This window comes from Stenella coeruleoalba (assembly GCF_951394435.1).
Source record: "Stenella coeruleoalba genome assembly, chromosome: 14".
Taxonomy (NCBI): Eukaryota; Metazoa; Chordata; class Mammalia; order Artiodactyla; family Delphinidae; genus Stenella; species Stenella coeruleoalba.
In genome coordinates, this window is record NC_137160.1 from 29,979,716 (window position 1) to 30,051,804 (window position 72,089).

The window sequence follows — 72,089 nt, forward strand, 5'->3', positions numbered from 1 at the left end:
AGAAAAAAAACTACAGGCCAATATCACTGATGAACATAGATGCAAAAATCCTCAAGAAAATACTAGCAAACAGAATCCAACAGCACATTAAAAGGATCATACACCATGATCAAGTGGGGTTTATTCCAGGAATGCAAGGATTCTTCAATATACGCAAATCTATCAATGTGATAAACCATATTAACAAATTGAAGGAGAAAAACCATATGATCATCTCAATAGATGCAGAGAAAGTTTTTGACAAAATTCAACACCCATTTATAATAAAAACCTGGCAGAAAGTAGGCATAGAGGGAACTTTCCTCAACATAATAAAGGCCATATATGACAAGTCCACAGCAAACATCATCCTCAATGGTGAAAAACTGAAATCATTTCCACTAAGATCAGGAACAAGACAAGGTTGCCCACTCTCACCACTCTTATACAACATAGTTTTGGAAGTTTTAGCCACAGCAATCAGAGAAGAAAAGGAAATAAAAGGAATCCAAATTGGAAAAGAAGAAGTAAAGCTGTCACTGTTTGCAGATGACATGATCCTACACATAGAGAACCCTAAAGATGCTACCAGAAAACTACTAGACCTAAACAATGAATTTGGTAAAATGCAGGATACAAAATTAATGCACAGAAATCTCTGGCATTCCTATATACTAATGATGACAAAACTGAAAGTGAAATCAAGAAAACACTCCCATTTACCATTGCAACAAAAAGAATAAAATATTTAGGAATAAACCTACCTAAGGAGACAAAAGACCTGTATGCAGAAAATTATAAGACACTGATGAAACAAATTAAAGATGATACAAATAGATGGAGAGATATACCATGTTCTTGGATTGGAAGAATCAATATTGTGAAAATGACTATACTACCCAAAGCAATCTATAGATTCAATGCAATCCCTATCAAACTACCACTGGCATTTTTCACAGAACTAGAACAAAAAATTTTGCAATTTGTATGGAAACATAAAAGGCCCCGAATAGCCAAAGCAATCTTGAGAATGAAAGAAGGAACTGGAGGAATCAGGCTCCCTGACTTCAGACTATACTACAAAGCTACAGTTATCAAGACGGTATGGTACTGGCACAAAAACAGAAAGATAGATAAATGGAACAGGATAGAAAGCCCAGAGATAAACCCATGCACATATGGACACCTTATCTTTGATAAAGGTGGCAGTAATGTACAGTGGAGAAAGGACAGCCTCTTCAATAAGTTGTGCTGGGAAAACTGCACAGGTACATGTAAAAGTATGAGATTAGGTCACTCCCTAACACCATACACAAAAATAAGCTCAAAATGGATTAAAGACCTAAATGTAAGGCCAGAAACTATCAAACTCTTAGAGGAAAACATAGGCAGAACACTCTATGACATAAATGACAGCAAGATCCTTTCTGACCCACCTCCTAGAGTAATGGAAATAAAAACAAAAATAAACAAATGGGACCTAATGAAACTTCAAAGCTTTTGCACAACAAAGGAAACCATAAACAAGACCAAAAGACAACCCTCAGAATGGGAGAAAATATTTGCAAATGAAGCAACTGACAAAGGATTAATCTCCAAAATTTACAAGCAGCTCATGCAGCTCAATAACAAGAAAACAAACAACCCAATCCAAAAATGGGCAGAAGACCTAAATAGACATTTCTCCAAAGAAGATACACAGACTGCCAACAAACACATGAAAGAATGCTAAACATCATTAATCATTAGAGAAATGCAAATCAAAACTACAATGAGATATCATCTCACACCAGTCAGAATGGCCATCATGAAAAAATCTAGAAACAATAAATGCTGGAGAGGGTGTGGAGAAAAGGGAACACTCTTGCACTGCTGATGGGAATGTGAATTGGTTCAGCCACTATGGAGAACAGTATGGAGATTCCTTAAAAAACTACAAATAGAACTGCCATATGACCCAGCAATCCCACTACTGGGCATATACCCTGAGAAAACCAAAATTCAAAAAGAGTCATGTACCAAAATGTTCATTGCAGCTCTATTTACAATAGCCCGGAAATGGAAACAACCTAAGTGCCCATCATCGGATGAATGGATAAAGAAGATGTGGCACATATATACAATGGAATATTACTCAGCCATAAAAAGAAACGAAATTGAGCTATTTGTAATGAGGTGGATAGACCTAGAGTCTGTCATACAGAGTGAAGTAAGTCAGAAAGAAAAAGACAAATACTGTATGCTAACACATATATATGGAATTTAAGGAAAAAAATGTCATGAAGAACCTAGGGGTAAAGCAGGAATAAAGACGCAGACCTCCTAGAGAACGGACTTGAGGTTATGGGGAGGGGGAAGGGTGAGCTGTGACAGGGCGAGAGAGAATCATGGGCATATACACACTAACGAACGTAGTAAGGTAGATAGCTAGCGGGAAGCAGCCGCATGGCACAGGGATATTGGCTCGGTGCTTTGTGACAGCCTGGTGGGGTGGGATAGGGAGGATGGGAGGGAGGGAGACGCAAGAGGGAAGACATATGGGAACATATGTTTGTGTATGACTGATTCACTTTGTTATAAAGCAGAAACTAACACACCATTGTAAAGCAATTATACCCCAATAAAGATGTTAAAAAATATATATATATATACAAACAATAAATGTTGGAGAGCTGTGGAGAAAAGGGAACCCTCTTGCACTGTTGGTGGGAATGTAAATTGATACAGATACTATGGAGAACAGTATGGAGGTTCCTTTAAAATATAAAAATAAAACTAAAATATAAAACTAAAATATAAAAATAAAACGACCCAGCAATCCCACTACTGAACATATACCTTTAGAAAACCATAATTCAAAAAGTGTCATGTACCACGATGTTCATTACAGCTCTATTTACAATAGCCAGGACATGGAAACAACTGAAGTGTCCATTGGCAGATGAATGGATAAAGATGTGGCACATATATAAAATGGAATATTAGCCATAAAAAGAAACAAAATTGAGTTATTTTTAGTGAGGTGGATGGAACTAGAGTCTGTCATACAGAGTGAAGTAAGTCAGAAAGAGAAAAACAAATACCATTTGCTAACACTTATGTAGAGAATCAAAAAAAAAAAAAAGGTCATGAAGAACCTAGGGGCAAGATGGGAATAAAGATGCAGACCTACGAGAGAATGGACTTGAGGACACAGGGAGGAGGAAGGGTAAGCTGGGACAAAGTGAGAGAGTGGCATGGACATACATACACTACCAAATGTAATATAGATAGCTAATAGAAAGCAGCTGCATAGCACAGGGAGATCAGCTCATTGCTTTGTGACCACCTAGAGGGGTGGGAAAGGGAGAGTGTGAGGGAGGGAGATGCAAGAAGTAAGAGATATGGGGATATATGTATATATATAACTGATTCACTTTGTTATAAAGCAGAAACTAACACACCATTGTAAAGCAATTATACTCCAATAAAGATGTTACCAAAAAAAAAAAGAAAAATAGCTAAAATTATAGAAATTAACACGAGATTTGAAAATTATTTCCATGTTTCTATTTTGTTTGTGATAACTTTGTTGTAATCACGTAGAGTTCATGATGTTATTTATCAAACACTCCTCTTGCCCAAGCTGTTGTTTCCTTTTTCTTCCATATCAGCAAGAGTATGTTATTAGAAAAAAATATATATATATTATAATATGTATATATATAATTTCTATCAAATTTAACATACATTGCTACCACTTAGCTTAATCTTCTATCCTAAAATTATTTGAAGGGAAGTGGGAATAAAGAGAATGTGAAACTTAAGATAATATATCTTTGGAAAAATGATTCCTACACATTCAAAGGTGTGAATTGAAGACAGCAACAAAGGAACTCTAAGAAATATATCTAAAACTGGTAATGCTAAAGTGCCAAAGTGTCAGATTTCTCCACACTCACTATATCAATATATGGCTAAGAATCGAAAGACTTCATAGAATGTTGGCATAGGATCTACAAATTAATCTATAATAATCCAGTACTGATTTAGTTTGAGTCTATGACATTGGTTTAACAGAGAACAAGCTTTGTGGATTAGAGTCCAAGACAGATCAGTTTGGATAGGAAGGAAAAGTAAATCAAGAGACCGCATGAGGGCTTCCCTGGTGGCGCAGTGGTTGGGGGTCCGCCTGCCGGTGCGGGGGACGCGGGTTCGTGCTCTGGTCTGGGGGGATCCCACATGCCGCGGAGTGGCTGGGCCCGTGGGCTGTGGCCGCTGGGCCCGTGGGCTGTGGCCGCTGGGCCTGTGCTCCGCGGCAGGAGAGGCCGCGGCGGTGAAAGGCCCAAGTACCGCAAAGAAAAAGAAAAAAAAAAAAAAGAGACAGCATGAGAGGAGCTCCATTCTGCTCTTGAATGGTGGAAACATTACATTTTTTGCCTTTAGCTAAAAACCAACCATGTTTATACAACAGTGTAAAATAAAAACATTTATCTTAACTGACTCCAAAGTTGGATGCCCCTTTATAGAATATATATCCAACACTTCAACCTCCTCTTCCTATACGAATCCTACCTATCTGGCAGAATTATTTAGTGTCCCGTGATACAATCCTAGTGATGGGTAAATCATGACTTCAGAAAGCAGCCTCATACTCGGAGCTACCTGGCACTGGAAAAAGATCCTCTTTGTCATTCCCAGTTTTGTCTTTTGGGATCCAGAGTAAATTTAAGCCATGGTTACTTAACAGTCCTGTGCATATATAGAATGATTTTTAGAGTCTTTTTTTCAAGTTAACCACCTAGAATTTATTTAATCATTCTATATAAAATATAATTGGGGGGACAGATTTTTCTTTTTAGAGTAACTTGGAGTGCAGTGCCCATACCATTGCAGGTACTTTTTACCTGACCAGTGAATTTACAGGTGGAATTTACTGGAAGTTATTGCCTACCATGAATATTAACCATTTGTCAAAATGAACCAAAAGGTAAAAGCTATCACAGCCTTAGCTTAAGACATCAGCCGACTTCCATAAGAATACACATGATTTTCCTTTTTTGAAATCAAATTCAGACAGAATGCAAACAAAAATCTAAGCAGATTTTTAAGAAGAATTAACCAAATTAGAGTCATAAGGCAGAAATCAGCAGCTAAGATTATAATGGGTAGGAAACTAGGAAGGCTTTCAAAATACTTAATGATGTTAAGGTTCTTGCTGAGTAGTTCTGTTGGCTATATATCTATTTTTCTCTCAGAATATTCAGGTGGACTTATGACTAAACCAGGAAAGAAATTAACATTGTGCAATGATATGTACTATAACTGCTAAGACTTTGTGTTTTGTCTTTTTGTAGGAAGAATGAAGGCATCTTTGTCAAAGTAGAATTCCATTTTGTTACATGAAATAATGAAATTATGGAAGTGTGAGTAAGTAAAGGGATGATTTGTGTTCATTATTTACATATTGTTTCTCAGCAGGATATTCAAACATCTAATTTGCCTCTGTGATACTAGGTCTGAACTCTACAAACTAGGTTTCCTGTAATCTTTGCAAGCTGGATTTAAATATATTAAGTTAGGCCAAGGGAAATAACTAGAAGATAGAAAGATGGGAAAGAAGAGAAGGAGTTCTTTCTGTTTATTTTTTTATAAGGGTATTTTTAAAAATATTTATTTATTTATTTCGGCTGCTCTGGGTCTTTGTGGCACACAGGATCTTCATTGTGGTGTGTGGCATCTTTGGTTGCAGCATGCATATGGAATCTAGTTCCATGACCAGGAACTGAACATGGCCACCTGCATTGGGAGTGTGGAGTCGTACCCACTGGACAACCAGGAAAATCTCTTTTTCTGTTTATTTTATTTTTTCATTTTTATTGGAGTGGAATTGCTTTACAATGTTGTGTTAGTTTCTGTTGTACAACAAAGTGAATCAGCTATATGCACACATACATCCCCATATCCCCTCCCTCTTGAACATCCCTTCCACCTTCCCTATCCCATCCCTCTAGGTAGTCACAGAGCATCAAGCTGATCTCCATGTGCTATGCAGCAGCTTCCCACTAGCCATCCATTTTACATTTTGTAGTCTACATGTCAGTTCTACTCTCTCACTTCATCCCAGCTTCCCCTTCCCCACTGTGTCCTCATGTGTGTTCTCAACATCTGTGTCTTTATTCCTGCACTGCCACTACTTTCATCAGTACTGTTATTTCAGATTCCATATATGCATTACATAAGGTATTTGTATTTCTCTTTTTGACTTACTTCACTCTCTATGACAGTTTCTATGTCCATCCACCTCATTACAAATAACTTAATTTCATTTCATTTTACGGCTGAGTAATATTCCATTGTATATGTGTACCACATCTTCTTTATCCATTCATCTGTTGATGGACATTTAGGTTGCTATCATGTTCTGGCTATGTAAATAGAGCTGCAGTGAACATTGTGGTACATGTCTCTTTCTGAATTATGGTTTTCTCAGGGTATATGCCCAGTAGTGGGATTGCTGGGTCATATGGTAGTTCTATTTTGTTTTTTTAAGGCACCTCCATACTGCTCTCCATAGTGGCTGTATCAGTTTACATTCCCACCAACAGTGCAGGAGGCTTCCCTTTTCTCCACACCCTCTACAGCTTTTATGGTTTCTAGGTTTTTTGATGATGGCCATTCTGACTGGTGTGACGTGATACCTCATTGTGGTTTTGATTTTCATTTCTCAAATGATTAGTGATGCTGAGCAGCTTTTCATGTGTTTGTTGGCAATCTGTATGTCTTCTTTGGAGAAATGTTTGTTTATGTCTTCTGACCGTTTTTGGATTGGGATGTTTGTTTTTTTGATATTGAGCTGCTTGTAAATTTTGAAGATCAAACCTTTGTCAGTTGCTTAGTTTGCAAATATTTTCTTCCATTCTGAGGGTTGTCTTTTTGCCTTGATTATGGTTTCCTTTGCTGTGCAAAAGCTTTTAAGTTTCATTAGGTCCCATTTGTTAATTTTTGTTTTTATTTTTATTACTCTAGGAGGTGTGTCAAAAAGCATCTTGCTGTGGTTTATGTTATAGAGTGTTCTACCTATGTTTTCCTCTAAGTGTTTTATAGTGTTTGGCCTTACATTTAGGTCTTTAATCCATTTGGAGTTTATTTTTCTGTATGGTATTAGGAAGTGTTCTAATTTTATTCTTTTACAGGTAGCTGTCCAGTTTGTCCAGCACCACTTATCGAAGAGGCTTTCTTTTCTCCATTGTATATTCCTGACTCCTTTGTCAAAGACAAGGTGACCATATGTGCGTGGATTTGTCTCTGGGCTTTTTATCCTGTTCTATTGATCTATATTTCTGCTTTTGTGCCAGTGTCATACTGTTTTGATTACTGTAGTTTTGTAGTATTGTCTGAAGTCAGGGAGTCTGATTCTTCCACTTTTTCTTTCTCAAGATTGCTTTGGCTATTCATGGTCTTTGTGTTTCCATACAAATTGTAATTTTTTTTAAGCTCTGTGAAGTATGCCATTGGTAATTTGATTATGGCAAATTGGATTGGCATTCCAATCCAATGTCATTGGATTGCATTGAATTTGTAGATTACCTTGGGTAGTATAGTCATTTACACAATGTTGATTCTTCCAATCCAAGAGCATGGTATATATCTCCATCTGTTTGTATCATCTTTGATTCCTTTCATCAGTTTCTTATAGTTCTATGCATAGAGGCCTTTGCCTCCTTAGGTAGGTTTATTCCTAGGTATTTTTTCCTTTTTGTTGCAATGGTAAATGGGAGTGTTTCATTAATTTCTCCTTCTGATTTTTTGTTGTTCGTGTATAGGAATGCAAGAGATTTCTGTGCATTAATTTTGTATCCTGCTACTTTACCAAATTCATTGGTTAACTCTATTAGTTTTCTGGTGACACCTTTAAGATTTTCTATGTATAGTATCATGTCATCTGCAGTGACAGTTTTACTTCTTCTTTTCCAAGTGAGATTCATCTTATTTCTTTTCCTTCTCTGACTGTCATTTCTAAAACTCCCAAAACTATGTTGAATAATTGTGGTGAGAGTGGGAAACATTGCTTTGTTCCTGATACATCTTAGAGGAAATGCTTTCAGTATTTCACCATTGAGAATGATGTTTGCTGTGGGTTTGTCAAATATGGCTTTTATTAGATTGAGGCAGCTTTCTTCTATGCCCACTTCCTGCAAAGTTTTTACCATAAATGGGTGTTGAATTTTGTCAAAAGTTTTTCTGCATGTTTGGAGATTATCATGTTTTTTATTCTTAAATTTCTTAATGTGGTGTATCACATTGATTCATTTTCATATATTGAAGAATCCTGGCATTCCTGGTATAAATCCCACTTCATCATGGTGTATGATCATTTAAATGTGCTGTTGGATTCTGTTTGCTAGTATTTTGTTGAGAATTTTTGCATGTATGTTCGTCAGTGATATTGCCTGTTAATTATTTTTTTAGTGACCTCTTTGTCTGGTTTGGTATCATGGTGATGGTGGCCTTATAGGATGAGTTTGGGAGTGTTCCTCCCTCTGCTATATATTGGAAGAATTTGAGAAGGACAGGTATTAGCTCTTGTCTAAATGTTTGGTGGAATTCACCAGTGAAGCCATCTGGCCCTGGGCTTTTTTTGATTGGGAGATTTTTAATCACAGTTTCAATTTCAGTGCTTGTCCTTTGTCTGTTCAGATTTTCTATTTATTCCGGGTTCAATCTTGGGAGGTTTTAATACTCTAAGCATTTGTCCATTTCTTCCAGGTTGTGCATTTTATTGGCATATTTTTACTTGTAGTACTCTGTCATGATCCTTTGTGTTTCTGTAATTTCAGTTGTTACTTCTTTTTCATTTCTAATTCTGTTGATTTGAATCTTCTCCCTTTTTTTCATGATGAGTCTAGCTAATGGTTTATCAATTTTGTTTATCTTCTCAAAGAACCAGATTTTAATTTTATTGATCTTTGCTCTTGTTTCCTTCATTTCTTTTTCTTTTATTTCTGATGTTATCATTATCATTTCTTTCCTTCTAACTTTGGGGTTTTTCTTTCTGTAGTTGCTTTAGGTGTAAGGTTAGGTATTTTATTTTAGATTTTTCTTATTTCTTGAGTTAGGATTGTATTGCTATAAACTTGCCTCTTACAACTGTTTTTGGTGCATCCCATAGGATTTGGGTCATTGTGATTTCATTGTCATTTTTTTCTAGGTTTTTTAAAATTTACTCTTTGATTTCTTCAGTGATCTCTTGGTTGTTTAGCCTCCATGTGTTTGTATTTTTTATAGTTATTTTTTTTCCTATAATTGATATCTAGTCTCATAGCACTGTGGTCATAAAAGATGCTTGATATGATTTCAGATTTCTTACATTTACTGGGACTGGATTTGTGACCCAAGATGTGATCTATCCTGGAGAATGGTCCATGTGCACTTGAGAAGAAAGTGTATTCTGTTGTCTTTGGATGGAATGTCCTATAAATATCAAATTAAGTCCATCTGGTCTAATGAGTCATTTAGTGCTCCTTTCCTTAGTTATTTTGGATGATCTGTCTATTGGTGTAAGTGGGGTGTGAAAGTCGCCTGCTATTATTGTGTTACTGCTGATTTTCACTTTTACGGCTGTTAGCCTTTGCCTTATGTATTCAGGTGGTCCTTTGTTGGGTGCATAGATATTTAGAATTGTTATGTCATCTTCTCAGATTGATCCCTTGATCATTATGTAGTGTCCTTCTTTGTCTCTTGTAATAATTTTTATTTTAAAGTCTATTTTTTTCTGATATGAGTACTGCTACTCCAGCTTTCTTTTGATTTCCATTTGCATGAAATATGCAAATTTTCCATCCTGTCATTTTCTATCCTCTCATTGCATGGAATATGCAAATTTTCCATCCTCTCATTTTCATTCTGTTTGTGTCTCTATGTCTGAAGTGGGTTTCCTGTAGGCAGCATATACATCATCTTACTTTTGTATCCATTCAGCCAGTCTGTTTCTTTTGGCTGGAGCATCTAATCCATTTACTTTCAAGGTAATTATTGATATGTATGTTCCTATTATCATTTTCTTAATTGTCTTGCATTTCTTTTTGTTGGTCTTTTCCTTCTCTTGTGTTTCCTACCTAGAGAAGCTCCTTTAGCATTTGTTGTAAAACTGGTTTGGTGGTGCTGAATTCTCTTTGCTTTTGCTTTTCTGTAAAGCTTTTGATTTCTCCATCTAATTTGCATGAAATTCTTCCTGGGTAAAGTAATCTTGGTTGTAGTTTTTTCCGTTTCATCACTTTAAATATATCTTGCCACTCCCTTCTGGCCTGTAGAGTTTCTGCTGAAAGATCAGCTGTTAACCTTATGGGGATTCCCTTGTATGTTATTTCTTGCTTTTTCCTTGTTGCTTTTAATATTTTTTTCTTTGCATTTAATTTTTGTTAGTTTGATTAATATTTGTCTTGGTATATTTCTCTTTAGGTTTATCCTGTATCAGACTCTGCATTTCCTGGGCTTGATTGACTTTTTCTTTCCCATGTTGGGGAAGTTTTCAATGATAATCTCTTCTAATATTTTCTCAGGCCCTTTCTTTTTCTCTCTTTCTTCTGGGATGCCTATAATTCGCATGTTGGTGTGCTGAAAGTTGTCCCAGGGGTCTCTGAGACTGTCCTCCATTCTTTTCATTCTTTTTTCTTTTTTCTGCTCTGCAGTAGTTGTTTCCAACATTGTGTCTTCCAGCCCACTTATCCATTCTTCTGCCTCAGTTATTCTGCTATTGATTCCTTCTGGAGAGTTTTTAATATCAGTTATTGTGTTGTTCATTACTATTTGTTTGCTCTTTATTCTTCTAGGTCCTTTTTAAATGTTTCTTATATTTTCTCTATTCTCTTTCTGAGATTTTGTATCATCTTTACTATCATTACTCTTAATTCTTTTTCAGGTAGTTTTTCTATTTCCTCTTCCTTTATTTAGTCTTGTCAGTTTTCATCTTGCTCCTTTGCCTACAAAATATTTCTCTGCCTTCTCATTTTGTCTAATTTACTGTTTTGAGGTCTCCTTTTCCTAGGCTAAAGGGGCATAGTTCCTCTTGCTTCTGTTCTCTGCCCCTGGTGGTGAGGTTTGTCCAGTGACTTGCATAGGCTTCCTGATGGGAGGGAGTGGTGCCTGGACTCTGGTAGGTGGAACTGAGCCTTTTCCCTCTGATGAGCATGGCCATGTCAGGTGGTGTGTTTTGGGGAATCTGTTGGCTTAGTATGACTTTAGGTAGTCTGTGTGCTGATGGGTGGGCTTGTGTTCCAATCTTGTTTGTTGTTTGTTGTGAGGCATCCAGTGCTAGGAGCTGCTGGCAGTTGGATGGAGCTGTGTCTTAAATTCAGATAGACATTTCCATGAGAGCTCTCAGTGATTAATATTCCCTGGGGCCAGGAATTTTCTAGTGGTCCAGCATCTTGGACTCAGTGCTCCCATCCCAGAACCTCAGGCCCAACTTCTGGTTGAGGATCCAAGACCTTGCAAGTCGCTCATCCTGGCAATAAAGGGGATTAAAAACAAAACAAAACAAAAAAAGAAAAGACTAACAAAACCCCAGAAAAGTGGTAAAAAGTAAAATCAAACAAAGAAAAACAGAAACACGGTAACACACACAAAAGAAACAAAAACAGAACCAAATAAATCAAAAAGCAAGAGAACAACCAAACAAAAGCAAAAGAACCCAATAATGAAATCAAACAACTAAAAAGAAAACTGATAGACTTCCCTGGGGGTACAGTGGTTAAGAATTTGCCTGCCAATGCAGGGGACACAGGTTCGATCCCTTGTCCAGAAAGATCCCACATGCCGCAGAACAACTAAGCTCATACACCACAACTACTGAGCCTGTGCTCTATAACCTGTGAGGCACAACTACTGAGCCCACACTCCACAACTACTGAAGCCCCCATGCTCTAGGGTCTGTGTGCTGCAACTACTGAGCCTGCAAATTGCAACTACTGAAGCCCGTGTATCTAGAATCTGTGCTCTGCAAGAAGAGAAGCCACTGCAATGAGAAGCCTGCACACCACAATGAAGAGTAGCCCCTGCTTACCACAGCTAGAGAAAGCTCATGTGCAGTAATAAGCAGCCAATGCAGCCAAAAAAAAAAAAAAAAAAAAAGAAAAGAAAAAGAAAGATAACTGACAAAAACATGAAACCAAAAAACAAAACCAGGGGGCCAACTGAAGAATGAAGCAAACAAACGAAACAATCTGACAAAATTGATTTTATAAAAAACAAAAACAAAACAGAGAAAGGGTAAAGAAGATAGAAAAACAGAAAAGCAATGTAGAAATAGAAATATTAAAAAAATAAAATAGAAAATATATTAAAAAGACAAACAAAACCCCAGAGAAATGGTAAAAACAAAATCAAAGAAACAGAAACAAGTTAACATGCACACACACAAGGAAGAAACAAAACAGAATCAAATAAAACAAAATGAAGAGAACAACTAGACAAATAGAAGAATTCAAAAATGAAATCAAACAATTAAGATCAATACTAACAAAAACACAAAACCTAAAAACAAACCAAAGCAGTGTGCCAACTGAAGAATAAAACAAAACAGAACAAACTGATAAAAATTATTTTTAAAAATAATAAAATTAAATTAAATAAAAAGGGTAAAAATACAAGACAACAGAAAAGCAAAGTAGAAATGGAAACATGAAAGAAAATTAAAAATATATTAAAGAAAAAGAAGAAAACATTAAGGGAAAAAACACAGAACAACAGAAAAAGACAGTAAAAATAGAAATATATAAAAACATAGAAATAAAAAAATATACAACACAAAGATTCCCAAAAGACTAAATAAAAAATAGTTCATTCCTTTCTATTGCTGAGTATTATTCCATTTACAGACTGGCTTTGGTGGGTAAAGGCTTTTTCCTGTTGAGTTAGGCTAATGCTATTGTCTTTAAGGTCACAGTTGAGCCAAACTGGAGCCAGGTCATATGGCTGCTGCTGGGTCTTCAGTGAGGTCCTTTGTTGGAGAGCCTGTTACCACAGGTTTTCAGTGAGCATGGATTTTGTCTGGTTCCTGGGTGGTTGGATCTGCTTCCAGGACCTTGTTTAATAAGGCTGGTACTAGCTCAAGCGTCCACTTTGAGGTTGACAGCCAATGGGCCTGTTACCAGGTGTTCAGATGGGTGTGGCTCCCCCTTGGTCTTTAAAAGGGCTCTTGACAGGTGAGTGGGCAGACCCCTGGGCAGGCAGGATTGATTTTGTATCCCTCAAAGCCACTTTTTTTCCATGGATGGCTGCCTAATTATTGTTGCTGAGGAGAGATACAAGCGTGGGACCTCATATTCCACCATCTTGTTGATATATTTAAATCTTCCATTTTTCTCTCAGCAGTGTTTTAGTTTACAATGTACAGGTCTTGTACAGCTTTTGTCAAATTAACCAGTGAATATTTCTTTTATTTTTTGCTATTATCCATGATATTTTTAAAATTTCAATTTCCAATTGTTTGTTGTTAGTGTATAATATTACAATTATTTTTATATTTATATAGTATCTTACAATCTTTCTAAAAACACTTATTTCTAGTAGCTTTCTTGTGAATTTTATCAGATTTTCTACATAGGTAATCAAGTCATATGCCAATAAAAACAGTTTACTTCTGTCTTTATAATCAGTATGCCTCTTATTTCTTTATTTTGGCTTATTGACTGCCTAGAACTTCCAGTACATCTTTTATAATCTTGGATTTTAGGAAAAAGACATTCAGTTTTTGACTATTAAATATAAGTTGATATGGGTGTTCATAGGTTTTCATTTATCAAGTAAGGAATTTCCTTTTTTTCCTAGTTTTCTGAAGTTCCTAGTTGCTTTAAAATAAAGATAATGGGGCTTCCCTGGTGGTGCAGTGGTTGAGAGGCTGCCTGCTGATGCAGGGGACATGGGTTTGTGCCCTGGTCCGGGAAGATCCCACATGCCGTGAAGCAGCTGGGCCCGTGAACCATGGCCACTGAGCCTGCGCGTCCAGAGCCTGTGCTCTGCAACGGGAGAGACCACAACAGTGAGAGGCCTGCGTACTGCAAAATTAATTAATTAATTAAATAAAATAAAATAAAGATAATGTTTCCCTTGAAACCTTAGGTTACAGGGCAGTTATACTTACCACCCATTATAGAAGATTACAGCTCCTGGAATTCAGTGTTCTTTTTTCATAATACATCCCACTGTGTGTATAGCTATCATCTGTGTCATCCTGTGAGGATTAGAGCTTGGCAAATTAATTCAAAAATGCTGATATTCTGACCACACTGTTTCTGTGAGTTATAAATAAACTATCCTTAATCTCTGACCCAGAAATCTTATGTTTTCTACAAACATGCACTATATTATAGGAGATTAACTTGTCAGCTTTCAAGCTAGATAAAATATTAGACACTTCAGAATTATTAACAGTACCTAGCTTTATTCTTCCTGGGTCTAGGAGTGAGATCTCAGAAAGGAACATGTTCTGAGGCTATAATGACCAAGAAGAACACTCATGGTTCAGTCTGAGCATGAAGTCCAAGGCATCATGAACATGAAATCCATTGTCTTCCAAGGATGCTAACTAAGCCTAAAGCCCAACTCATAACCAGATCTGAGAGTCTCAAAGGAATTTTTTAAATGTTATCATGAAATACAATAAATACAAATGATTAAATTTTGTTGTATATCAAACATTAGGTGTTAATTCTTTTCTTAACTTAATTAATTTATTTAGTTTTGTCTGTGTTGGAACTTTGTTGCTGTGCGTGGGCTTTCTCTAGTTGCAGAGACTGGGGGCTACTCTCTGTTTTGGGGCACAGTTTTCTCATTGAAGTGGCTTCTCTTGTTGCAGAGCATGGGGTCTAAGAATGTAGGCTTCAGTAGTTGTAGAACATGGGCTCGGTTGCTGTGGCTTTTGGGCTCTAGGACACAGGCTCAGTAGCTCCACAGCATGTGGGATCTTCATGGACCAGGGCTCGAATCTGTATCCCCTGCATTGGCAGGCAGATTCTTAACCACTGTGTCACCAGAGAAGTCCCTAATTCTTTGTATTAACTAATTTAATTCTCATGATAACCATGTGAGTTTTTTATGTGTTAGTATTTTCACAGAATTGCACTTAAGTTTCTCTGCAACTTTTTATTGGAATTTTAAGGTCTTCCTTATAATAATGCAGTGAGAAGAAACATATCTATTTTTGCTTGCTTGTTTGCTTTCTTCTTCTTTTGCTTTTTTAAATCTGGTGCTCTAAATAAACTTCAATATGGCTTCTAGGAAATGGTAATCATGTTTTATCAGTAATTAGTATTCTAAAGAAAGGTACTCAACCTTTCCTTTACACCTGCCACATGCCAAAGTGTATGTTGCACAAACATCGCAGCTGTACAGACATATGCTTCAGATTATGTACACACAGTTGGATCACTCACATGCCCCCCACACACAAGAAAAACACATGAACCTAGATATTTTGGCAGTTTCTCTTTGGTGTATTTCTTCATAACAGATCAGATCTATGGTCTTCAAGAGTGATGAGATAAGGAAATTATGCTGAACAGAAACTATTTTCTACTCATAGTAGTACAAAAATACAGGCAGAAACTATTAGAACTATTGCTTGATGTATGAATGTACTTGCTCAAACACAAAACAATGACAAAACAACTCTAATGGTAGAACAAGCATGTATTTCAGTGTTTTGAAATATTGAGATGTCTGAGCTTATAGAGGCAAAGTCCATAAATTGCCTGAAACTTGTCACTGATAAGTATTTTAGTTAAACATCCTTTTCAAGAATCTTATAGCATACTACCGTTTTAAGAAAGCTTTGTGATTATGCATTAGAATTTTATAATTTTAGAGCTCAGAATAATAAAAATATTGAAAGAATTAAATGGAGTCAGCTCTGTAAGAATAGAAGTTATAGGCAATTGATAAGCAAATAATTCTTATCCTCAATAATGCAAGTTAATTTTGTTCAATAGAGATAAAATTGCTTTCTATCCTAAAGAAAATATTATCTCCAACATTTTATTGCCCTATAAGATATTAATTAATTTGTTTCTATTAGCAGATTCATTTCATCATTAGTGATTTTCTGTATATGTATCTATTCTTCAAACTCACATTTAACATTCACTGATTTCCTCATTAAATTATTGAGTTAAATAAAATTATTAGTATCTGATGATTTTATATTTGTATAAATCATGTTTTAAACTTTTTGAAAAACTATACTTTAGTGGTACCACTAATTATATTTTATAAGTGAAGGAACTATGATTCAGAATATTAAATAAATAGTTCTTCAATTTGATTGCCTGACTACTAGCAAATCACATATTAAATTCTAGTTCTTTCCACTTCTCTACTAATGCTTAATTAGTGATATATCCTAAAATTTCATCTTATATTTCTGACTTTCCTGTTTTTACATCTGATTACCTATATACACACTGTCACATACATCCATACACTCACACCCTGAACAAGAAAAGAGATACTTAAAAATAATGTGAAGTTTGGAAACAATGACAAAATATTCTAGTTCTTTGAATTTCTTTATTATTTTTATTTTCACCAATATTAAAATAGGGAAATACTAAGCTAACAGGGAGGGCCACATGTTAATGAGTGGAAACATGCAACATATATTTTGTTTTGCTTCTACTTGCTAAATCACTACAGCTCTTAGTAAACAGTTTTCATTCAAGTGTGAAGGGATATTAAAAGTTATAATATTTTATTGTATTTTATTGTGATACTTATGTGTACAGTGTTATCATATTTGCAAACTTCTGACCATTTGTTTTTCTTGCAACTGTTTAGATATATTGTGTCCCTTTTGGAGTGGAAGATGTTTTCATTTAAAGCAATGGTGGATATGCCAAAGAAACAAGGAATTCATTTTTTAAAATATCATGCTTTGTATTTTAAAAAAGAAGGAAAATTTAAGGAGGGGAAATGTATTTTGTTTAAAAATACCACATGGACAGAAAGATGTGTCTAATTAGGTCTACTGTTTCTCTGTCAAAGACTGAGAGCTGTGCAGAAAAGTAAACAATGCTTTTTATTCCTTGGGCAGAAATAGTCCATCAAATTTATTTTCCTTTTTGAATAGCATGTTGAGTAGGGGAGAAAGAGTGAGAATGCTGGTTTTGAAAGGGATTTCAAAATTATTCTTTGCAAAATATTTCTGTTTGAAAGAACAGCATATGCATAAGTTAGTCCATTAACTTGCTCAGCAATGCTCCCAACCCATAATGCTCCTTTTTGTCAAAAGTCCTTAGCTAAAGAGGATCTTAGTTCAAATCAGTGGTTCCTAGACTGTGCTGTGGAAAACCTTCTTCACCAGTTGCTAGCAGTTGCTAGGTTTGAAGGGAGAGGTGAGAAGGTAGGTAGTCTACAACTAAATATGCTTGAGAAACCCTGGGTTGATTAAAGTTAATAGATTTCTTTTTTGCAGAATATTTTAGAGACTTTGTTATCCTAATTTAACTTTTTATTTATTTTAGCTATTTATATTAATTTAGCTTTTTGAGATGATGTTTGTTGTAAGATTGGTGGACACCTCTTAAAATCCTTTTGTCTGGAAAGGGTGTATCTGGAACAAAGGACATCTTTGACTTTAAATGGGAAGCTCTGTGATGGAAATACCATTCCTCTTTCGTTCATCACTTATTCTCATTGCCAAGTACAGCAGACATCCAATAAGTATTTTATGAGGACAATGTCATCTCCTTTTTAACCAACCCTATTAATCAAGTGTCTTCTACCTTAAACAAGTCACTTAATACCCTCTCTGTACAGTAAATGGAGATTATTCCTACTTGGTGTGGGCTTAGCAAATTTATTAGGTAATAAATTTAGGGGGTGGAGTAAATCATATTTACTAGCGGGGTGTATGAGACCAAATGGGAGAAAATAACAAAATAATTGTCAGATAAGGTAGTGTCTGTATTAAAGCTGTGCAAGTTAATAAAAACTAACAGATAAAAACACAGAAGACAAATAACCCTTAAAAGAGTCCCTGAGCACAGATATTTTTATAGTTTGGTACTAACAGTCTTATGTCCTGAGCCCAGAACATTTAATGAAGAATTATGTAAAAAAGTAAAGTAACTTGTCTTAAGTGCCAAAGAAATGAGGACTCAGACTGACAGTGTTTATGATGTCCATAGCTTTCTCTCTCACTTTCTTTCCCTTAACACAATTGTCTTTGATTGGACAAATCATGCTGCTTTCATTGTAATGTCATTGCAGTTTATGATTCCATAAGGTACATGAATAGGTTTTTATTTCATTTGCTTTGCAATTTATTTTAATGCCATCCAAGAAAATTACCTACACAACTATGAATACTACCCTTTATTAGCTTCACCATGCTGCCAGCTATATTTTTGAACAAAAATATGTCAACATATTTTTTATCACCATCAAATTTTGTTTTAGCTGTGTTATAACATTAACTCTGCTTTCACAATTAGATCATTTACCTTTAGACCCTTTTCATATGAATTCTTTACCTGTAGCATTATATTAAATGTAAGCATATACTCAATAAAACAAAACTGTAATAATCTTATTATTATATAACATTTATGACACAATTTTATTTCCAAACAAGAATTTTGCTTTATACTTTCTATCTTAGTCATTCTTCTAATAATCTTTAAGAAGCAGACAAAGGTATAAAACCCTAATGTAAAAACACTTTTGGTTAACAAATTAGTTGTATCAACCTCTTAGTATATGTACAGGCACAGTTTCTATTCATAAGACTAAACAAACAGAACCAGTTAATGCTATTCTCATACACATTATGGCAAATGAGGATTCAGTAATGGGATTGGCAAGTATTAGGGAATTAATGTAATACCATAAATTATGCTCCATAAAGGTAAACAGTTTCCTTTGTGCATTTTTCTCTTAGAATTGAAAGTAAATAATTTTCTCTCTACATACTGTTATCTAGTCACAGGCTTCCACTTGTCCATTTGTGTTTGGCACTAACTTACATTTGAAATTAAATTTTTTTTTTTAGATTTAACCACAAATTAATGTATTTCACAAGATCCTTAGGGTTTCAATCCCCTTTTCACATGTAGTGAAAGATTCTGCAGGCAACGGATAAACTACTAAAGAGAACTGAGCATGATGAGAACTGGACACACTATTACAAATACCACACCAGACATTTCAGTCAAACTTAAATCTTAATGGAGTACAGAAAGTTTGCTGTAAGCAGTGATGAAGAAAAACTCTTCCAAATCATTGTACGTTTGTCGTTCTTTTAGTTGTTAATGTCCATTTAGTTGTTAATGTCCATTTACCACCAGATCTTTTTCAATGAATATTATTCCTTAAAGTACCAAAGATTTCATAAAGTAGAACTTGTTGAGGCAGTCATATGATATGGCTTGCCAAGGACTGGGGGAGATATTGTGCATTTTAATTGTAATCAAGTCCTCTATCAATTACCTCATATTTAATGAGAATTTACCATGACTGCAGCATTCTACTAGCACTAGGAAAACAGAAACAAAAAAATAATAGAGTTTCTTCTACTAGTGATCCCACTGACTGAGAATATAAAACTTGAGATAAGACTAGCCTGTATAAAATAATTTGAAATGAACAATATGAATTAGAAGGTGGCTTCAGGCTAGATTAATTAAATGTTGAACATTTCACAATGACCTAACCTGCTGTATTAAACAGTATCAGCTCAGCTTTAAAAATAAGATAATCTTTCATTTAATATATAACTCTGATGAAATGATGAGACTTTTCTTTAAGATCTCCTTTCCAAATAATTTTGATCGTTAAAGTATTTCCTTCAACAAATATTTAAGTGCCTATCAAGTACTGGGAACTTTCCTAAGGGCAATGGATACAGGCGTAAACAAAACCATAACACAAAACAAGACAAAATAAACCAACAAATAACAGTTTTCATGGATGTTACAGTACAGAGGGAGAAAAGAAAGAAAAAAAGCACTTAAATATACATCATAACAAATGGTTATGCTAAAAATAAGTGCAACTGACAAAAACCAGGGAGTCTAGATGACAGGTTTTTCTGAGAGTTTACAATTTGAGATGGGGTGTTTCTGACAGGTTTCACTGAAAAAGTAATCTTGGGCACAGAGGCTTTACAAAAGTCAGGGAGAAAGCCAGGAAGATATGTGAGGGAAAAACAAGCATAAACACCCTGATAAAGGAGTGTGACATGTTCAATGAAGAGCAGAAAGAGTATGATGAGACTTGGTGAGCAAGATGGGGAAAGGTAGGATTTGAGAGATTACTAATGCCATCAAATTAAACAGAATAATATTGGCCACTGTAGTGACTCTGACATGTGTTTGAAAGACATACATAAGTTTTCTTCAGAACAGTTAGCATAATTTGACTTGAGTTTTGAAAGGATAAAGTTTGTCACTAGGTGATAATAGGTTCTAACAAGGTGGGAGCCCTGGTGGAAGTCTATTTCAATAATCCAGATCAGATCAGATTTTAGCTTGATAGGGTAGCTAATTTCACAGTGATAGGAGTGGAACAAATGATAAGTAGTGAGATTTTGAATACATCTTTAAGATGTTAACAATTTGTTAAAAGATTAGACATAGAGTGTGAGCAAAGGGAGGATTCAGATAATTCTGAAGCATTAGCTGGAGGGACTTCAAAGGAAAGAGACCATTGAAATCACAATGGAATAGATTCATTCTAGAAGGAAAGAATATGAAGATTGCAGCAGTGAAGTAGGAGAAAAAAGATGTGATCTAGTGTGCAAATGAATAAAATTTAGGAGCACAGAAAGGCTTATTAATAGTAGCAGGTGGGAAGGCAGAATGTGTGGGTACAGAAATGGGCAGAAAAGAAGCTACAGTTATGGCAGCAAGCCCCATAAATTCATGCTGTTTGTCAATCATCTTTTTCTGCCATTATCTATATTTGTAAACTTTGAATTCCTGAAATACAGTTGTGTGTCACATTGCTTTAGTTTGCTGATTAATTTTAAACAATATTTTATTGAGGAAAGGGAGAGAGGTAAAGAGAAAAGAAAAGCAGAAAATAAGGGTTAAAAGAATGGAGAGAGGATAAAGAGAATAAGGAGGTAAGAAAGCAAAAAGTGAAACATGACAAAAGAGACAGAAAGAAGAAAAATAAGGAGTCAACGGAGGGGGCGGAGTCAAGATGGGAGGGGATGAAGTCAAGATGGTAGAGTAGGAGGACACAGAATTCACCTCTCCTAACAACTAGGGCACCTACCAGGAGCTGGTGGGGGATCTTGGACAACTAAGAGAATGGGAGAAACCCCCAAATGACCAGGTAGGATGTTGGTGGGAGAGAAGGGGAAGGATAAGTGGGAAGGATGGGACTGGCACCCCGAGGGGCAGCTGAGGAAGGGGAGAATTTCCCATGCCTGGAGGGGCCCACTCACCACAAAGAGATCAACAGGGATGCAGGGAGACCACCAGGGGATCGGAGGATCAGAAAGGAATTCAGCCAGAATTTCCCTTACCTACTTGGGCCTCTGGGAACCTGCTGAGGTCCCAGGTCTATCCTCTGCCCTCCGAGGCACCCTCCAGCCATGCTGAACCTAAGACCTGTCCCCCCAAACCCCAGGGCCTTTTTCAGCTAAGTGGGCCCTGAGACTAGGCCCAGTCCCCACCTAAGCCCAGATCCACAAGACCATTTCCAGCTGTACAGGTCCTGAGGCTAGGCTCTTGCCCCCCTGACTAAACACTGCCACCACCTAAGCCCTGCCTTCAGGGCCTTTTCTGGTCATGTGTGTCCTGAGTCTAGGCACTGGCCCTCCCTAAATCCTGCCACCACCTACACTCCACAACTCAAAATCAAGACATTTTCTGCACACCCCTTGCCCCCTTTTTTTTTTTTTTTTTTTTTTTTTTTGCTATTGTGGCTCTGTTTTAACTTGGTGTTGTTGTTTCATTTACATTTTTATTTTTCTAATATATTTTTAAATTTTTCTAATTTTACTTTATTTTTTATTCTTTGTTACTATACTGCTTTTTTTTTTTTTTTTTTTTTTTTTGGCCACATCTTGTGGCTTTCAGGATTTTGGTTCACAGGCTGGGGATTGGGCCTGAGTTCCTGTGGTGGGAGTGCCAAATCCAAGCCACTTGACTAACAGAAAAACCCAAACCCTAGGGAATATTAATCGAAGTGAGGTCTCCCAGAGGTCCTCATCTCAGTACCAAGACCTGCCTCTACACAACTGTCTACAAACTCTAGTGCTGGAAGCTTCAATCCAAACAACCAGTAAGACAGGAACACAGTCTCACCCATCAAAATAAATAAATCGACCAAAAAATATGTTACAGATGAAGAGGCAAAGTAAACACCTACAAGATCAAATAAATGAAGAGGAAATAGGAAACCTACCTGATAAAGAATTCAGTGTAATGATAGTAGGGATGATCCAAAATCTCAGAAAAAGAATGGAGGCATGGATTGAGAAAATACAAGAAATGTTTAACAAAGAACTAGAAGGACTAAAAACAAAGAGTGATGAACAACACAATAATTGAAATGAAAAATATGCTAGAAGGAATCAATAGCAGAATAACTGAGGCAGAAGAATGAATAAGTGAGCTGGAAAATAGAATAGTGGAAATAACTGCTGAGAAGCAGAATAAAGAAAAAAGAATGAAGAGAATTGAAGACAGTCTCAGAGACCACTGAGACAACATTAAATGCACCAAAATTCAAATTATAAGGTTCCCAGAAGAAGAAGAGAAAGATAAAGCATCTGAGAAAATATTGAAGAGATCATACTCAAAAACTTCCCTAACATGGGAAAGGAAATAGCCACACAAGTCCAGGAAGTGCAGAGTACCAACAGGATAAACCAAAGGAGAATATCAGGATGCATATTACTCAAACTAACAAAAATTAAATTCAAAGAAACAATATTAAAAGCAACAAGGGAAAAGCAACAAAAAATATACAAGGGAATCCCCATAAGGTTAACAGCTGATCTTTCAGCAGAAACTACAGGCCAGAAGGGAATGGCAAGATATATTTAAAGTGATGAAAAGGAAAAACCTACAACCAAGATTACTCTACAGAGAAAGAGTCTCATGCAGATTCAATGGAAAAAAACAAAAGCTTTAAAGACAAGCAAAAGTTAAGAGAATTTGGTACCACCAAAACAGCTTTACAACAAATGCTAAAGGGATTTCTCAAGGGAGGAAACACAAGAGAAGAAAAAGAACCACAAATGCAAACACAAAAGAATTAAGAAAATGGTAATAGGAACATATATATTGATAATTACCTTGAATACACCAACCAAAAGACACAGACTGGCTGAATGGATACAAAAACAATACCTGTATATATGCTGGCTACAAGAGACCCACTTCAGATTTAGGGACATGTACAGATTTAAAGTGATGGGTTAGAAAAAGTTATTCCATGCAATTAGAAATCAAACAAAAGCTGGAGCAGCAAGATTCATATCAGATAATATAGACTTTAAAATAAAGATTGTTACAAGAGACAAGGAAGGACACTACATAATGATAAAGGGATCAATCCAAGAAGAAGATATAGAAATTATAAATATTTATTCACCCAAAATAGGAGCACCTCAATACATAAGGCAAATGTTAACAGGCATAAAAGGGGAAATCGACAGTAACACAGTAATAGTGGAGGATTTTAAAACCCCACTTACACCAATGGACAGATCATCCAGAGGGAAAATATATAAGGAAACACAAGCTTTAAATGACACAATAGACAAGATAGACTTAATTGATATTTATAGGACACTCCACTCGAAGGTAGCAGAATACAGTTTCTTCTTAAATGCACATGGAACCTACTCCAGGATAGATCATATCTTGGGTCAAAAATAAAGCCTTGGAAAATATACAAAAAAAGGAAATCATATCAAGCATCTTTTCCAACCACAATGCTATGAGATAAGAAATCAATTACAGGAAAATTACTGTAAAAAACCAAACATATGGAGACTAAATATTTCACTATTAAATAACCAAGAGATCATTGAAGAAATCAAAGAGGAAATCAAAAAATACTTAGACACAAATGACAACAAATACACGACAATGCAAAACCTATGGGTTGCAGCTAAAGCAGTTCTAAGAGGGAAGTTTATAGCAATTCAATCTTCACTCAAGAAAATCTTAAACTATCTAACCTTACACCTAAAGCAACTAGAGAAAGTAGAACAAATAAAACCCAAAGGCAGTAGAAGGAAAGAAATCATAAAGATCAGGTCAGAAATAAATGAAAAAGAAATGAAAGAAACAATATCAAAGATCAATAAAACTAAAAGTTTGTTCTTTGAGAAGATAAACAAAATTGATAAACCTTAACCAGACTCATCAAGAAAAAACAGGAGGGGACTCAATTCAATAAAATTAGAAATGAAAAAGGAGAAGTAACAACTGACACTGCAGAAATACAAAGGATCATAAGAGACTACTACAAACAACTATATGCCAGGAAAATGGACAACCTGGAAGAAGTGGACAAATTCTTGGAAAGGTACAATTTTCCAAGACTGAACCAGGAAGAATTAGAAAATATAAGCAGACTAATCATAAATACTGAAATTGAAACTGAATAAAACTCTTCCAACAAAGGAAATATTAGGGGAATGGCTTCAAGATGGTGGAAGAGTAAGACACGGAGATCACCTTCCTCCCCACAAATACATCAGAAATACATCTACATGTGGAACAACACCTACAGAACACCTACTGAACACTGACAGAAGACTTCAGATCTCCAAAAAGGCAAGAAACTACCCACATACATGGGTAGGGCAAAAGAAAAAAGAAGAAACAGAGACAAAAATTAGGGACAGGACCTGCACCAGTGGGAGGGAGCTGTGAAGCAGGAAAGGTTTCCACACATTAGGAAGGCCCTTTGTGGGCAGAGACTGAGGGTGGCAGAGGGGGTAGCTTCAGAGCCATGGAGGACAGCACAGCAACAGGGGTGTGGAGGACAAAGCGGAGAGATTCCTGCACAGAGAACTGGTGCTGACCAGTACTCACCAGCCCTAAAGGCTTGTCTGCTCACCCGCCGGGATGGGTAGGGGCTGGGAGCTGAGACTTGGGCTTCAGCTGGATACCAGGGAGAGGACTGGGGTTGGCTGCGTGAACACAGCCTGAAGGGGGCTACTGCGTGACGACTGCCCGGGAGGGAGTCTGGGAAAGTCTGGAGCTGCCGAAGACAGAAGAGACTTTTTCTTGCCTCTTTGTTTCCTGGTGTGCAAGGAGAGGGGATTAAGAGTGCTGCTTAAAGGAGCTCCAGAGATGGACGTGAGCTGTGGCTATCAGCATGGACCTCAAGCTCAGAGATGGCATGAGAAGCTAAGGCTGCTGCTGCAGCCACCAAGAAACCTGTGTGCAAGCACAGGTCACTATCCACAAATCCCCTCCCAGGAGCCTGTGCAGCCCGCTACTGCCAGGGTCCCATGATCCAGGGACAATTCCCCGAGAGAATACATGGTGTACTGCAGGCTGCTGCAACATCACGCCAGCCTCTGCCACTGCAGGCTCACCGCACATCTGTACCCCTCCCACCCCCGGGCTGAGTGAGTCCCCGAATCAGCTGTTCCTTTTTTTTTTTTTTTTTGGAGTACGCAGGCCTCTCACTATTGTGGCCTCTCCCATTGCGGAGCAAAGGCTCTGGACGCACAGGTTCAGGGGCCATGGTTCACAGGCCCATCTGCTCCGTGGCATGTGGGATCTTACCTGACCGGGGCATGAACCCGTGTCCCCTGCATCAGCAGGCAGACTCTCAACCACTGTGCCACCATGGAAGCCCTAAGCTGCTCCTTTAACCCTGTCCTGTCTGAACGAAGAACAGATGCCCTCAGGTGACCTAAAGCAGAGGTGGGTCCAAATCCAAAGCTGAACCCAGGGAGCTGTGCAAACAAAGAAGGGAAAGTTCTTCCAGGAGCCTCAGGAACAGCGTATTAAATATCCACAGTCAACCTGATGTACCTGCATCTGTGGAATAGCTGAATAGACAACGAATCACCCCAAATGGAAGAGGTGGAATTTGAGAGCAATGATATATATTTTTCCCCTTTTTCTTTTTTTGTGAGTGTGTATGTGTATGCCTCTGTGTGTGACTTTGTCAATACAGCTTTGCTTTTACCATTTGTCCTAGGGTTCTGTCTGTCTGTTGTTTTTTTTTTTTTACTTAAAAACTATTATTTTCCTTAATAATTTTTTTTAATTTAATAACTTTATTCTATTTCATTTTACTTTTATTTTATTTTATCTTCTTTTTTATTTCTTTTTTCCTCACTTTTTTTCTGAGTCATGTGGGGGACAGGCTCTTGGTGCTCCAACTAGGTGTCAGGGCTGTGCCACTGAGGTGGGAGAGCCAAGTTCAGGAAAATGGTCCACAAGATCCACAAGAAACCTCCCAGCTCCACATAATATCAAATGGCAAAAATCTCCCAGAAGTCTCCATCTCAATGCCAAGACCCAGCTACACTCAATGGCCAGCAAGCTACAGAGCAGGACACCCTATGCCAAACAACTAGCAAGACAGGAACACAACCCCAACCAGTAGCACAGAGGCTGCCTAAAATTATAAGGCCACAGACACCCCAAAACACACCACCAGTCATGGACTTGCCCACCAGAAATGCAAAATGCAGCCTCAAACACCAGAACACAGACACTAATCTCCTCCATCAGGAAGCCTACACAACTCACAGAACAAACCTTAACCACTGGAGACAGACACCAAAAACAATGGGAACTACAAACGTGCAGCCTGCAAAAAGGAGACCTCAAACAGAAAGTAAAGCAAAATGAGAAGACAGAGAAACACACAGCAGATGAAGGAGCAAGACAGAAACCCACCAGACCTAACAAATGAAGAGGAAATAGGCAGTCTACCTGGAAAAGAATTCAGAATGATCATAGTAAAGATGATACAAAATCTTGGAAATAAAATGGAGAAAATACAATAAATGTCTAACAAGGACTTAGAAGAATTAAAGAGCAAAAAAACAGTGATGAACAACACAATAAATGAAATTAGACATTCTCTACAAAGGATCAATAGCAGAATAATTGAGGCAGAAGAACAGAAAAGTGACCTGGAAGATAAAATATTGGAAGTAACTACTGCAGAGAACAATAAGGAAAAAAGAAAGAAAAGAATTGAGGACAGTCTCAGAGACATCTGGGACAAAGTTAAATGCACCAACATTTGAATTATAGGGGTCCCAGAAGAAGAAGAAAAAAGAAACAGACTGAGAAAATATTTGAAGAGATTATAGTCAAAAACTTCCCTAATATGGGAAAGGAAATAGTTAATCAAATACAGGAAGCACAGAGAGTCCCATACAAGAAAAATAAAAGGAGAAATGCGCCAGGACACCTATTAATCAAACTATCAAAAATTAAATACAAAGAAAAAATATTAAAAGCAACAAGGGAAACACAACAAACAACACATAAGGGAAGCCCCATAAGGTTAATAGCTGACCTTTCATCAGAAATTCTGCAAGCCAGAAAGGAGGAGTGGGACATATTTAAAGTGAAGAAGGAGAAAACCCTATAAACAAGATTACTCTACCCAGCAAGGATCTCATTCAGATTTGATGGAGAAATTAAAACATTTACAGACAAGCAAAAGCTAAGAGAATTCAGCACCACCAAACCAGCTTTACAACAAATGCTAAAGGGACTTCTCTAGGCAGGAAACACAAGTGAAGGAAAAGGCCTACAATAATAAACCAAAAGCAATTAAGAAAATAGTAATAGAAATACATATCATTAATCACCTTAAATGTAAACGGATTAAAGGCTCCAACCAAAAGACATAGACTGGCTGAATGGATACAAAAACAAGACCCGTATATATGCTGTCTACAAGAGACCCATTTCAGACCTAGGGACACATACAGACTGAAAGTGAGAGGTAGTAAAAGATATTCCATGCAAATGGAAATCAAAAGAAACCTGGAGTAGCAATTCTCATATCAGACAAAATAGACTTCAAAACAAAGACTTTTACAAGAGACAAAGAAAGACACTACATAATGTTCAAGGGATCGATCCAAGAAGAAGATATAACAATTCTAAATATTTATGCACCCAACACAGGAGCACCTCAATACATAAGGCAAATACTAACAGCCATAACAGGGGAAATTGACAGTAACACAATCATAGTAGGGGACTTTAACAGCCCACTTTCACCAATAGACAGATCCTCCAAAATGAAAATAAATAAGGAAACCCAAGATGATACATTAAACAAGATGGGCTTTAAATGATACATTAAACAAGATGGACTTAATTGATATTTGTAGGACATTCCATCCAAAAAAACAGAATACGCGTTCGTTTCAAATGCTCATAGAACATTCTCTAGGATAGATCATATCTTGGGTCACAAATCAAGACTTGGTAAACTTAAGAAAATTAAAATCGTATCAAGTATCTTTTCTGACCATGACGCTATGAGACTAGATATCAATTACAGGAAAAAATCTGTAAGTAATACAAACACATGGAAGCTGAACAACACACTACTTAAAAACCAAGAGATCACTGAAGAAATCAAAGAGGATGTCAAAAAATACCTAGAAACAAATAACAATGAAAACACAATGTCTCAAACCTGTGAGATGCAGAAAAAGTAGTTCTAAGAGGAAGTTTATATCTATACAAGCCCACCTTAAGAAACAAGAAACATCTCGAATAAACAACCTAACCTTACACCTAAAGCAATTAGAGATAGAAAAACAAAAAAAACCCAAAAGTTAGCAGAAGGAAAGAAATCATAAAGATCAGATGAGAAACAAATGAAAAAGAAATGAAGGAAATGATAGCAAAGATCAATGAAACTAAAAGCTGGTTCTTTGAGAAGATAAGAAAATTGATTAACCATTACAGCCAGATTTATCAAGAAAACAGGGAGAAGACTCAAATAAATAGAATTAGAAATGAAAAAGGAGAAGTAACAAGTGACTGTGCAGAAATACAAAGGACCATGAGAGATTACTACAAGCAACTCTATGCCAATAAAATGGACAACCTGGAAGAAATGGACAAATTCTTAGAAATGCACAACCTTCCTAGACTGAACCAGGAAGAAGGAGAAAATATGAACAGACCAATCACAAACACTGAAATTGAAACTGTGATTAAAAATCTTCCAAGAAACAAAAACCCAGGACCAGATGTCTTCACAGGCAAATTTGATCAAACATTTAGAGAAGAGCTAACACCTATCCTTCTCAAACTCTTCCAAAATATAGCAGAGGGAGGAACACTCCCACACTCATTCTACGAGGCCACCATCACTCTGATGCCAAAAACAGACAAAGGTGTCACAAAGAAATAAAACTATAGGCCAATATCACTGATGAATATAGGTGTAAAAATCCTCAACAAAATACTAGCAAACAGAATCCAACAGCACATTAAAAGTATCATACACTATGATCAAGTGGGGTTTATCCCAGGAATACAAGGATCCTTCAATATATGCAAATCAGTCAACGTGATACACCATATTAACAAATTGAAGGAGAAAAGCCATATGAACATCTTAAGAGATGCAGAAAAAGCTTTTGACTAAATTCATCACCCATATATGACAAAAACCCTCGAGAATGTAGGCATAGAGGGAATTTTCCTCAACATAATAAAGGCCATATATGACAAACCCACAGCCAACATCATCCTCAATAGTGAAAAACTGAAACCATTTCTACTAAGATCAGGAAGAAGACAAGTTTGCCCACTCTCACCACTATTATTCAACATAGTTTTGGAAGTTTTAGCCACAGCAAACAGAGAAGAAAAAGAAATAAAAGGAATACAAATTGGAAAAGAAGAAGTAAAGCTGTCACTGTGTGCAGATGATATGATATTATATATAGAGAATCCTAAAGGTGCTACCAGAAAACTACTAGAGCAAATCAATGAATTAGGTAAAGTAGCAGGATACAAAATTAATGTACCTAAATCTCTTGCATTCTTATACACTAATGATGAAAAACCTGAAAGTGAAATTAAGAAAACAGTCCCATTTACCATTGCAAGAAAAAGAATAAAATATCTAGGAATAATCCTACCTAAGGAGACAAAAGACCTGTATGCATTAAATTATAAGACACTGATGAAAGAAATTAAAGATAATACAAATAGATGGTGAGATATACCATGTTCTTGGATTGGAAGAATCAACATTGTGAAAAAGACTCTACTACCCAAAGCAATCTACAGATTGAATGCAATCCCTATCAAACTACCACTGGCATTTTTCACAGAACTAGAACAAGAAAATTCACAATTTGTATGGAAACACAAAAGACCCCGAATAGCCAAAGAAATCTTGACAAAGAAAAACGGAGCTGAAGGAATGAGGCTTCCTGTCTTCTGACTATACTACAAAGCTATAGTAATGAAGACAGTATGGTACTGGCACAAAATCAGAAATATAGATCAATGGAACAGGATAGAAAGCCCAGAGATAAACTCACACACATATGGTCACCTTATCTTTGATAATGGAGGCAAGAATATACAGTGGAGAAAACACAGCCTCTTCAATAAGTGATGCTGGGAAAACTGGAGAGATACCTGTAAAAGAATGAAATTAGAACACTTCCTAACACCATACACAAAAATAAACTCAAAATGGATTAAAGACCTAAATGTAAAGCCAGACACCATCAAACTCTTAGACAAAAACATAAGCAGAACACTCTATGACATAAATCACAGCAAGAACCTTTATGACCCACCTCTTAGAGAGATGAAAATAAAAACAAAAATAAACAAATGGGACCTAATGGAACTTAAAAGCTTTTGCACAGCAAAGGAAACCATAAACAAGACTAAAGACAACCCTTAGAATGGGAGAAAATATTTACAAATGAAGCAACTGAGAAAGGATTAATCTCCAAATCATACAAGCACCTCATGCAGCTCAATATCACACAAACAAAAAACCCAATCCAAAAATGGGAAGAAGACCTAAATACATATTTCTCCAAAGAAGACATACCGATTTCCAACAAACACATGAAAGAATGCTCAACATCATTAATCATTAGAGAACTGAAAATCAAAACTACAGTGAGATATCATCTCACATCGGTCAGAATGGCCATCATCAAAAAATCTACAAACAATAAACGCTGGAGAAAAGGGAACTCTTCTGCACTGTTGGTGCAAATGTAAATTGACACAGCCATTATGGAGAACAGTATGGAGGTTCCTTAAAAAACTACAAATAGAACTACCATACGACCCAGCAATTCCACTACTAGGCATATACCCTGACAAAACCATAATTCAAAAAGAGTCATGTACCACAATGTTCATTACAGCTCTATTTACAATAGCCAGGACACCTAAGTGTCCACTGAGAGATGAATGGATAAAGAAGATGTGGCACATATATACAATGGAATATTACTCAGCCATAAAAAGGAATGAAACTGAGTTATTTTTAGTGAGGTGGATGGACCTAGAGACTGTCATACAGAGTGAAGTAAGTCAGAAAGAGAAAAATATACCATATTCTAACACATATAAATGGAATCTAAAAAAAATTTAAAAATAATGGTCAGAAGAACCTAGGGGCAAGATGGGAATAAAGATGCAGACCTACTAGAGAATGGACTTAAGGATACAGGGAGGGGGAAGGGTAAGCTGGGACAAAGTGAGAGAGTGGCGTGGAGATATATACACTACCACACGTAAAATAGATAGCTAGTGGGAAGCAAACACATAACACAGGGAGATCAGCTCAGTGTTTTTTGACCACCTAGAGGGGTGAGATAGGGAAGGTGGGAGGGAGGGAGATGCTAGAGTGAAGAGATATGGGGACATATGTATATGTATAACTGATTCACTTTTTTATAAAGCAGAATCTAACACACCATTGTAAAGCAATTGTACTCTAATGGAGATGGCAAAAAAAAAAAAAATCTTCCAACAAATAGAATGCCAAGGCCAGATGGCTTCTCAGGCAAATCCTATCAAGCATTTGGAGGAGAGCTAACACCTATCCTTCTCAAACTCTTCCATAAAATTGTGGAGGAAACTCCCAAACTCATTCTATGAGGCCACCATCACCCCAATACCAAAACCAGGCAAAGATACTAAAAAAAAAAAGAAAATCACAGACCAATATCACTGATGAATATAGATGCAAATATCCTCAACAAAATACTTGCAAACAGAATCCAGCAACACAATAAAAGGATCATACACCATGGTCCAGTGAGATTTATCCCAGGGATACAATGTTTCTTCAATATACACAAATCAATCAATGTGATACACCATATTAACAAATTAAAAAATAAAAACCCTATGTTCATTTTAATAGATGTAGAAAAAGCTTCTGACAATTCAACAAATTTATGATTATTAAAAAAAAAATCTCCCCAGAAAGTGGCCTGGAACGAACCTACCTGAATGCATAAAATCCATATACAACAAACCCACAGCAAACATCATTCTCAATGGTGAAACACTGAAAGCATTTCCTCTAAGGTCAGGAACAAGACAAGGATGACAACTCTCACCACACTTATTCAACATAGTTTTGGAAGTCATATCCATGGCTCTCAGAGAAGATAAAGAATTAAAAATAATACAAATTGGAAAAGAAGAAGTAAAACTGTCACTGTTTGCAGATGACATGATAATATAAATGGAAAAATCCTAAAGATGCCACCAGAAAACTCTTAGAGCTAATCAACGAATTTGATAAAGTTGCAGGATACAAAATTAATGCAGAGAAATGTCTTGAAATCCTATACACTAACAAGAAAAGATCAGAAAGGGAAATTAAGGAAACAATCCCATTTACCATTGCAGCAAAAAGAATAAAATACTTAAGAATAAACCTACCTAAGGAGGCAAAAACCTGTAGTCCAAAAACTATAACATGCTGATGAATGAAATCAAAGATCACACAAACTGATGGAGAGATATACTATGTTCTTGGATTGGAAGACTCAATATTGTGAAAATGACTACCTTACCCAAAGCAATCTACAGATTCAGTGCAATCCCTATCAAATTACTAATGGTATTCTTCAAGAATTAAAACAAAAATTTTTACAACTTGTATGGAAGCACAAAGACCCCGACTAGCCAAAGCAATCTTGAGAAAAAAAAAAAAAAAACAACGGAGCTGGAGGAATCAGGCTCCCTGACTTCAGACTATACTACAAACTACAGTAATGAAGACAGTATGGTAATAGTACAAAAACAGACATATAGATCAATGGTACAGTATAGAAAGCCCAGAAAAAAACTCATGCACCTATGGTCAATTAATCTATGACAAGGGAGGCAAGAATATACAATGGAGAAAAGACAGCCTCTTCAATAAATGGTGCTGGGAAAACTAGACAGCTACATTTAAAAGAATGAGATTAGAACACTCCCTAACACCATACACAAAAGTAAACTCAAAATGGATTAAAGACCTAAATGTAAGACCAGACACTATAAACTCTTAGAGTAAACATAAATAAAAACACTCTTTGACATAAACCACAGCAAGATCTTTTTTGACCCACCTCCTAGAGTAATGAAAATAAAACAAACATAAACAAACAGGACCTAATTAAATTTAAAAGCTTGTGCACAACAAAGGAAACCAAAAACAAGATGAAAAGACAGCCCTCAGAATGGGAGAAAATATTTGCAAGTGAAGGAACTGACAAAGGATTAATTTCCAAAATATACAAACAAATCCTGGAGCTCAATATTAAAAAACAAACAACCCAATCTCAAAATGGGCAGAAGACCTAAATAGAGCTTTCTCCAAAGAAGACATACTGATGGCCAAGAGGCTCATGAAAGGATGCTCAACATCATTAATTATTATAGAAATGCAAATCAAAACTACAATGAGGTATCACCTCACACCAATCAGAATGGCCATCATAAAATAGCTACCAACAACAGATACTGGATTGGGTGTGGAGGAAGGGGAACCCTCTTACACTATTGGTGGGAATGTAAATTGATACAGCCACTATGGAGAACAGTATGGAGGCTCCTTAAAAAACTAAAAATAGAACTACCATATGACCCAGCAATCCCACTACTGGGTGTATGCCCTGAGAAAACCATAATTCAAAATGATACATGTACCCCAATGTTCATTGCAGCACTACTTACAATAGCCAGGACATGGAAACAACATAAATGTCCATCAACAGATGAATGGATAAAGAAGATGTGGTACATATATGCAATGGAATATTACTTAGCCATAAAAAGGAATGAAATGAGCTCATTTGTAGAGATGTGGATGGACCTAGAGACTGTCAAACAGAGTGAAGTAAGTCAGAGAGAGAAAAACAAATATTGTATATTAACACATGTATGTGGAATCTATAAAAATGGTACAGATGAACATATTTGCAGGGCAGGAATAGAGATGCAGATTTAGAGAACTGATACATGGACATGGAAGGGGGAATGGGAGGATGGGATGAATTGGTAGATTAGGATTGACATATATACACTACCATGTGTAAAATAGATAGCTAGTTGGAACCTGCTGTATAGCACAGGGAGCTCAGCTCGATGCTCTGTGATGACCTAGATGGGTGGGATGGGGGCCTTAGAGTGAGGTCCAAGAGAGAGATGTATGTGTACATATAGCTAATTCACTTCATTGTGCAGCAGAACCTAACACAACATTGTAAAGTAATTGCACTCCAGTAAAATATATTCAGTGATTAGGTCTCTATATTTTAGGAATAAAAATGAGGAGAAACAAAGATTTGATAAGGATTGGTAAGTTGAAAGCTTGTTAGCGACAGGAAATGGGCTTTGTTAGGCTAGCTAACAGTAAGATTTTCATAGGTGTCACTCAAAAGTATTTGAACACTTGATTTTAGAGGGAGTGAGAGAAAGAATTGAAACAGACTCAAAATCTAGAATTTGGGGCATTTATACCTGAGATGAGGCTGTGTGAGTAGAATTTAGCACTCTTAAAATGTCTTCCTACAGTCTGTAAGCATTCACATGTACATTTTTCCCACAGTTTTTTTTTTTAAAGCAGAACTAAGAGAAAATATTTCATACTTCTCAAGTCTCACTCCAAAAAAAGTGGTCAGAAAAGAGGAAGAACATAATATTTATTAGAAAGCCTTATACTACATAGTGTGCCAGGTAATTTTAGAGATATTTTGACACTTAAGACTCACAGTAGCCTTGTGAATTAGGTATTATTATTCCTATTTGGTAGAAGATGGAATGGAGACACAGGAAGGAAAATGCCTTGCCAAGTAGCTTATATATGACAGAACTGAAATCAGAACCAAAAAGTTACTGACTTCCAAGTTTATCTCCTCATTCTCCTCCCTTCCTGTAGATATAGTGAGACTAGAAAATTTCAAATGGTTAAGACTGGAGAGATTTACAAAATCTTCAGTTCATTCTACTTCAGATTTTTTTTTCATCATAAACCTATATTTGTACTCTGGTTTCATTTTATAATTTAAATAACTTATAAATGGAGAGAGATAAAAGATGGTAAAGAAAATCAATATAATTCAAAATGTATTTACTTAGCACTTGCGGTGTGCAAATTATCTTGCTAACGTTCTCCTTGGAAAAACAAAAAGGAAGAATAAGGGAAAGAATTTTACCTACTTCATCCTCTAGCTGACTGCAGAAAGCTTTATGTCTTTAAACTGTTTTTATACAATTTTATTAATCATAATGTCCTTTTGATAACCCTAATGTTATATCAACATGAGCATAGGAGGTTGAAGATCAAACAACTATCAACTTACTTCTAATGACTGATTATCAGCCAGAATCACTGAGACCCAAAATCTTTTATTTTTCCTGCTTGTTTAAACATCAATACTTTGTTCTGTTTGACTGATTGCCTTAATTCTTTACATGTCTGATATAGTTTAAGCTTAAGGATGAACGATAATGAAAAAATCTATGGAGAATCAAAGGTCCTTAGGGCTGAAATTCTTATACAAGACCATGTAATCAGAGGAAACCTCAATAGGAGGAAGCTGATGTTGATGTTTTTTCTCAACCAAATTAAACCTGCAATTCTTCTCTGCCCTTGGCAAAAGTTTCTTTTTTGACCAAAGGATCCTGAAACTTTTGAACTTCAAAGAGGTCTCAGAAGTGCCTTGATGGACCAATCAGACATGTCAGTTGATTCTATTTTCTTGATGTGTAGACTGTTGTCCATGGAAAAGAGAGGATCACTCTCTTCAATATGAATGTTGTCTATACCTTCCACCTGCAAGAAACATTTGGAAAGTTTCAGAAAACCTTAACAAGCTAAGATAGGCTAGAGGGTGTAAACTAAAAATGCCACCTGACCTATCAGTAAACAAAAGATGTTGCAACCACCAGGCACTTCAGCCACCCCCAATGGTGAGCCCTGAGGGAACTCAGGATGGAAACATAATGCCTGCCATCAAATCATCTGACACTGCAGTCTCCCTCCCCTCCCTCCCCCCACACAGTGCACCCTGAGGAAACTCAGGATGAGAAAACACAGGATACTGGCCTCAGATAGCTGTAGTGCATGTCAAAGGAATGATTTCAGTGAGCTCAGACTCTTGCATCTTTCCATACATAGAAAAGTGCTAAATTCTTAACTTGAGATACCTGATTTTCTCTAATTAACGAAATCATTTGATGATCCAACTACCTGGTCTTTCTTGCAAAAACTCCTATATATCCTTGCTCCCCATCCCTTGCCTCTTCAGAGCAGTCTCTCAGAGTTATCCAAGATGCTGTGTCTGGTGCTCAAGTCCTCAGTTTTGTCCACAGTAAAACATAACTCTCAATTTATAGGTTGTGCCTTTTGTTTTCAGTTAACAAGGGAGACTAGAGTATATAACAAATCTTTAAAAAGATAGTTCATATGGGGCTGTGTGTTTAAAGGTGTTTTTTTTTTAATTTCTCATAGCTATCTAAGATTCATAAAGGCAAAGTATTGTCCATTTTGGGGAGGAGGTGAATAAGCCCATGGACAATTCTGAACATTATATTTTTACTTTCATGTCAATGAAAAATCACCTACATTGATGAAAAAATGATAATTCTTAAACACTTCTGTGACAAATGGCATTATAATTTACAAGAAAATGAAAAAATTGAACAAATACTTGCACATGAATGTTCATAGCAGCAATAATCAGAATAGCCAAAATTTGGAAGCAGCCCTCCAAAATGGAATATATCCATACAGTGGAATATTATTCAACTATAGACATGAATGAAGTAGTGACACATGCTATAATGTGGATGAACCTCAAAAACATTATGCTAAGTGAAAAAAGCCAGACTCAAAAGACCACATATTGTATAATTTCATTTAAATGAAATATCAAGAAAAGCTACATTTTTAGAGACAGAAAGCATAGTAATGGTAGTCAGGGGTTGGGGAGGGAGGAATAGGGACTGACTATTTAATGGGTATAGGATTTCCTTTGAGGGTAAAAGGAGGGTAAAAATGTTTGGAACACTTTTACATGTACAGATGATTGAATCATATACAAATGATTGTTGCACAACATCATGAATGTACTACATGACACTGAATTGTACATTTTAAAATGGTTAATTTTATGTTATATGAATTTCAACTCAAGTTTTTTTAATGAGGATGAAATTAATAATTACTCTGGAACAACAGGTATAAACCAGGACTATTCCTGGCAGCAAAGGACGTATTGTCCCCCTATTTAGAAGGTAGTCATCCCAAACTCCAAAATTTGGTTCTGTGTGTATGAAATTTCTTGGTAATTTTATTTTAAAAGTATTAAATTTTATTCATTGCTCTTCCTGTCTGTATGGAATAATTTATGGTCAGTCAGTATTAATGATTTCTATATATATCTCCAAGTTGGGAAGTTGTATATAATATGTTTAATAATGATTAAAATACTACATTGAATTGCCTTTTATTTTATTGCTTTAAAGTATATTTATTTTCACTTTATCCCCAAATTTTCAAGTACTATAATGAGAAAGAAGTCCAGAATATATATCATCATGACTTCTCTTTACATAAGCTTCCCTCTTGTCTTGTGATTGTGTGTAAGAGGGAAAAGTTCTCCGTGATTTAAAAAGGAATGACACTTTGAGGTTCTGCAAATAGTGGAAAATGTATCACTTTGATATGGCAGAACTCAGAAGGTAATGGCAACATGGAGCATTATGGAAGAAGTCTTGATGCTAGTACTCCATACAGATATTCCTAGACCCAAGTGCAGGATGGATGAACATGACATGAAAGAAGTAACATGCCCATGCCCTAGATTGATTACAAGTACTGGTCAGAATGACTTGAAAATAAAGATGAGCTGGACTTCCTTAAATTTAAACTATTCTTTTGCTCTTTAAATAACCAGGGCCTTTCCCCTCCATTAACCAGTCATTGTATGTGAGCTTCCCCCATGATCTGGGATAAAGTCAATCTCCTCAACTGAGGGCAGTTATGAAGAGAGACCAAGCTGAGAATGACCAGCTCTCATTGTCCCTAGCATCTAGAGCATAGCAGTATGGAAGGTTGGGATCTGGGCTGTGTATATGTACCTACAGTATCTTTACCCTTCAAAATGAAAACTCCATGAGGCCAGGCATAAATTATATATCTCACATGCCTAAAATAGCTTAGCCAGAGGAGTCACTCAGTTAATATTTGTCTTTTGAATAAATATGGGACCAGGAATTTGAATGAAGCAGATTTGAACTTCTAGTGGGAAGAACATGTGTGAAGCCTCATTAGGGATGGGCTGGTAGAGAGGGGACACAGCTAACTCTAGGAAAACGAAGATTTGGGGAAATAGTTGGCGATAAGACAGGAGAGTTGGTGCCACATTGTGTTTGCTTTTGAGAGCCAAAGAAAAATTATGTCATAAGTGTGAGAAAACGTGTCTTATCTCTCAAGTGAAAGTGTGGAGGAAGGGCATTTGAGGATATTTATTTATAAAAAGGAATATATGTGGAAAGATTGTGGCCTGAAAGGCCAGTTAACAAGGCTTCTAGAAGTAATCTCAACATAAGTTGAATAGGTGCTAGTCATGAAAATGGCAAGGTGATACAGAGAAATTGGCAGGTTTGAGTCATGTGCTGACCAGTAAATATCAGCAATGAAGAGAAATGCAGGTCCAAAAGCACATAGCCCTCACAGCTTGAAGTCTGGAGAATGACATAGTTGATTGAAACTAGACATAAGAAAATTTGGGTTTGGGAAAGATAAGTTCTATTTTATATATACTAAGATTAAAGTAATACAGAATCCTCTTATTAGAACCTTAGATATGTCACCACTAAGTGAAGAGCCTCAAGGAGTTCTCACACTAGGACCTGCCACTTACACTGTAAACCTAAGGGAAAAATGTCCCCTTTTTGTTTCCTACCCATCATCTGTACCTGCAACAAATGCCAAATATAATGTCCTCAACAGGAATTCAGTTCCATTTTTTTACTGAGTCAGACTACATATCTGGCAGATGAAGCTACAGTCCACACAGATGAGATAGGTGCACTTAACTGAAAGGCAAACTGATTAATGTATAGTCTTTAATTTGCCAACCATTGGGGTATCAGACAAGAGTAAAAACCGTTTATGTATTAAATAAGTGATAAATGTATTATGTTGCCAGACATTAGATTCCTAAATAGAAATGCATTAAGCTTGACCATGACATCCAAATAATTCTCTCCAGGGTTGGGGGTATTCTGGGAAATAGTTATCAGGATTCATATATGCATGGAAATAAACATGTTAGGGACACATCCACTGAATGGACAAAATTTCTGTTATTGGGCAGCCTGAGTTCTTAGCACACAATCTTAATGAAGTCAAGATCAGAGGTTGGGTCTCTCTTTGGGTCACTTAATTCTGCTTCTTCTCTGACAACGAAATCATAAACCAACTGTCCCACAAACAGGGAAATCTTACAATGAGGGAGTGTATGGATGCTTCAGCAAGGTATATTTTTGCCAGTGAGAAAGCAAGAAAAATGACACTTCTTTTTAATGGTGGTCAGAAATACTACCATGGTGTATAAATGTATATGATGTATACAATATGTGGTTTCTCAGAGATTATATTAATATTTCTATTTTGCTTTCCCCATCTACCAATCCCTAAGCATCATCTGTGTGTCTAAAATACGCAAGATTTATAACACCCACACTCTTTTTTAATCAAGTGACCATCTATCCCTGTTACCAGGAATAAATCTTAGTACACACTCAAGTGATATTTATGGAATATATAAATGAACACATTGAGGTAGTTATCAGTATCTATGTTGTAGATGAGTTACTGACACGTGAGTTAAAAGACACAGAAAGGAGGAGAGTTTTGCCTAAAGTCACACAAAGTCTGGAATGTCCCAGAACCAAGATTCAGCCCATATTTTCTGAATCCAAAGCCAGTACACCACATTGCATCATGGTCTAGTGAAAGCACAAAGTAATAATAATAAAAAGAATAGAATATGTGTTCAAATTTACTCTAAGAAGATTTTCAATTTGAAGAAGAAAGATTCCAAGAACTTTTATGTGAACAAAGACTCAGCAATGGGAATGAGTATGAGAAAGAGGAGATTCAGCTGAATGCATGAAGGAGAACAATAAAAGTTTAGAGTTAATTGGAATGAGTTAAAAAGAAAATGGTCATTAAAGGACTAAAATATAGAATTTTGCTGGTAATAAAAGCATGCCAATTATGGTAACAATGAGCTTGCTTGCTTATTTTATTTAACCAATATTCATAACAGCCTACTGAGTGTCAACTATAGAAAAAATATATATGTATGTATATATATATATATATTTAAGAATATATAAAATAAGAAAGTATATATTCTCAAGTTTGATAGGAGCATGGTGTAATGATCATCGTAATATTCTATTACTAGGGGTATAAAATGTTAAACACTTCAAAGGCATTAAGTTGATGATGTATTTCAATAGCCATTTAAATTATTCATACTCTTTCATAGAGGCATCCTCCCTATCCTATTTATAAGACTCTACCCTTAATAAAAGAATCAACTGAGCCAATATTTATACACGATGGTGTTTATAGAAACATTATTCTGGCAAAACATAATATAACCTAGGGGTATAGAGCAGTCAATTAATAAATCAAAATAGGTGAAGGACCAAGATGTCAGAGCATGAGGATGTGGAGCTCACCTTCCCCAACAAACACATCAAAAATACATCAACAGGTAGAACAAATATCACAGAAAACCATCTGGAAAATGGCAGAAGATCTCTTATACAACCAAAGCTGCAAAAAGATCATGTATCATGTAACTGGGTAAGTTGTGGAGGTAAAAATTCATCAGGATGGGACTGACACCCTAGGAGGAATCTCTGAAGGGGAGAAAGTCCACTTGGGCAGACCCTTACCCTGGAGAACCCCCTTGCCTGCTGGGAGGTCCACTGGGGCAGATAAAGGAGCTGGAGAGGTCTGGACTCTGCTTACAAGGAGTGTTCACATGCTGGCTTGCTAGCAATCATGGTGGAGAGAGACCAGCACTTACTCTTGCTACCTCACCACAATTTCCAGTCCAAAGTGATTTCAGGGGAAGGAGGATGCTAATAGGTGCAGTAGTTAGGTGCCAAATTTCAAGTGGACAGACCCTGGGAGAGGACTCAGTCTAGCCATGTGGAGACAGCCAGGAGGGCCTGGGGTGTGGTCTAGGCTGAAACTTGGAGCCCACTGCCACTACACACACAGCAGGTGCAGATCCAGGAGTGGCGGATTTTGTGGGCACCTGCTCAGCACAGGCAGAACTGGGCTCTGACTCCATTGTTAAAATGTGCACAGTGAGTGTGGGTGGCAGACTTTGTCAGTGTGCACACTAGGTGGTGCCACAGAAACATATATCTCAGGAATACAGCCCCTGGGAAGAAGTGCACAGTGGATTGTTTCCCTACAGGAGTGCTCCAGGACTGCCTATCTTACATCAAATCTTGGAGCCAGATCTGTGGTGGACAGGTCCTGGGAGAGACCTGCCACAGAGGCAGCCCAAGTTTCAAGTGGCAAAAAAACTACCTTGATTCCTTCAGCCACAGCACCCCAACCCCCAGCACTAACCCACTTCACACCACAGCCTAGCACTAGGTATGGAACAAACACAACAGAGAAAGGGATGCAACCTTGGGCTGCTTATGGACAGAACTGTGGAGGGCTGCATGGGCAGTGCATAGTTCACTGTGAGCAAAAGATCCTCACTTGTTTCAGTTCTTGCCTCCTTTGTGACAGAGCACTCACTCAGTGGCAATGGAGCCTTATTGAGCCCAATCCTCAGATCTTCTACTCCAACAACTGGGGAGGACACCTCACCCCATACAGAACTGTGACAGACAAGGGACAAAGGAGAGGCCCTGCTCAATATCCAGTGCAGACTTTGGTCACCACACCACCAATAACACCCCCTATCAAGAGAATAACAGCCAGCACAATCTGAGGAAAGACATGGGAGGCATCCATAACAAAATCAGCCCTCACAACAAAAATAATGGACCCCCACAGTCTACAAAGGGATGCTCCCAAATAAAAACACTCCTTAAAGACCACAGTAGATAACGGTTTATCCTAAATCCATAGACAGAGAAAGTCAAGTAAAATGTAAAAGCAGAGTAAATATATCTTATTATTTAAAAAAAAAGAGAAATCCCATAAAATACAAATGAAACAGACCTCACCAGTCTACTAAATCTCAGATTCAAAAAGGAGGTAATAATAGTGCTAAAGGAATTTAAAAAGATTATCAATAGAAATGTAGAGCACTGAAAATTAAGAAATAGAAACTCTAAAGAGGAACCAATGAAAATTAAGCAACTCAAATGCCAAGATAAAAGCAACAAATAGCAGATGAAATAACACAAAAGAGCAAATAAGTGATCTGGAAGACAGAATAATGGAAATCACCCAATCAGAACAGCAGACAAAAAGACAAATGAAAAGTAAAAAAAAAAAAAAAAGCAACATACAAGATCTATAGGTTAATATAAAGCATGCCCACTTATCTTAATAGGAGTACCAGAAGGAGAACAGAGAGAGAAGGAGATCAAAAATGTACTTGACGACATTATGCCTGAAAACATCCTAAACTTAAAGAAGGAAATAGATATGCAGGTACAAAAACAGAGAGGGTCCCAAAAAAGATGAACACAAAGAGACCTACACCAAATAGAACCACCATATACTGATTTTCTGCAGGAATTTTGCAGACTAGAAGAGAATGGTGAGATATATTCAAAGTTCTGAAAGGGAAAAACCTGCAACCTAGAGAACAATAGCCATCAACATTATTATTTAGAATAGAATGAGAGATAATTTTTCAGAGAAGCAAAAACAATGACAGCAATACTAAACCAACTTATGAAAATATATATTGAAATATCTTCTCTAAATAGAAAAGAGGCAATAATCCGTAGGAAAGAGAAAATTACAAAAGGAAAGGTAAATATATAAACAGATTGAAGACCACTTACATACACCAGCACATAGATTAAAAAACATTCAAAACAATTTGTAAAAGTGATTATAAAAGTACAACTAATAGCAAAAGGATAAACATGAAGATGTAAAATAGGACATCAAAATCACCAAATGTGGGGGTAGGTAGAAAGAAATGTAGGTCTTTTAGAATGTGTTTGAACTTGTATGACTATCAGTCTAAAGTGAATAAAGAGTCAACACATTCAAAAACCAGGGGAACCACAAATCAAAAACATACAATAGATTCACAAAAACCAAAATGAAAGAAACTCAAGCACAATACAAAAGGAAACCATCAAACCATGAAAAGAAAAACAAAAAGAAGAAAATGGAACAAAGAAGAACAATAAAATCTGCTGGAAAACAAGGTTTAAAATGTCAATAAGTCCATACCTATCAATTATTACTTTAAATGTCAATGAAAAAAAGGCTCCAATTGAAAGACATAGAGTGGCTGATTGGATAAAAAACAAGAACCTACAATATGCTACCTACAAGAGACGCCTTTCCAGGTGAAAGATACACACAGATTGAAGGTGAGGGGGAGGAATAAGGTATTTCATGCAAAGGAAACAACAGGAAAGCTGGGGTAGCAATACACTGAGCAGACAAAGTAGACTTTAAAACAAAGGCTACAACTAAAGACAAAGAAGGGGATTATATAATGATAAAGGGATCAATACAAGAAGAGGATATTAGACTCATTAACACATACACAAAAAATATAGGAGGACCTAAATATATAAAACAAATACAATAGACATAAAGGAAGAAATTGACAGAAAAACAATAATAGGAGACTTTAATACCCCACTGACATGAATGGACAGATCTTCCAGACAGAAAATCATTAAGGCAACAGAGATCCTAAATGACATAACAGACCAGTTGAACTTAATTCATATCTACAGGATATTACATTAAATAAATAATAAACAAATAAATAAATTTAAAAAACAGAATACACATTCTTCTCAGGCATACATGGAACATTCTCTAAGATAGACCACATACTAGGTCACAAAACAAGCCGCAACAAATTTAAGAGGATAGAAATTATCTCAAACATCTTTTCTGACTACAATATTAACCTAGAAATTAACCACAGAAAGAAAAATGGGAACAAAATGAACACATGGAAACCACAAACCATGTTACTAAAAAATCAATGGGTCAGCAATGAAATCTAAGAGGAAATTAGAAAATATCTTGAGAAAAATGTCAATGAAAACACAACCTTACAAAAGTCTGTAGAATGCAGCAAAAGCAATTCTAAGAGGGAAGTTCATAGCAATGCAGGCCTTCCCCAACAGACAAGAAAAGTCTCAAATAGACAACCTAACCTACCACCTAAAAAATTAGAAAAAGAACAAACAAACCCGAAGTCAGCAGAAAGAAGGGAATAATAAAGGTCAGAGAGGAAATAAATAAAATAAAGGTCAAAAACACAATAGAAAAATATCAATAACACCAAGAGATATTTTTCTGAAAAGAAAAAACAAAATTGAGACACCTCTAGCCAGACTCATTAAGAAGAAATGAGAGAGGACACAAATAAACAAAGTAAGAAATTAAAGAAGAGAGATAACAATCATTATTACAGATATAAAAAGAACCAAAAGAAAATGCTATAAGCAGTTATGTGTCAACAAATTGGACAACCTAGAAGAAATGGACAAATGCTAGAAACATAGAGCCTGCCAAAACTGAGTCAAGAAGAATTAGGTGATCTGAACAGACTGATCACTGGAAATGAAATAGAATCTGTAATAAAAAACAACTCCTTAGGGCTTCCCTGGTGACGCAGTGGTTAGGAATCTGTGTGCCAATGCAGGGGACACAGGTTCGAACCCTGGCCTGGGAAGATTCCACATACCATGGAGAAACTAAGCCCATGTGCCACAACTATGGTGACTGCACTCTAGAGCTCATGTGCCACAACTACTGAAGCCTGCATGCCTAGAGCCTGTGCTCCACAACAAGAGAAGCCACTGCAATGAGAAGCCTGCACACCACAACCAAGAGTAGTCCCCACTCGCTGCAACTAGAGAAAGCCCACACACAGCAATGAAGACCCAATGCAACAAAAATAAAAATAAATAATAAATAAATTTATATATTTAAAAAAAAACCTTCCTGCAAGGAAAAGTCCAGTACTGAATGGCTTCACTGGAGAATTCTATGAAACATAAAAAGAAGAACTTATACCTATCCTTCTCAAAACTATTCCAAAAGATTGAAGAGGAGGGAACACGCCCAAAATCATTCTATGAAGCCACCATCACCATGATACCAAAACCAGACAAAGACACTACAAAAAAAAAAAAGAAAGAAAGAAAGAAAGAAGGAAAATTACAGGTCAGTATCTTTGATGAATATAAATGCAGAAATTCTCAACAAAATATTAGTAAACCTAATCCAACAATATATAAAAATTATCATAAACCATAATCAGGGTGGATTCATTCCAGGGTTGCTAGGATGGTTCAGCATACTCAAATCAATGAATGTGATACACCACAGTAACAAAAGAAAAGACAACACATGATCATCTCAATAGACACAGAAATAACATTTGATAAAATTCAATATCCATTCATGATAAAAACTCTCACCAAAGTTGGTACAAAGGAAACATATCTCAACATAATAAAGGCAGTTTATGACAAGTCCGCAGCTAACATCATACTCAATAGTGACACAGCCAACTAATACTCAATGGGGAAAAGCTGAAACCTTCCCATTGAATTCTGGACAAAGATAAGGATGCCCACTCTCACCACTTCTATTCAACATGATATTGAAAGTCTTAGCCACAGTAATTCGGGAAGAAAAATAGATAAAATGCATCCAAATTGGAAGAGAAAAGGTAAAACTGTCACTATTTGCAGCTGACATGATACTTTATATAGAGAACCCTAAAGACTCCACACAAAAACTATTAAAACTAATAAATGAATTCAACAAGGTAGCAGAGTAAAAGATTAATATACAAAAATCTGTTGCATATTTTTACACTAACAATGAAATATCGGAAAAAGAACATAAAAGAAAAAATCCATTTAAAGCCACATCAAAAAATAAAATAAAATACTTCAGATTAAATCTGACTAAGGAGTAAAAGACATATGCTGAAAACTATAAAACATTGATAAAGAAAATTAAAAATGATTGAAAGAAATGGAAAGGTGTCCCATGCTCTTGTATTGGAAAATTTAATGTTGTTAAAATGGCCATATTATCCAAAGCAATCTACATATTAATGAGATCCCTATCAAAATACCTATGACATTTTTCACAGAAATAGAACAGATAATCATAAAATTTATATGGAACAGAAAATATCCAGAATCTTCAAGGCAATCCTGAGGAAAAAAAACCAAAGCTTGAGGCATAAGCCTTCCAGACTTCAGACAATACTAAAAAGCCAAAGTAATCAAAACAGTGTGTTATTGGCACAAAAGCAGATATATAGATTAATGAAACAGAATAGAGAGCCTAGAAATAAACCCACACTCCTAAGATCAATTAATCTATGACAAAGGAGGTAAGAATATACAACAAGAAAAGACAGTCTCTTCAGCAAGTTGTGTTGGAAAGGCTAGACAGACTTACGTAAATCAAGGAAACTAGAATACTTCTTACACAACATACAAAAATAAATTCAAAATGGTTCAAAGGACTTAATGTAAGACATAACACCATAGAAATCCTAGTAGACAACATTGGCAAAATAATCTCAGACGTAAATGATAGTACTATCTTCTTAGATCATTCTCCCAAGGCAAAATAAATAAAAGCAAAAATAAACGAACAGGACCTATTCAAACATAAAACGTTTGCATATTAAAGGAAACCACCAACAAAACAAAAAGACAGCCTATGTAATGGGAGAAAACATTTGCAAATGATACCACTGACAAGAGTTTAATATCCAATAATATAAACTCAATATCAAAAATAAAAACAACCCAATGTAAAATGTGCAGAAGACCTAAGTAGACATTTTCATTTCTACAAAGAAGACATATAAATGTCCAAGAAGCACACAAAAAATGTTCAACATTACAAATTATCCGAGAAATGCAAATCAAAACCATAAAGAGGTATCAACTCACAGGGATCAGAATGGCTATCATCAAAATGTCTACAAATAATAAATGCTGGAGAGAGTGTGGGGAAAAGGTAACCCTCCTAAACTGTTGGTAGGAATGTAAATTGGTGCAGCCACTATGGAAAACAATATGGAGTCTCCTTAAAAATCTAAAAATAGAGCTACCATACAATCCAACAATTTCACTCCTGGGCATATATCCAGAAGAGATCAGAACTCTAATTTCAAAAGATACATGCATCCCAATGTTCATAGTAACACTATTTACAATAGTCAAGACATGGAATCAGTCTAAGATTCCATTAACAGATGAATGGATAAATAAGTGGTGTACTTTATGTATATAAAATCAATAAGAAACAAGAATTTATAGCACAGGGAAATATATTCAATAATTTGTAATAATGTATATTGAAAAATAATCTGAAAAAATATATATACATAGAACTGAATCATTTTGATGTACTCCTGAAATGAACACAATATTGTAAATCAACTATATTTCAATTGAATAATAAAATGATTAAAATAGAGTTCTATGATTGTATATTGCAGTACTTTAAAATGCTATTTTGATATTACAAGTTAGGAAATGCTCATGATACATTAATAAGTGAAAAATTAATGTACAACACTGAATAAATAATAGGTCTTCAATTTTAAAAATTACATCTATATGAATATTTCATAGGCATATAGCAGAGTTAATTTATGAACACTACAATTTGGGGTTTTTTTAAAAAACTTTTTATTGTAGGATAGTTGCTTTAAAATGTTGTGTTAGTTTCTGCTGTAAAGAAAAATGAATCAGTAAACATATACATATATCCACTCTTTTTTAGATTTCCTTCCTATTCAGGGCACCACAGATCTTTGAGTACAGTTCACTGTGCTGTACAGTAGGTTCTCATTAACTATTTACTTTACACACAGTAGTGTATCTATGTCAACTCCAATCTTCCAATTCATCCCACTCCCCCCTTCCCACCTTCATAACCATGTTTCTTTTCTACATCTGTGACTCTGTTTCTGCTTTGCAAATAAGATCATCTGTACCATTTTCTAGATTCCACATATAAGTGATATTATACCATATTTGTTTTTCTCTTTCTGACTTACTTCACTCTGTATGACAACCTCTAGGCCCATCCATGTCTCTGCAAATGGCACTATTCATTTATTTTTATGACTGAGTAATATTCCATTGTATATATGTACAACATCTTCTTTATCCATTTCTCTGTTGATGGACGTTTAGGTTGCTTCCATGTCATGGCTATTGAAAATAGTGCTGCAATGAATATTGGGGTGCACGCATCCTTTCAAATTATGGTTTTCTCTGGATATATGCCCAGGAATGGGATTCCTGGGTCATATGGTAACTCTATTTTTATTTTTTTAAGGAACCTCCATACTGTTCTCCATAGTGGCTGTACCAATTTACATCCCCACTAACAGTGTAGGAGGGTTCCCTTTTCTCCACACACTTTCATCATTTATTGTTTGTGAAATTTTTGATGATGGCTATTCTGACCAGTGTGAGGTGATATCTCATTGTACTTTTTTTTTGTGTGTGTGTGGTATTCGAGCCTCTCACTGCTGTGGCCTCTCCTGTTGTGGAGCACAGGCTCTGGATGCACAGGCTCAGCTGCCATGGCTCAGGGGCCCAGCCACTCTGCGGCACATGGGATCTTCCCAGACCGGGGTACAAACCCACGTCCCCTGCATCAGCAGGCAGACTCTCAACCACTGCACCACCAGGGAAGCCCTCATTGTACTTTTGATATGCATTTCTCTAGTAATTAGTGTTGTTGAGCATATTTTCATGTGTTTGTTGGTCACCTGTATGTACTTATTGGTGAAATGTCTATTTAGGTCTTATGCCCATTTTTGATTGGGTTGTTTGTTTGATTTTGATATTGAGCTGCATGAGCTGCTTTTATATTTTGGAGATTAATCCCTTGTCAGTTTGTTTCATTTGCAAGTATTTTCTCCCATTCTGAGGGTTGTCTCTTCATTTTGTTTATGGTTTTCTTTCCTGTTCAAAAGCTATTAAATTTAATATGGTCTCATTTGTTTATTTTTGTTTTTATTTTCATTACTCTAGGTGGTAGATCAAAAAAAGATCGTGCTTTGGTTTATGTCAAGGAGTGTTCTGCCTATTTTTTCCTCTGAGTTTTACAGCACCCAACCTTACATTTAGGTCTTTAATCCAATTTGAGTTGATTTTTTGTGTATGGTGTTAAGGAGTGTTCTAATTTCATTCTTTTACATGTAGCTGTCCAGTTTTCATAGTATGACTTATTGAAGAGACTGTCTTTTCTCCATTGTATATCCTTGCCTGCTTTGTAATAGATTAGGTGGCCATAGGTGCATGGGTTTATCTCTCGACTTTCTATCCTGTTCCATTGATCTATATTTCTGTTTTTGTGCCAGTACCATTCTGTCTTGATTACTGTAGCTTTGTAGTATAGTCTGAAGTCAGAGAGCCTGATTCCTCCAGCACCATTCTTTTTTCTCAAGATTGCTTTTCTATTCAGGGGCTTTTGTGTTTCAATACAAAATGTAAAATTTTTTGTTCTAATTCCATGTCCATGAAAAATGCCCTTGATAATTTGATAGGGATTGCATTGAATCTGTAAATTGCTTTAGGTAGTATAGTCTTTTTCACAATATTTATTCTTCTAATCCAAGACCATGGTATATATCTCCATCTGTTTGTGTCATATCTAATTTCTTTCATCAATATCTTTTAGTTTTCTGTGTACAGGTCTTTTGCCTCCTTAGGCAGGTTTATTCCTAGGTATTTTATATTTTTTGATGTGATGTAAATGAGATTGTTTCCTTAGTCTCTCTTTCTGATCTTTCATTATTAGTGTATAGGAATGCAGGGGATTTCTGTGTATTAATTTTTTATCTGCAACTTTACTGATTCATTGATGAGCCCTAGTAGTATTCTGGTAACATCTTTAGGATTTTCATGTCACATGCAAACAGTGACAGTTTTACTTCTTCTTTTCCAGTTAGGATCCTTTTATTTCATTTTTTCTCTGATTGCCATGGGTAGGACTTCCAAAACTATGTTGAATAAAATTGATGAGAGTGGACATCTTTGATCTTAATGAAATGGTTTCAGCTTTTCATCATTATGTGATGCTACCTGTAGGTTTGTTGTATACGGCCTTTATCATGTTGAGGTATGTTCACTCCAGGCCCAATTTCTGGAGAGTTTTTAGTCATAACTTGGTGTTGAACATTGTCAAAAGCTTTTGCTGTATCTATTGAGATAATCATATGGTTTTTACTCTTCAATTTGTTAATGTGGTGTATCACATTGATTGATTTGTATACATTGAAGAATCCTTTCATCTCTGGGATAAATCCCACTTGATCAGGATATATGACCTTTAATGTGTTATTGGATTCTCTTTGGTAGTATTTTGTTGATGATTTTTGTGCCTATGTTCATTAGTGATATTGGTCTGTAATTTTGTTTTTTTGTGATATCTTTGTCTGGTTTTGGTATCAGGGTGATGATGGCCTCATAGAATGAGCTTGGGAGCGTTTCTTCCTCTGCAATGTTTTGAATAAGTTTAAAAGGGGTAGGTGTTAACTCTTCTCTAAATGTTTGATAGAATTCATCTACCCTGGGCTTTTGTTTGTTGGAAGGTTTTTAATAACAGTTTCAATGTCAGTACTTGTGATTAGTCTGTTCATATTTTCTATTTCTTCCTTGTTCAGTCTTGGGAGACTGTACATTTCTAAGAATCTGTCCATTTCTTCCAAGTTATCCATTTTATTGACATACAGTTGCTTGTAGTAGTCTTCTATGATCCTTTGTATTTCTGAGGTGTCCATTGTAACTTCTCCTTTTTCATTTCTAATTTTGTTGATTTGAGTAATCTCCCTTTTTTTCTTGATGATTCTGGCTAAAGGTTTATCAATTTTGTTTACCTTCTCAAATAACCAGTTTTTAGTTTCATTGATTTTTTTACTATTGTTTTCTTCATCTCTATTTGACTTACTTCTGCTCTGACCTTTGTGATTTCTTTCCTTCTACTAACTTTGGGTTTTGTTAATTCTTCTTTCTCTAGTGGCTTTATATGGAAGATATGTTGTTTAGTTGAGATTTTTCTTGTTTCTTGACATAGGATTGTATTGTTATAAACTTCCTCTTAGAGGGAATGCTTTTTGCTGCATCCCACAGGTTTTGGATTGTAATGTTTTCATTGTCTTTTGTCCTTAGGTTTTTTTTTTCTAATCTCCTCTTGATTTCATCAGAAACCCATTGATTATTTAGTATCATATCATTTAGCCTCCATGTGTTTGTGTTTTTTACAGTTTTGTTTTTCTATAATTGATTTCTAATCTTATAGTGTTGTGGTCAGAAAACATGCTTGATATGATTTCAATTTTCTTAAATTTACCAAGGCTTGATTTGTGTCCCAAGATATGATCTATCATGGAGAATATTTCGTGTGCCCTTGAGAAGAAAGTGTATTGTGCTGCTTTTGAATGGGATGTCCTGTAAATATCAATTAAGTATATCTGGCATACTGTGTCATTTAAGACTTGTATTTTCTTAATAATATTCTGTCTGGATGATTTATCCATTGGTGTAAGTAGGGTGTTAAACTTCCCCACAATTATTGTGCTACTGTCATTTCCCTATTTATGGCTGTTAGCATTTCCCTATGCATTGGGGTGAACCTATGTTGGGTGCATATGTATTTACAATGGTTATGTCTTCTTCTTGGATTGATCCCTTGATTGTTATGTAGTTTCCTTCCCTGTCTCCCCTTACAGTCTTTATTTTAAAGTCTATTTTGCCTGATATGACTATTGCTACTCCTGCTTTCTTTTTATTTTCATTTACATGGAATATCTTATTACATACCCTCACTTTCGGTCTGTATGTGTCCCTAGATCTGATGTGGGTCTCTTGTAGACAGCATATATATGGGTCTTGTTTTTGTATCCATTCAGCCAGTCTATGTCTTTTGCTTGGAGCATTTAATGCACTTAACGTTTAGGTAAATATTGATATGTATGTTGCTATTGCCATATTCTTAATTGTTTTGGGTTTGTTTTTTGTATTCCTTTCCTTCTCTTGTGTTTCCCACTTAGAGAAGTTCCTTTAGCCTTTGTTGTAGAGCTGGTTTGGTGGTGTTGAATTCTCTCAGTTTTGTTGGTCTTTAAAGCTTTTGATTTCTCTGTCTACTCTGAATGGGATCCTTGCTGTGTAGAGTAATTTTGATTGTAGGTTTTCCCCTTTCATCACTTTAAATATATCCTGCAACTTCCTTCTGATCTGCATAGTTTCTGATGAAAAAATCAGCTGATAACCTTAACAGGAACTTGTGTATTATTTGTTGATTTTCCCTTGCTGCTTGTAATATTTTTTCTTTGTATTGAATTTTTGTTAGTTTGATTAATATGTGTCTCAGCATATTTCTCCTTGGGTTTATCCTGTATGAGACTCTCTGTGCTTCCTGGATTTGGGTGACCATTTCCTTTCCCATGTTAGGGAAGTTTTCAACTATAATCTCTTCAAATATTTTCTCAGACTCTTTCTCTTCCTCTTCTTCTTCTGAAACCCCTATATTTCGAATGTTGGTGCATTTACTGTTGTCCCAGATGTCTCTGAGACTGTCCTCAATTCTTTCATTCTTTTTCTATATTCTGTCCTGCAGCAGTTATTTCCACCATTCTATCTTCCAGATCACTTACCTGTTCTTCTGCCTCATTTATTCTGCTACTGGTTCCTTCTGGTGTATTTTTCATTTCAGTTATTATATTGTTCACCACTGTTTGTTCTTTAATTCTTTTATGTCTTTGTTAAACATATCTTGTATTTTCTTGATGCATGCCTCTGTTCTATTTCTGAGATTTTGGATCATATTTACTATCATTACTCTGAATTCTTTTTCAGGTAGATTCACTCTTTCCTCTTCATTTATTTGGCCTTCTATGTTTTTTTTTCTTGCTCCTTCATCTGCAATATTTCTCTGTCATCTCATTTTTTCTAACTTACTGATTTGTGGTCTCCTTTCCACAGGCTACATGGTCATAGTTCCTCTTGCTTCTTGTGTCTGCCCATTGGTGAGGGAAGTTGGTCCAGGGTTTTCTGTAGATTTCCTGGTGTGAGGGACTGCCGCCTGCACTCTGGAGCTGGGTCTTGTGCCTCTGGTTGTTATGGCCTCATCAAGATGTGTGTTTTGGGGTGTCCATGAGCTTAGTACAACTTTAGGCAGCCTGTTTGCTAATGGGTGGGGTTGTGTTCTTGTCTTGCTGGTTGTTTGTCCTGAGGCGTCCAGCACTGGAGCTTGCAGGCTTTTACATGGAGCTCGGTCTTGGTGCTGAGATAGAGACCTCCAGGAGAGCTCACATCAATTTACATTCCCTGAGGCAAGGAATTCTCTGGTATTCCAGCATCCTGGACTCAATGCTCCCAAAATGGTGGCTCGGGTGTGAACTCTGGCCAGGAAACCAAGACCCTGCAAGCCAAGCAGTGCAGCAGGAAAAAAATAAAGAAAAAGAAAATAAACAGACAAAACTGGAGCCAAATAGTAAATACAAAACCAAAAAATAAATAAGAAAAGAAATCAATCAGACAAACAAACTGAAGACAAATAATAAAAACAAAACCAAATAAATAAGAACAAACAAAAAAGTGATACAACAGCAAAAGAAAACAAGAAAACAATGACACAAAAAAAATCCCACAACAAAAATAAACCATTAAATCAAAACTGCCAAAAAAAAAACTCAAAAAAAAGCAAACTAAAGCAAATTTTTAAAAATCAAAGTAAACATAAAAAACCACAAAACAATAAGATAAAAACTAAAAAATTAAACAAAACAATCAAAACCAAACAAAAAGCAAAAATAAAAATAAAATAAAAATAGAAAAATATATTTAAAATTCTTTAAAATATAAAAGAAATGGAAAAAATAAAACAACAAAACAAAAAAATAAAAAAGAGAAAAGAAAAAAATTCTCTGGAGCCCCTTCTATTAGTGTCCTTGCTCCCACAGTGAGCCACAGCCAACCCCCCCTCCCCAGGAGACTCCCCAAGACCCCTAGTTAGGTCTCTGGACCAACCCTGGGCACTTTGAGGGCAGCTCAACCTCTGACCTCGTCCAACTCCTACATGTACTTGCCCCAAAGTCCATAGCTGGTAAATCTAGACCAGTCTTGATTGTGGGAGCACTTGTCCATTCATATATTCTGCAGAAGCTGGGTTATCCATGCTGATCACGTGGGTTTAATCTGTGGCTTGCACAGATGCACAGAGAAATTTCAGTTCCTCTTCCTTAGTTGCACAGGCCCTGGGGCTCTGCTTTGGGTTTGGTTCCACCTCTGCTTGTGGGCCACCCTCAGGTGTTTGTTCCCTGCCCAGGAGAGAGGCAGCAAAGGCATTGGCTGAAGCATACTTGTTTGCTTAGGTGGGAGGGGCAAGAGGCCTCTACAGACTGAGTCACGAGCACTTGCTCAGTTGGGGTAGGGATAAGGTGACCACAACTGGGACGTGTGTGCTTGCTCTACTCGGAATCCCCTCTAGTGCCCATGAGGCAGGGGCTGTCAGGAAGCTGTGACAGATTGGAGTGAGCTCTCTCTGGTGGGAGAACCTCTTAGAGTCTGTAAAGGCAGAGGCTGGCATCTGGGGAGAGAGTCCACAATGTCAGCCCTACCCCCTTGTGCTCCACTCAACACTGGCTCCTCACTTCCAAGGCAGATCCAGCTTCTTCTAGGAGCATTCCCACCTTTGGAGCTCCTCACTCCCATCCTCTCAGGCTGTCTCTGCACAGCTGAGTTCCACACTCCCATCCCTTCAGGCTCTATCCTCACAGCCAACAGCAGGCCTCTCTCCATGTCCCAATGCTTCAGCAGTCAGCCCCCACAAGCACTGGTGGACACCCATCTCTGTCTGGGTTGTCAGGGCTGTGATACAGACTGTTCATGAAAGTTTCATACTGTCCTGCCAGCCTCTGTACTTTCTTCTGCTAGATCCTGAGGCTGCCCCCTCTTTTTCAGCATATCTCACCACCAGTGAGAAGGCCTCTCTTGGTGTGGTAACTTCTTTTCTCCTTCAGCTCACCCCACAGGGATTTGGGTCCCATTCCATTTCTTCCTTTCTTTTTATTCCCTTTCTCTCCTTCATCCTACCCTGTTACACTAACATCGTTTCTTGTCCTTTTAAGTGTCTGAGGTCCTCTGATAGTGTTCATCAACTGTGCTGAACAAATTGTTCCACTTATAGATCTATTCTTTTTTTAACATTTTTATTGGAGTGTAATTGCTTTACAATGTTGTGTTAGTTTCTGCTGTATAAAAAAGTGAATCAGCTATATGTATACAAATATCCCCATATAGTCTTCCTCCCACCTTCCCTATCCCACCCCTCTGGTGGTCACAAAGCACCAAGCTGATCTCCCTGTGCTATGCAGCTTCTTCCCACTAGTTATCTATTTTACATTTGGTAGTGTATATATGTCAATGCCACTCTCATATATAGGTGTATATATGTGCCACATCTTCTTTATCCATTCTTCTCTCAGTGGACACTTAGGTTGCTTCCATGTACTGGCTGTTGTAAATAGAACTGCAATGAACATTGTGGTACATGACTATTTTTGAATTATGGTTTTCTCAGGGTATATGCCCAGTAGTGGGATTGCTGGGTCATATGGTAGTTTTGTTTTTATATTTTAATGAACCTCCATACTGTTCTCCATAGTGGTTGTATCAATTTACATTCCAACCAACAGTGCAAGAGGGTTCCCTTCTCTCCACACTTTCTTCAGCATTTGCTGTTTGTAGATTTTCTGATGATGCCCATTCTGAGGGGTGTGAAGTGATACCTCATTGTAGATTTGATTTGAATTTCTCTAATGATTAGTGATGTTGAACATCCTTTCATGTGTTTGTAAGCAATCTGTATATCTTCTTTGGAGAAATGTCTATTTAGTTTTCCTACCCATTTTTGGATTGGGTTGTTTGTTTTTTGATATTGAGCTGCTTGTAAATTTTGGAGATTAATCCTTTGTCAGTTGCTTCATTTGCAAATATTTTCTCCCATTCTGAGGGTTGTCTTTCTGTCTTCTCTATGTTTTCTTTGCTGTGCAAAAGTTTTTAAGTTTCATTAAGACCCATTTGTTTACTTTTGTTTTTATTTCCATTTCTCTAAGAGGTGGGTCAAAAAGGATCTTCCTGTGATTTATGTCATAGAGTGTTCTGCCTATGTTTTCCTCTAAGAGTTTTAGAGTGTTTGGCCTTAAATTTAGGTCTAAAGACCAAAGACCATTTAGATATTAAATTTGTACACAGTGTTAGGGAGTTTTCTCATTTTATTCTTTTACATGTACCTCTCCTGTTTTCCCAGCACCACTTATTGAAGAGGCTATCTATTCTTTATTGTACATTTTTGCATCCTTTATCAAAGAAAAGGTGACCGCATGTGCATGGGTTTATCTCTGGGCTTTCTGTCCTGTTCCATTTATCTATATTTCTGTTTTTGTGCCATTACCATACTGTCTTAATTATTGTAGCTTTGTAGTATAGTCTTAAGTCCAGGAGCCTGATTCCTCCAGCTCCGTATTTCTTTCTCAAGATTACTTTCATTATTCGGAGTCTTTTCTGTTTCCATACAAATTGTGACACATTTGGTTCTAGTTCTGTGAAAAATGCCATTGGTAGTTTGATAGGGATTGCATTGAATCTGTAGATTGCTTTGTGTAGTATAGACATTTTCACAATGTTGATTTTTCCAATCCAAGAAAATGGTATATCTCTCCATCTGTTGTATCATCTTTAATTTCTTTCATCAGTGTCTTATAGTTTTCTTCAAACAGGTGTTTTGGTTCCTCAGGTAGGTTTATTCCTATGTATTTTGTTTCTTTTTTGTTGCAATGGTAAATGAGAGTGTTTCCTTAATTTCTCTTTCAGATTTTTCATCATTAATGTATAGGAATGCATAAGATTTTTGTGCATTAATTTTGTATCCTGCTACTTTACCAAATTCATTGATTAGATCTAGTAGTTTTCAGGTAGCATCCTTAGGATTCTCTATGTATAATATCATGTCATCTGCAAACAATGACAGCTCTATTTCTTCTTTTCCAATTTGGATTCCTTTTATTTCTTTTTCTTCTCTGATTGTTGTGGCTAAAACTTCCAAAACTATGTTGAATAATGGTGGAAAGAGTGGACAACCCTGTCTTGTTCCTGATCTTAGAGGAAATGTTTTCAGTTTCTCACCATTGAGAATGATGATGTCTGTGGGTTTGTCATATATGACCTTTATTAATGTGAGGTAAGTTCTCTCGATACCTACATTCTAGAGGGTTTTTATCATAAATGGGTGTTGAATTTTGTCAAAAGCTTTTCTGCATCTATTGAGATGGTCATGTGGTTTATCTCCTTCAATTTGTTAATATGGTTTATCACATTAGATTGACTTGCGTATATTGAAGAATCCTTGCATTCCTGGGATAAATCCCACTTGATCACCGTATATGATCCTTTTAATGTTCTGTTGGATTCTGTTTGCTAGTATTTTGTCGAGAATTTTTGCATCTATGTTCATCAGGGATATTGGCCTGTAGTTTTCTTTCTTTGTGACAACTTTGTCTGTTTTTGCTATCAGGTATCAGGGTGATGGTGGCCTCACTGAATGTGTTTGGGAGTGTCCCTCCTTCTGGTATATTTTGGAAGAGTTTGAGAAGGATAGGTGTTAGCTCTTCTCTAAATGTTTCATAGAATTCGCCTGTGAAGCTATCTGGTCCTGGGCCTTTGTTTGCTGGAGGATTTTTAATCACAATCTTGATTTTAGTGCTTGTGATTGGTCTGTTTATATTTTCTATTTCTTCCTGGTTCAGACTCAGAAGGTTTTGTTTTTCTAAGAATTTGTCCATTTCTTCCAGGTTGTCTATTTTATTGGCATATAGTTGCTTGTAGTAATCTACCATGATCCTTTGTATTTCTGCAGGGTCAGTTGTTACTTCTCCTTTTTCATTTCTAATTCTATTGATTTGAGTCTTCTCCTTTCTTTTCTTGATGAGTATGGCTAATAGTTTATCAATTTTTTTTAATCTTCTCAAGGAACCATCTTTTAGTTTTATTGATCTTTGCTACTGTTTCTTCCATTCCTTTTTCATTTATTTCTGATCTGATCTTTATGATTTCTTTCCTTCTGCTAACTTTGCTGATTTTTGTTCTTCTTTCTCTAATTGCTTTAAGTGTAAGGTTAGGTTGTTTATATGAGATGTTTCTTTTTTCCTTAGGTAAGATTGTATTGCTATAGACTTCCCTCTTAGAACTGCTTTTGCTGCATCCCATAGGTTTGGGGTCATTGTGTTTTCACTGTCATTTGTTTCTAGATATTTTTTTTTTGATTTCCCCTTTGATTTCTTCAGTGATCTCTTGGTTATTTGGTAGTGTATTGTTTACTTCCATTTGTTTGTATTTTTACAGATGTTTTTTCCTGTAATTGATATCTAGTCTCATAGCGTTTTGGTTAGGAAAGATACTTGTTAAGATTTCAATTTTCTTAAAGTTACCTAGGCTTGACTTGTGACCCAAGACATGATCTACTCTGGAGAATGTTCCATGAGCACTTGAGAAGAAAGTGTATTCTGTTGTTTTGGGATGGAATGTCCCATAAATATCAATTAAGTCCATCTTGTTTAATGTATCATTTAAAGTTTGTTTTTCCTTATTTATTTTCATTTTGGATGATCTTTCCATTGGTGAAACTGGGGTGTTAAATTCCCCTACTATGATTGTGTTACTGTCAATTTCCCCTTTTATTGCTGTTAGCATTTGCCTTATGTATTTATGTGCTCCTATGTTGGGTGCATAAATATTTACAGTTGTTATACCTTCTTCTTGGATTGATCCCTTGATCATTATGTAGTGTCCTTCTTTGTCCTTTGTAATAGTCTTTATTTTAAAGTCTATTTCATCTGATATGAGAATTGCGACTCTCGCTTTCTTTTGATTTCCATTTGCATGGAATATCGTTTTCCATCTCCTCACTTTCAGTCTGTATGTGTCCCTAGGTCTGAAGTTCGTCTTTTGTAGACAGCATATGTACAGGTCTTTTTTTTTTCCTGTTCTTTCAGCCAATCTATATCTTTGGGTTGGAGCATTTAATCCATTTACATTTAAGGTAGTTATCAATATGTATTCTCCTATTACCATATTCTTAATTGTTTTGGATTTGTTTTTGTAGGTCTTTCCCTTTTCTAGTGTTTCCTGCCTTGAGAAGTTACTTTAGCCTTTCTTGTAAAGCTGGTTTAGTGGTGCTTAATTCTCTTTGCTTTTGCTCATCTGTAAAGGTTTTAATTTTTCCATCAAATCTGAATGAGATCCTTGCTGTGTAGAGTAATCTTGGTTGTAGGTTTTCCCTTTCATCACTTTAAATATCTCCTGCCACTCATTTCTGGTTTGCAGAGTTTCTGCTGAATGATCAGCTGTTAATCTTATTTGGATTGCCTTGTATGTTATTTGTTGTTTTTCCTTTTCTGCTTTTAATATAGTTTTTTTCTACTTAATTTTTGATAGTTTGATTAATATGTGTCTTAGTGTGTTTCTCCTTGGATTTATCCTCTATGGGACTCTCTGTTCTTCCTGGACTTGATCGACTATTTCTTTTCCCAGGTTGGGGAAATTTTCTATGATAATCTCTTCTAATATTTTTTCAGTCCCTTTTTTTTTCTCTTCTTCTTCTGGGACCCCTATATTTCAAATATTGTTGCATTTAATGTTGTCCCAGAGGTCTCTGAGAGTGTCCTCAATTCTTTTCATTCTTTTTTCTTTTTCTCTTCTGTGGTATTGATTTCCAGTATTTTATCTTCTAGGTCACTTTCCGTTCTTCTGCCTGAGTTATTCTGCCTTTGGTTTCTTCTATAGAATTTTTAATTTCATTTATTGTGTTGTTTATGTTTGTTTGTTTGCTTTTTAGTTTTTCTAGTCCCTTGTTTAAAGTTTCTTGTATTTTCTCCATTCTATCCAAGATTTTGGATCATCTTTACTATCATTACTCTGAATTCTCTTTCAGGTAAATTGCCTATTTCCTCTTCATTTGTTTGTTCTGGTGGGTTTTTACCTTGCTCCTTCATCTGCTGTGTGTTTTTCTGTCTTCTCATTTTGCTTAACTTACTCTGTTTGGGGTCTCCTCTTTTCAGGCTGCAGGTTTGTAGTTCCCATTGTTTTTGTAGTCTGCCCTCAGTGGCTATGGTTGGTTCAGTGGGTTGTGTAGGCTTTCTGGTGGAGGGGACTGATGTCTATTTTTTGGTGGTTGAGGTTGGATCTTGTCTTTCTGGTGGGCTGGACCACATCCATTGGTGTGTTTTGGGGGTGTCTGTGACCCTATTATGATATAAGGTAACCTCTCTGCTAATGGGTGTGGTTGTGTTTCTGTCTTGCTAGTTGTTTGGCATAAGGTGTCCAGTAGTGTGGCTTGCTGATCATTGAGTGTATCTGGGTCTTAGCCTTGAGATGGAGATCTCTGGGAGATCTTTTGCTATTTCATATAATATGAAATGTAGCTCCATGTAACATGGAGCTGGGAGGTCTCTGGTGGACTAATGTCCTGAACTCAGGTCTCCCACATTAAAGGCACAGGACTGACTCCCGACGAGAGCACCAAGACCCTGTCAATCCCTCAGCTCCTATATTTGAGGGTCTCCTGCAGAGGTGGTATGGCTGTGGTTTACCATGGGGACATGGACATGGCAACAGAAGTTCTGGGAAGTACTCCTAGGCATGAGCCCTTCCAGAATTCCTGTAGCTGTATTCTTGTTGTACTTGTGGGGAGAGGTGAACACTAGGTCCTTTTACTCTGCCATCTTGATCTAGACTCCAGTAAAATTTGTAAACAGAAAGCAGTTTCTTTATTTACTATAAATGATATAATATACTTCACAAGTCCCACTACACTGCAAAGAAAAGAGTTTCCTTTCATCATTACAGATACTGGGGGGGTGGGGACAGAGGGATCGAGATGGTGGAGGAGTAAATGTGGAGCTCACCTTCTCCCCACAGAAACAACAAAAATACATCTACATGTGGAATGACTCTCACAGAGCATCTACTGAATGCTGGCAGAAGACCTCAGATTTCCAAAAGGGCAAGAACATCACATAACTAGGTAGGGTGAAAGAAAAAGAGAGAAAGGAGTTGGAATGAGACCTGTGCCTCTGGGAAGGAACTGTGAAGGAGGAAATGTTTCCTCACACTGGGAAGTCCCCTCACTGGTGGGGACGGGAGAGTGTGTGAACTTTGGAGCCTTGGAGGAAAACACAGTGACAGCTGTGTTGAGAACAAAGCTGAGAGAGACTTGCACAGAGATTCAGTGCCAACTGACACTCCCCAGCCTGAGATATTTCTCCACTCCCCAAGTTGGTCAGGTGAGGGCTGAGTGCTGAGGCTTGGGTTTTGGAGGTCAGACCCCAGGGAGAGGACTGGGGTTGGCTACGTGAAGACAACCTGAGGGGGCTAGGGTGTAGTGTGCCACAGCTGAGGGAGTCTACAAAGAAGCCTGGATCTTCCAGAGAGGCAGGGGGCCATTGTTGGGGAGTGCAAGAGGAAGGGGCAGGTCCACCATAGGAACTTCTTTCTCCAATCACTCCGAGGTGGCAGGCACTGCCTACCTTATATGAGCTCCAGGGACTGGTGCAAGTCATAGCTGCTATGTCAAAACCTAGAGGCAAGTTTGGACTGCTACTGCTGCCACTACTGCCAACAAGGGTCTTGTTAGTAAAGTCTGGTTACTGCCCACACCTTCCTGGTTCCTGGGAATCTGTACAGCCCGCAACGGCCAAGGGTCTTGTGATCTGGGTCTAACTTCCCCAGGAGACCCCACAGCACACCCCAGTCTGTTTCAAATTTCTGCCAGTCTCTGCCACCACAGGCACTTCACCCACATTCCACTTGTGGCTGCCTTACCCCTCCCTGGCCTGAGTAAGTGTGTCCCATTCAGCCACTGCTTTTACCCCCTGTCCTGTGGGCAGGGAACTGACGCCTGAGGATAGCCCATATGCAGAAATGGGGCCGAAATCAAAGCTGAGCCCGAGGGCTTGTACGACTAAGGAAGAGGAACAAAAATTTCTCCCTGCAGCTGCACAAGCACAGGTTAAATCCCCACAATCAGCTTGATAAACACTGTCTGTAGAATATCTGAATGGACAAGTGTTTCTACAACTGAGACTGGTCTAGTTTTAGCAGCTATGGACTTCAGGGGCAAGTACATATGGGAGTTGGGCCAGGTCAGAGTCTGAGCTACCCCCACAGTACCCACAGTGGGTCCACAGACCTACCTAGAGGTACTGGAGGGCCTCCTGGGGAGGCAGAGGTTGGCTGTGGCTCACTGTGGGGCAAGGACACTGATAGCTGAGGCCTCAGGAAAATATTATTAGTAGAATTACTTCAATAAGTGGTGATGGGTAAACTGGACAGCTATATGTAAAAGAATGAAATTAGAACACTTCCTAACACAAAACTAAATTCAAAATGGGTTAAGACCTAAATGTAAGGCTGGATACTATAAAAATATTAGAGGAAAACATAGGAAAAACACTCTTTGACATGAATCACAGAAATAATTTTTTGACCCACCTCCTAGAGTAACAAAAATAAAAGTAAACAAATGGGACCTAATTAAACTTAAAATCTTTTGCACAGCAAAGAAAGTATAAATGAGACAAAAAGACAACCTTCAGAATGGGAGAAAATATTTGCAAACAAAGCAACTAACAAGGGATTTATCTTCAAAATATACAAACAGCTTATGCAGCTCAATATCAAAAAAACTGAACAACCCAATCAAAAAATGCACAGAAGACCTAAATAGATGTTTCTCCAGAGAAGTCATACAGATGGCCAAGAGGCACAGGAGAAGATGTTCAACATCACGATTTATTAGAGATATGCAAATCAAAACTACAGTGGGGTATTACCTCATACCAGTCAGAATGGCCATCATCAAAAAAAAAAAATCTACAAACAATAAATGCTGGGAAAGGTGTGGAGAACAGGGAACCCTCCTACACTGTTGGTGAGGTGTAAATTGGTAGAGCCACTGTAGAGAGCAGTATGGAAGTTACTTAAAAAACTAAAAATAGAACTACCATATGACCCAGCAATCCCACTATTGGCCATATACCCTGAGAAAACCATAATTCAAAAATATTCATGTACCCCAATGTTCATTGCAGCACTATTTACAATAGCCAGGACATGGAAGCAGCCTAAATGTCCATCAACAGAGAAATGGATAAAGAAGATGTTGTACATACATATATACAGTGGAATGTTACTCAGCCATAAAAATGAATGAATAGTGCCATTTGAAGAGACATGGATGGACCTAGAGACTGTCATACAGAGTGCAGTATGTCAGAAAAAGAAAAATAAATTAACACATATATGTGGAATCTAGAAAACTGGTATAGATGAACTATTTGCAAAGCAGAAATAGAGACACAGACATAGAGAACAAACTTATGGATACCAAGGGAGGAAGGAGGGGTGGGATTTTTTGGGAGATTGCGATTGACATATATACTCTACTGTGTATGAAACAGATAACTAATTAGATCCTACTATATAGCACAGGGAACTCTAATCAATGCTCTGTAGTGACCTAAATGGGGAGGAAATCCAAAAAAGAGGGGACTATATGTATACATATAGCTGATTCACTTTGCTGTACAGCAGAAACTAACAGAGCATTGTAAAGAAACTATACTCTAAAAAAAAAAAAAAGCAGGACAGGCTACTGGCCAAGTCAACAGTGCCAGAAAAGATGATCATCTCAGCAAAAATGACTACTTTGTCTGCAAAATAAACTGTGTGGTAAGTCGTTATGAACAATCTGCTTCCAGAGTAACTCTTGAAAATATTTTGGCTGTTTCAGGAGATGAAATTGTCACCCAAGTTAAGTCATACACTAAATCTGTTGTGAACTATGATTAACACTGAAGTTTACCCAACTTTGTCTGAATTCAATATGATTATTACATGTATGTTTTGTCTGCAATATATGAATATTCAGTAAATAAACATGAGCAAATGTAGAAAGGAAAAAAAAATACAGATACTAGTATCTCATTTGTCTGCTGGGCATGAATACTTTGTGTTCCATTCTCACACATATTCTCGTCCAAGATGGTACAGTGTGTATAAGAGGATAAGGGGTTTCATATCCTTGTAGAATGTTCTGGCCTTCTCTGGTTCATTGTCTGTAATAATTGGTCTCCTAGGAGGGCTCCCCATGTGGCGTAGTGTGCTCTTTATTTTGCTATTTGGGGGAAATTGCTGGTCATATCACTGATGTCTGTGGAACCATCCATTGTTTCATTTATAAATACATGAGCCATGGCACCTCTTTAATTCTTGCCCAGATGGATAAGAAAATTCCTGTATCGCTTCCCCTTTTTTCTTCTCTATATATCCTGAAAGAGAATGATAACATTTATTGATCCCTTGAGTAGCAGGCAAAGACAAAATTATGAGAACTGCTGTAGCCTCCTTACCTAAATGCCTCCTTCCACCACTTCATGCTCTATGCTATGTTAGATGTAGCTACAAGTGAAAATTTCAGGTCTTCCTTAGCTTTTCCATATAATCCCTAGTAAGTGTACTACTTGCATTAATATTCTTGGTTTCTCATACCTCTTTAGATATTTTTAAAATCCTCAACCCCTTGAGGTTGGTCCTAAGGTGGGGCTATAAAATGACTAGAATACTCATTTTTAACCTGTTAGTTCTACCTCCTTCTCCCTTGTTTTCCCAGCAAGTGGATCCAGAAAAGGTAAAATTTCCATGACTCTAATTCTTATCTTGAGTTCTTATGGGACATTAGAACTCTTTGATCTAGCCCACAAGACCTAGGCTGTGATAAGTTAATTAGTAGTTACAGAAGTTTTGGAAATCTGTTCATTTCTTTATGGACTGCTACTTTATAGAGTCCATGGCAAGTCAAAACCAAAAACCAGGTTTCTATGATGATTTTTTAAATGAACTCCAGAAATCTAGATTAGAAATATATACACGGGTTTTTTCTTTTCCATAGCAGAATCCAATCTCTCTTTACCTATGACAGTAAGATTACGACTCAGTTTTTGAGGTGGAAGGCTACTAGAAAATATAATTTCCTTAACTTTAACTTAAAAAGCCCATGATTCTAATACCTTAAAAAACTACTTGATTAGAAATATAAGCACACAAACTGAGTCTGATTATTAAGATTAGTAGAAAATTTTATTTTTACCTTTATAGCTTTGCAGTTTTCAAAAAACCTGAAAACGAATATGTGTAATTCTTATAATAAAAATACAGTTACCCTTTGATATCCATGGAGGATTCGTTCCAGGAACACTTGTGTACACCCAAATCCACAAATGCTCAATTTCCTTATATAAAATCACATACTACAGTCAGCCCTCTGTATCCATGATGAGAATCCTGTTAATATGGAGGGCTGACTCTATATTTGTTGAAAAAAATCCACATTTAAATGGATTCACAGGGTTCAAACCTGTATTGTTCAAGGGTCAACTGCAATGCTAAAATAATGATTATTACTTTACGACTCCTCTTTAAAATTTCTCTCTCCAATGGAAAAAAAAATACAATGTTTGGGCTGAAATAGTCTAAACTTTTCAAGCCATTGGGGAAGAAAATTTACTGCTTTCATGAAATTCAGAGTCTTTAAGATATTTTTTTCCATCTGATCTTTCAGTATAAAAAATTCTCAAGGAGACAAGTTTCTCTCAAAGTAGAGTTTTTTATCACTTTATGTTGGGATGTGTATTTACATCATGTAGTTTATACCTTATTTCATCCTAGACATTTTGTTCCTATTAATTATCATACATGACTGGTCTTTGTGTTAATTTTATGTCTCACATGAGGCAGGCAGTGAAGTTTTGTGGGGTGGGGTATGGGGACTTAAGACAGAGATATCCCAATGGAAAGGCATGTGAGCAGCCTAGAAAATACTACATCACTGCAAGCAGAAATTGGGGATAAAACAAAAGTTATCAAACCATTGTCTATGATCCACAATATGTGGTCTGTGGATATTTTCTTGATGGGGACTAACAAGTGGAAGTTGAACTTCTGCACTTCAAAAAATGATTCAATCATTAACTCATTCAATAGTTCCATTAGAAATTATGAAATATGTACAAGCCAATAGGCCAAGTGTAATGGAAAATGCAATGCCAAAACAAAAGCAGGTGACAAAACAAATGATCTCTACTCCTGAGGGTTTCATAATGAATTGAGGAAATGTGTGAATTGCTAACTGTATTAGACAGAGAAGAAATTTAAAAAACATAAGCTTAATATTTTGTTTAGTTAAATGACGAACTCTGTTGAGGACTTTGAAAGCCTGTTCAAAGGTGTAGAATTAGAGCTGGTTCTTAGAAATGAAGAAGATTTCTACAGGTTAAGAAGTGCAGGCTGAAGAAACAGATGATATAAGGTTATCACTAACTCATGCTTTACTCACCAGAAACTTCCAACATCACTTCTCAAGTTTCTTAATTACACCTGTTCTCCTCTATTCTTATTTCCATTGCCATCATTATCTGAGGCAAGGGTTAGTTTACTATGCCGTCAGACCAAGTCCAGCTGCTGCTGCTGCCTATTTTTGTTGGTAAACTTTTTTGTAAAATATTTTTACTCATATGTTGACATTCTGTCTATGGGTGCTTGTGACTTACAATGGCAGAATCAGTGCAGAGTTAAATAGTTGCACAGAGATCATTTGGCTTGCAATGCGTAAAATATTTACTATCTAGACTTTGACAGAAAAAGTTTGCACCCCCTTGAAGCCTCCTGGTATTCTGAAGTTTAAGAATTTTCTAGTATATCTTCTTGATATTGCAAACAATTTATTCACTTTTAAAATGTTGGTTATTTATTAGGTATCAGGTATTATTCTAGCTGCTGCGGCAAAATCAGTGAACAAAACAGATAAGCTCCTGCTTTGTAGATCTTATATCTTAGAATGTAGCGGAAAGGAGAGAAGAGACAATGAGCATTATAAGCAAATGTATAAGTGTATGATATTATTAAATTATTATTAATTATTATTAAATGTCATAAAGCCAGTAAGATCAGGTGATGGTTTGGAGTGAAGCTGGTGTGTGTGAGTAATCCTTTGGGTTGTCATGAATGGCCTTACTGAGGAGTTATTTCATGAAATAGGACTTAAGATACATGAAGAATTAGCAGAGTATATATTAAAGTGTGCCACATAGAACAGAACGTGCAAAGCCTCAGGGTAACAATGATCTTGGAATGCTCAAGGAATTAAAGGAAGCTAGTGAAGCTTATAAAGCAAGCTATAAGGAAGTAACATGAGCCTGAAACAGACATGCAAGCTGAGTCAACATATATAGGACAGGCTGTCCTTGAAATTTACATGGACCTGCATCAAACTTTGTGTTGAGGGAGAGAAAAACCTATTGTTTTTCTAATTCATGGTAAAATACCAGATATTAAGGTTGCATGTTGTTGCAGCATATCTTAGCCTCTCCTGACTATTATGCATACCTATTATACTTGGATTTCACTACTTGAATTTCAATACCCAACTCAAATATTATTTGTTATTGAAAATATTCAATAAGCATTTATTATCTGACATTTACCAACAACTATGACAGCTCTGATATGGCTACATGGATAAATAGTTCATTTTTTCTGCCTCTCATAAGACTAAAGAAATAGCATGCATTTATTATTAATAATGCAATGTACTAGGTATTATTAAGCATATGGTCAGTGTGTCATGGACCATCAAAAAATAATCCAAAATGAGGTGAGTAGAATCGTGCCCAATATGGTGAAGAAGGAAAACCCTGAGCTCAACTCATTCCATGGCCACACCAAAATTTAACTATATTACAGAGCAACTACCAATGAGAATAACCTGAAAAATAACAGAAAAGATTTTCCACAACTAAATAAACAAGGAACCATAATGGGTCAGGTAGCAGGGACAGAGACATGGTATAGTCAAGACCCATACTCCCAGATAGGCAACACACAAATAAAAGGATAATCAATGATGGTTCAAGTCCCACACTGGGTTCCCCAGCCTGGAGGTCCTGCACCAGGAAGAGAAGTTCCAAGAACATCTAGCTTTACAGGCCAGAAGGGCTTGCATACAATAGATCTGGAGAGCTATAGTATACAGAGACTTCCCTTTTAAAGGGTGCATGCAAAATCTCTCACAATCTAAGTCCTAGTGCAGAAGTAGTAACTGGAATGGAGTGGTGGGTCAGACCCACTTGCTGAACTGGAGAGCCTCCCAGAGAGGCAGGAAGCAATTGGGACATATCACTTGGGACATAGATGCTGGAGCCAGCTAACTTGGGGAGCTTTTTCTACCAGAGGGCATTGGTACTGGCAAATAATAGTTTGGAGTTCTCCCTCTAGCCTATTAGTGCTAAGGGTTTAGCCACTGCTCAGCAAGATGATACCAGCTCCCTCACCCCAGATCTGACAGCCAGCTGCCCCAGGACTCTGCCCAGCACACCAGCAGGAAAGCAGCCACCACATAAGGCAGCATCTGACAGTCAACAAGATCAAAGTCCAGAACCACCTACCAATATACCAATAGTATTTGGCCCTGCCACAACAGAAGGGACCATGAAGCCTACACAGGGGGCACCCCTAGAACATATAGTTCTGATGACCAGAAGGGAGTGTGCCATTGGGCCCCACAGGATGTCTCCTATGTAAGGCTAGTTCTCCAAGATTGAGAAATATAACCAAATTACCTAACACATAAATATAGACATAGAGAATTAGGCAAAATGAGACAGAAGAATATATTTTAAACAAATAAACATGATAAAATATTATAAAGGAAATAAATGAAGTGGAAATAAGCAATCTACATGATACAGAGTCCAAGGTATTAATCATGAAAATGCTCAAAGGACTCAGGAGAAGAATAGATGAATGTGGTGAGAATTTCAGAAAAGCCTTATAAAATATAAAAAGAGACCCCCTCAAAAGCAGAAGAATACAATAATGGAAACACTAGAAGGAATCAACAGTAGATTAGATGATACAGAGGAACAGAACTGTGAACTGGAAGACAAAGTAGTGGCAATCACCCAAACTGAATAAAAGAAAAGAAAAAACAATTAAAATAGAGAATACTTTAATAGACCTTTGGAACAATATCAAGTATACTAACATTCATATTATAGAGGTCCCAGAAGGAGAAGAAGGAGGAAAAGGGGCAGAGAACTTATTTGAAGACATAATGGATGAAAACTTCCTGAACCTGGGAATGGAAAGAGATATCCAGATCCAGGAATTATAGAGAGTTCCAAATAAGATAAAAACAAAGAGGTCTACACTAATACACAATTAAAAGGGAAAATTAAATAAAGATAGATTCTTAAGCACCAAGATAAAAGCAAATAGTTACATACAAGGAAAATTCCATGACTATCACCTGACTTTTCAGTAGAAATTTTGTAAGCCAGGAGTGGCACAATATAATCAAAGTGATGAGAGGAAAAATCCTGCAATCAGGAAGACTCTACCTGGCAAGGCTATCATTAAGATTTGAAGAGATTAAGAGTTTTACAGACAAACAAAAATTAAGAGTTTAGCACCACTAAACTGGCTTTATATTTTAAAGGAATTTCATTAATTGGAAAAGACCCCAACTAGAAATATAAAAATTATTAAAGAAAAAGAAAACTCATTGGTAAAGACAAATATACTTTAAAGCTAATAGGAAGGTTAAACGAGAAAAATAGTAAAAACATCTATACTCACAATAATTATTGAAAAATAAGTAAAATGCAATGTGAAAATCATTAAATGGGAAGGGTTGAGAGGGATAAAAATTCAAGGTGGTTAAATGTGTTTGAAATTAAGAGACATCAAGTTAAATTAATCACATAGAGATATAAGTTGTTATATATTAACCTCAGTATAATCACAAACCAAAAACCTGTATTAGAAACACACACACACACACACACACACACACACAGAGAAAATAATCCAAACATAATGATGAAAATATTCATCAATGAAAAAGAATTACAGGGCTTCCCTGGTGGAGCAGTGGTTGAGAGTCTGCCTGCTGATGCAGGGGACATAGGTTTGTGTCCCGGTATGGGAAGATCCCACATGCTGCGGAGTGGCTAGGCCCGTGAGCCATGGCCCCTGGGCCTGCGCATCCAGAACCTGTGCTCCACAATGCGAGAGGCCACAACAATGAGAGGCTCACATACCGCAAAAAAAAAAAAAAAAAAAAAAAAAAGAATTACAAAAATAAGTTGAAAATATTTAACAGAAAGGTAATAAATACATAACTATAAATAATTACTTTAAATGTAAATGGACCAAATGCTACAAGCAAAAGACACAGACTGACTGAATAGATAAAAACACAAGATCCATATAACACTGCCTACAAGAGACTCACTTCAAATCTAATGACTCACACAGACTGAAAGTGAGGATATGGAAAAAGGTATACCATGTAAATGGAACAAAATAAAAAGAAAGCTGGGTGTAGCAATACTCAGGAAAAAAAGAGACATTCAAGACCATAACAAGAAAAAAAGGACATTATAAATGATAAAGTGATTAATCAAAGAAGATATAAAAACTGCAAATGTATATGCACCCAACATAGGAGCACCAAAGTACATAGCAAATATTAACAAACATAAAGAGAGAAATTTAAAGAAACAAAATAATAGTATGGGACTTTAAACCCTCACTTATATCAATGAACTGAACATACTGACAGAAAATCAATAAGGAAACACTGCCCTTAAATGACACATTACACCAGGTGAACTTTAGAGATATATGTAGAACATTCCATCCAAAACAGCAGAATACACATTCTCTTCAAGTACACATGGAACTTTTTCAAGAATACATTATGAGACAGGGAGAGGAGGGCCCATGAAGGCCCAGTGGGAAATTTACTGAGTAAGGGTCAACAGAGGCAAGAATCAAGAAAGAAGGTGATTTTCAACTTTAGAGTGTGGAGGAAGCTAGAAGGAGAAGGACCTTCAAGATGGCAGAGGACTAAGATGTGAAGATCACCTTCCTCCCCACAAATACAAAAATGCATCTACATGTGAAATGAGTCCTACAGAACACCTATTGAAAAGTGGCAGAGATCTCAGACTTTCCAAAAGTTGTGTGGCTGAAAAGGTCTTGGTGCTTCAGCCAGGTGTCAGCCCTGAGCCTCCAGGTAGGAGAGTGAAGACAGGACATTGGATGACCAAAGACTTCTTGACCCCACATAATATCAAGTGGTGAGAGATCTACCAGAGATCTCTGTCCCAATGTTAAAACCCAGCTCCACTCAACGACCAGCAAGCTTAAGTGCTGGACACACCATACCAAACAACTATAAGATGGGAACACAACCCCACCCATTAGCAGAGAGGC